General features: G+C 38.6%; 3 protein-coding genes across 4 annotated transcripts; 1 reads left to right on the top strand and 2 right to left on the bottom strand.

Annotated features, from left to right (window-relative positions):
• Positions 1-2212: 2212 nt before the first annotated feature.
• Positions 2213-28423, top strand: LOC127453882 (cytochrome b5 reductase 4-like). Of its 2 annotated transcripts, XM_051720629.1 has the most exons (16): positions 2213-2564; positions 2730-2883; positions 9567-9667; positions 9788-9872; positions 10243-10278; positions 10392-10467; positions 16398-16455; positions 16547-16640; positions 16751-16783; positions 18652-18774; positions 19413-19553; positions 19647-19796; positions 24236-24386; positions 25657-25743; positions 25886-26047; positions 26168-28423. In XM_051720629.1, exons 1-16 carry the CDS (start codon positions 2484-2486, stop codon positions 26220-26222), a joined length of 1587 nt encoding a protein of 528 aa, XP_051576589.1. In that variant the 5' UTR covers positions 2213-2483; the 3' UTR covers positions 26223-28423. The 2 variants fall into 2 exon arrangements, with proteins under 2 accessions (XP_051576589.1, XP_051576590.1); XM_051720630.1 differs by lacking the exon at positions 10243-10278.
• Positions 28424-28569: 146 nt separating this feature from the next.
• Positions 28570-36845, bottom strand: LOC127453893 (uncharacterized). Its single transcript, XM_051720650.1, has 5 exons — positions 36704-36845; positions 36361-36435; positions 35567-35858; positions 30457-30632; positions 28570-29612 (listed from the first exon to the last, which is right to left on the bottom strand). The coding sequence occupies exons 3-5, from the start codon at positions 35730-35732 to the stop codon at positions 29082-29084; spliced, it is 873 nt and encodes a 290-aa protein (XP_051576610.1). The 5' UTR covers positions 35733-35858; positions 36361-36435; positions 36704-36845; the 3' UTR covers positions 28570-29081.
• A 14677-nt stretch (positions 36846-51522) lies between these two features.
• LOC127453892 (uncharacterized) lies at positions 51523-60554 on the bottom strand. Its single transcript, XM_051720649.1, has 4 exons — positions 60420-60554; positions 59290-60158; positions 56126-56301; positions 51523-52521 (listed from the first exon to the last, which is right to left on the bottom strand). Exons 2-4 carry the CDS (start codon positions 59453-59455, stop codon positions 51991-51993), a joined length of 873 nt encoding a protein of 290 aa, XP_051576609.1. The 5' UTR covers positions 59456-60158; positions 60420-60554; the 3' UTR covers positions 51523-51990.
• Between the last annotated feature and the right edge of the window lie 394 nt (positions 60555-60948).

Here is a 60948-nt window from a genome sequence, read left to right as displayed (position 1 = left end):
CCCTGAATTCTCCATGGGCGGCGCCATTACGGCGAGCTACATCCTCTTGGATGCTCCGCACTTCCTCTTAGTTGTTGTTATTGTACGCTAGAGCTAGACAAACATTACTGGTGATAACGATCATTGGAGTCTTTTGGAATATGTGCTATTACAGGATGTTATAACAACTACTGTTGGCTTAAAAAATTACTGGAAAATGAATGTTACAACAATAAACCCATCCAAAAGCTGTCAATGCCTGAAAATTTTAGTTGCACCAGATGCAATCAGCAGAAGTTGCATTAACAATTCTCCATCAATTGTGTATTTTTTTTAAACACTTACGGATCATTTCAAATGATATGTCCCTCAAATCTGCTGATTTTAAAATGAAACCTAGGGAGAACATACGTCCTGTTTTCACATACATGTCCTATTTTCTTTTTACCTTAAAAAGCATCCGGTTGGATTCAGATTCCCAGATTTGTCCGTTTTCATATTGAAGTGCTTTCTATCATCATCATCATACATTATGTGTGTAACAAGAAACCTGGTGAAATCTAGCGCATCATAAATGTGAATTCTCTCTCTGCATGCTGAATGTCTGTGTGTGTCTCTCTTTTACACACACACACACACACACACACACACACACAAACACACACACAGGATGTGTGCAGAAAGTGTGAGATTCCAGTGTAGTAAGTTTACCATGTAAATGTGTGTGATTTTGTACTTATTTATTCAGCGATTGCCGTCGAAAGCATCCATACACAGATTTTAGTGAGAAAGGGATTTACGTTAAGTTAACAGGGAGTGTTCCATCGTTTTTGACTGTCGTTAGTGATTATTTCAACGCTTGGTAATGTGAATAAGTTGCGAACCGAAAGTCTGTAGCATCCACGTTGGGAGTACTTGCTAAGCATAATGGGTCATTTCGCTGCCTGTGAAAATCGTGGATACGACCCCAAAGTACCTACTCAGTATAGGAGCTAATAATCCCCCAAAAACAGTTCTGAGGAACTATAGTTCCTTAGGTGAGAATATGCGACGAAAAGTACTAGTCCCAGGGAGAGTACCTAAAATGGGCTTTAGTACCAGCAGTGGGAAGGGCCTATACAGAGATCTGCAATCTAGCATTCATCTCACACACACAGTCAATTTACAACAAAAACAAGATGGCATAATGTATGCTTTTGAAACTTTTACTATGCAGTTTAAACTTGAGACATTTATTTTGAAGATTCAACTTGAGACTTTTACTTTTTACTCTGCAGTCAAAATAATCAGATTAGTTCTACATAAAAGTCCCACCAGATCAGTGTACTAACCCATTCATTTATTTGATTTAAAAATTGGGTTTAATAGTTTCATATCTCTAATCGTAAAAGTTATATAATTGGAATGGTAAAGGAGGATGACGAGGACTTTGAGGAGGAAGATGAGGAAGATTATGGAGCTGAAAACAGAGGGACATGTTCAGCTGTCTTTTCTGTCATCTCTGATGTTGTGCCAGGTGAGTTTTCCTCTTAAGTGTTTCATGAATGCTAAATTAACATGCCTTTTAGATTTAATAAAAAGTATGCATGGTAAACCAGAATATGGTCACCCTATCTAAGTGAATCAAATTAACTTCAGTAGAATGAAAAACGTTTATATCACATTACAGATAATTCTGGACATTTCCCCACTCTAGTACCCAAAGTAACAAAGACATGCATCACTGTCTGAGACATCTAGAGTGGACGGTCATCACATATATTACTATTTATACATAGGCCTATTAAATAAACTATTCCAGTCATCAAATTCACTTATGCATGCGAACACACACACACACACACACACACACACACACACACACACACACACACACACACACACGCCTGAAAAAAAAAAAAATTATAATGCACAATTGGCGCTGTTTGTAAGCAGTTTATAAAATGTGTTAATTAAACTAATTAGACACAAGTCTAAACGCCAACAACAGGCAATTAATTTACCACGACTGCCAAACATTATACTTAAAATTTTGCATTCCAGGTCTGGAAAAATCTTGTAAATTAATAACATTTTTAAAATGTATCGGAATGTTTATAGTGAATTTACAATTTCATCCAGTTATGCTCATGTAAGTGTAAGTATTGTAATGTATTTATTCCTCCATGTATTCGTCTTTTATTATGAAATATGTGTGTATTTCGCTCTTGACGTCATATTTTTGCGACTCCTTGTTTTGGTGATGACAGAGCAGCTGCATCGCTAGTACTTACATAGTTTCTTTGTTTATGTATATTGTATATGTTTCAGAGCAGCTGAACTGGATTCTGTTGTCATGTTGGATAGCTCACAAAAACAAATCAACCTGCCAAAATGAGAAAGTCGCATATTATAAGGAAGAGTCACACTTAAGACACTTCCTCATGAATAAACTCTGACCAGTCATATTCGGTGTGTTTGGGGCAGTTTTACTTCGGAGCTGGAGTTGTTTGAAAGGATCAGAGATGTTGAATGTCCCGTCTCAGTCTTTTCCTGCAGTTGGATCCCAGCAGAGAATCGCACCAGCCGGACAGTCCAGAAACAAGGTCCTTGATTCTTTATCGTCTGGAGATATGTGTTAGCTAAATGTTTAAATGTAACTTATTGTGAGTACAGCACAGTCAATGTGCAACTTTGTGTGTAATGAATATAGACTGTGCATGTTTTTTTACGTTATGTAATGAATTGTGCATATTTTGTATTGAATATAGGTGGTACTGAAGCCAGGCCACAGTCTCCTGGACTGGATCCGACTGACCAAGAGTGGACGGGATCTAACCGGACTGAGAGGAAGACTGATTGAGGTGACAGAAGATGAGCTGAAGAAACACAACACCAGAAACGACTGCTGGACGTGCATTAGAGGTATTATATTGCTCTATGTGTCCACTGGAGCGGAAGAAATCTGCTCAATACCACCCAAAACACCAGAGAGGTCTGCCGCTCTGAGGGTGTGCAGCGGTGTGGTTGTACAATAAAACTGTAAACTAAAAACACAAATGCGGAGCGATTTCATCGCCTGATCACAGTCATTTGATTGAACCGATTATTGAGCACTTTAAATTCTAATTACATTTCACTATCCAAATAAGAGAATTTTAAGCAAATATCGAAAGGCCAGAAACGCTGCTTTTTGTGTCTCATTTTCAGGTGCAACAGGGCAGCTCATCTCCTCTGTGTCACTGCATGTTATTAACACTGCATGAATGAACCTGCTTCGACCAAGAACATTTGCCATTACACAAATGTTAAATTAAAGTGAAACGGGAGGGCTTTGCGTTCAATTTCAAAATTCTTGTCCAAACTTGCGTTGGACCGTACATAACAGCTAGAATTTAATATTCACTCATTCTCCAGGAGCTGCTCTGAGTACGGACCACGTACAGGATCCGTCACTGCTGTTACTGTGAAGAGAAGTTGATAGAATTCCATCTGTGTCTTAAAGGGATAGTTTACCCAAAAATGAAAATTCTCTCAACATTTATCTAAACCTGCCATCCCAGATGTGTATGACTTTCTTTCTTCTGCTGAACACAAACAAAGCTTTTATAAGAATATCTCTGCTCTGTAATTCCACACAATGCAAGTGAATGGTGATCAGAACTTTGAAGCTCCAAAAAGCACAAAGTCAGCATAAAATTAATCCATAAAACTCCAGTGGTTAAATATGTCTTCAGAAGCAATATGATAAGTGTGGGTGAGAAACAGGTACAGGTCCTTCTTACTATAAATTTACACTTTCACCAGCTCTCCTATGCGTGTTCACGAGTGGACCGAGTTCTTCAATTTGATGATAAGTTTAAATGCTGATTATTTCTTTGATTAATCAAATGAGAAATCCAAATTTTATTTATTATTGCACAACATAATCCTACTTTTTCTCCTAGGCCATGCGTGTGATTCACATGGAATTTGGCATGTATCATCGGGGGAACTCGCAACAAAAATGATTCAAAAGCTTTTTGTTTGACAAGACGGTTCACAAATAATTAATCAGCGAAGCAGTTGTCATGACCCTTAAAAAGGATCTGAAGCTGTATCTCGCAACGTAACTTTGCTACTCGAAACTTGGTATATCTTAACACAACAATGCCTTGAGAGTACCTGAGCAGTTTAGGTGCAGCGACACCTAGTGGTGCTGAATCTGGAAAATTGCTTAGAACTTTTGAATACATTGGCTAAAATCATGAAACCAATACCATCCTTGGTATTTGACCTCATGATCATGTCCTGAGTTTCCATGTGAAGTTTCAGGACAGTGCCACCTAGTGGTCAAAAGCTGTAAAAAAAAAGAAAAAAAAAAAGGGAATAGTTAGATGTCTGCGCTTTGGTATGGAGAACCTCTGTCAGTGACGTCACTTAGTACACATTTCTTTGGATAAAAACACATTTGAAAAATGGTACAGAGCTGCAGCTGAAAAGAGCACGAGTCAAGTTGTCCAAAGCATTCCAGCATTTATATAAAACGCTAGTTTCATGTGGGATGTCAAGTGCTTTGACAGATTTCTTCTGCTATTAATTACCTTTAGACATGTTTATCCCCAGCCCATGATGGATTTATTCTTATTTGTAAATATTATAAACTCAAAGTCACAAAAGTTTCTGTTTCGCAAAACAGCTTCTCCTAACAGCGAGTCATTGTACTTAAAATAGAGTGAATGCAACAAAAGCATGTCAACCAATGGGTTGCAGCATACAGGGAAGTTCCACAATTTTTTTTTTTACAAAAAAAAAAATGTTTTAATCAAATATTTGTTGTTGAACATCAGATTTACTTAAAATTTAACAGTATCTATCTGAAATCCTACATATGTAACAAGGAAAAAGTAGACAATCCCAGAATGCACCGTGATGGAAAAATCTGTGAAAAAAAAAAAAGAAAATCCAAGATTGTGGACGAAGCAAGATACATTTTGATTATAAATATACTTATAATCCATTCAGTACTGTAAAATATGAATAAAAATGTGTTTAATATGATAGAAAACTCATAATTTTAACCCAAAATGTGTGTGTGCTATGCGTATTTATGCTCAGTGTGTCGCGTTGTTTCTCTCGCGACGCCTGTATTGAACGCAGTTGCGAGTCTCCTGTGTGTTGCGAGTGAGGAAAGCTATTTGATTGACACTTGAAGCTGCTACCTATGAAGAGTGTTCCAAATCTGTAATGAGGCTCCATTTCAGTTAGTATGCTGCCATAGAGGACACTGCTTATGTAGGCAGGAGACAGCGAGACCTCATTTACACCTGGTATTACGATGCGTCTCGGGTGATCTGATCATATGTGGTCAGGTGAGACACATCGCTGTTTACACTTGGTCACTTAAATGCATCTTCTGTGACAACTTGTGTTCGGATTTGGAGGGGAGTGTCTCTGTTTCATGACGACATACATCAGTCACTATGCCAGTGTGTTACTGCATGATAACAAAGCACAACAAAGTCAGAAAAGACAAAGAAAGCGCAAAAAAAAAAAAAATGTGCACTGTTTCTCCCAGATGTGGTTGAAATTTAATCTAAGCACAAACGATGATCAGTTATTTTAGTGGATTACCTGTATTAAAGGAGCTTTAGGTGTTTGTGCTTGTCATCTGTGTTGATATCAGACACACTAAAGAAGATTCATGAAGCTCTCGTGATTGTGTATGTCTCCGCTTTTTAAAATTCTCTGATCTGACGGTTATTTCCTTTTAAAGCCGCTCTTAATGGCAAAGTTTAAACTCTTGTTTTAGAGCAGGGGTTGATTTACAGGTGAGGGGTGGTGCTTCACTGCTGATGGGACTCATTCAGGACGGATTAGTGTTTACACCTCAAATGTGTTGTGGTCACATGCATTTTTTTATTTTCCATACATAAATGTGTGTTTATCGCTAATTCGCATCCCAGATGTCCCTAATTTTTTGGTAAAATGGGGAGAGTATTGAAACAATTCATTGAAATTAGCCGCTAACTGTCATTTTAATTTCACAAATAAATGCAATCAGAAGATGAGGAATTGCAATCAAAAGGGAGCAGTTGCCCTTCTGATAGGACTGTAATATTGGTCCTGATGTTGCGCCTATCGCAGGTTGCCACCGGTTCTAACCCGAAAGCGAATCGTCATGGCCCTGTTCAAGCTGGCAACCTGCAAGGAGTAGTGGGGAAATTTTCGGTCTTAGTATAAGGAACGTCCATCGATGTGTATATATTGTGTGCACAGCTATTAAAGAAACATTGATGCAGTGTAATATCAGGGTTTACATATGATACATTCCTGATATTCAATAGGCTATTTTAAAGAATCATCTAATCTAAAGCATCGCCAACACAACTGCATTATGTCCCGCATATTTGTCCAGCAACTTTTAACGACCAACTGAACTTGATTTTCATTTAAAATTAATTTTAGCGTCATAATGCAATTTACATTTTCTGAAGAAGCTCAGCAAATGCGATCCGAGGTAAAGAGGGTTAGATTTCAAATATTTAAAAGATTTAAAATGTTCAAAAGCTCATTTTCTGAAAGTGAACTCAGCATTGGACAAATAGTTCAGATAGTTTATAGTCTTGAAGTGTAGAAATGTCATTCAGCCGACTTTTTTCGTCTACAGAACAGGGTATGGCTAATATAAGTTTGTGTAAAGAAAAGGCATATATAGGTCTAAAAATATAGTTTTTTCATTTGGTAATTTATTTATTTTTAATTTAATGCATTTTTAATTTGGTAATTTATTTAATTTAATACAGAGAATTTTGCCGGCATTTTTTCAAAAGTAAGCTAAACAATAATTTTATAGAATTGGGCTATATGTTAGTGTTCCAAAAAAGCACACTGAAGCTTTTCTCCTAGTATTGTGTATTTATTTTTAATTTTAAACATCTTTGTGCACAGAAATTATATGTTTTTGTATTATGGCCTAATTCCGTGACTGCTGTCTATTATTTTGAATGGTGTGAAAAAGCAACTTTAATAAATTAACGGATGCCTACCGCAAAGAGTGGCCATTCATTTGTCTTGATACGAGATATTTGTGTTGGCACTCCTGGAAGTGTCATGTTTGCAGTGATCGGATCTTTATGCCGTTAAGATCAATCCATAATCACGTACAATAAATTGGCTTTCAAGGATCCTATACCTTTGTCGTCATGATTAACACTATGATTGGGGTAAGTTTATGCGCTAGAGTTAAATGGAAAAATATTATGTCGACACTTGTGAAATTTGAGTGATAATTTGCGTTTCCATCAACTTTATTTTGATGCGCTAAAACTTTTTTCACAAAAAAATCATTGAATGGAAACATAGTTACTGAAAGTAGCTACGTGATTAACTAGTTAGCTATAAGCTCGTTGTCACGGAGAGTAAAAGACGGACGTTGTTTATTTTACTTTCCAGCATTGTGTCTCACCATCTACGTAACAACATAGCATGAAATCAACACACATCAAACACAATCCACCACCGCACTGTTGTCTGCTGAGCTGCAAAAAGATGCTCTGATGTTTACCTTTCAGTCTACTACATTACTGAATGCATTGACAACTAAAGCTGGCTAACAGCAAACAGATGCAATAAACATGAGTGACATGGTTGTCAGGGACAAGGTTAATGTTATATTAGTTATATTGATAAGGGAAAATGATGGGGTCATTGTTTATTAAGTTTCTAGTATGTATTTCACAAATTAGTTAACTTACCGAGACACCATTTAACTCCGCCCTGTCTGCAGAGCCACTGTCAGCTCAGAGTCAGCTCTGTAAACAGAGGCGCTCTGCTGGACAAACTACACTATGACACCAATTCTAAAGAATTGTTTTCTGCATTATATGTTCTGAAAAAAAGTTTTCATATCGGCGCAATCGGTAAAATATACGCCGATACCGATATATCGGTGAAAGGCTAATATCGGCACTAAATAATATAATATTAAATGTTTATATTAGATTATTATCTGTAAGCAATATCACATAAGCAAGTGTACTGAATATCAGCATGTTGTGATTCAGCCATGGCAGCCTTTTGCCTCAGGTAATCAGATTGTTTTCATTTAATGTTTTCATGAACACTGTAAAGCTCTGTTGTGCATTTTTTTAAATTTTTTTTATTATAAATATATATATATATATATATATATTAGTTGAAAAGTATTATATTTTCATTTGATTAAAGCTGTACAGTATGTATTTGATTAAACACAATTTGATCATAACATTTAATTAAAACATTTAACATGGAATTCAGAAAACAGAAAAGAAATCATTTGTATCTATAAGACTTTATGCCGTTCTTTTAGACAAGTAATTTTCTGTGTAATTTCATCACAGTTTTTTTTATTTGTAGTTAGTATTGATACTGAGGTACCAGGGCTGGTATCGGACCGAAGCCAAAGTTTTGGTATTGGAGCAACCCTTATTTGGCACTAGGATAATCAGCGGGCCAAAAGCGCTTGGCCGTTGGCCCCAAGGAAGCTCCAAGGAGGCATGATGAATCCCCGGAAGTGACAGTGTGAAGGCTACTGGCCCTGGGATGCACTAGCACACCCTTATTTGGCCAGATAGTGGAGATGTGGCTATTTAAGGAACAATGAGTTCAAAATTGTATTGAGAGATTTTACAGGAGAATGACAGGGTAGCGGTCTGTCATCTGATACATATAAGAGGTTGGGTGATGCAATAAGACAATGACCCAAAACACTCAGTCAATAACAGAATGGCTAAAGAAAAGGACAATTTGTGTTTATAAAAGGCCAAGTCATTGTCCAGACCTTTAACCAATTGAGATGTTATGGCTTGACCTGAAGAGGACTGTTCTTGCAAGAAATCCTTGAAATATTAATGAACTGAATTTGTTTGGAGGATTGGCTTTAAATCCCTCCTGAGCATTGTACAAGGCTGCTCAACAGCCACAGGGAACGTCTGGTGGTGGTTAATGCTGCTAAAGGAGGTTCTACCAGTTACTAAATATAAGAGTTCACAGTTTTCCAGCATGGACTGTGAATAATTAAACAACACATTCAATAAAGAAATGAAAACTACAATTATTTGTTTGTCATTACTTTGTCAACAGATTATGTTTGTCTATTATTAGGTCTTGGGTGAAGATCAGACCAAATGTTATGAAAAATTAATGCAGAAATGCAGGTAATTCCAAAGGGTACACATACTTTTACTTGTCACTGTATGTCTCAACTGTTAAGCTTTTCAAGCAGTTTGTGTTGGCGCTGTCAAACATGAAGAAAAGCGATCGGATTACCTCAGATTCACAGTTCATGCAGAAATTTGCCGTTATTATACAAAATTGCAATCTACTGAAAATAATGTTGCATGCTCTAAACCATAAATAATTCATTACATTTAATTAAAGAGCCACAGTGGCTTTAACTTTAATTTTGTTCCAGTTTCCCCAGAAGTGATGATTTTGTCCTCTTATTAAACACATGGCATGGAAACTTGGAAGCTTTATTCGCAGTATTTGTTTTTGTGATTATTCAGATTTTTCGCTTAAATTCGTAACTTTGTGAAAGTAAATTTTGGACCAGGGATGACTCCTTATGTGTATATTTTCTGCAGGTGTGGTGTATAACGTGAGTGCCTACATGGATTTCCATCCCGGTGGAGAGGCAGAGTTAATGAGGGCTGCTGGGATTGACAGCACTGACCTCTTTGACCAGGTAAACGCTTCATGAGTGAGGCATTTGAAATCACAAATGGTAAATTAGGATAAGAGAACGGAGTTTGATCATAAACAAATTTTGTCAATCCAAGCCTTGATGTTTCATGTGGTTCATCAGGTGCACCGGTGGGTGAATTATGAGTCCATGCTGAAGGAGTGCGTGGTGGGGAAGATGGCAACAAAGCCCAACCCTGCTCCTCAAGGTTCCAGTAAACTCTCTGACTACACACAGTAGTAAAATGTTCCATTTTGGAATGGGATGGAAATGCTGCTTTATTCGCCAAATTTTATTGCGATATTAACCTTTTTAACATAAATTAAATTTGTAACTTGAATGGAAACATAGCTATAATTGGTGGTGTGTTGTTCTAGTGTCATCAATTTTACATATCAGTCAGACGCTGTAAGTGGGAGGTTCTTGGCCGGAATCAGCTTCAAAGTGGACCAGACTTTATGCTGATTGTCAAAAGTCTACCTTGCATTCACAACCAAGCTCAAATATGTGATCCCTACATGGCTGACTCTGAAATTTGTAATTTGGTCTCTAAACTGTTGTTCTTTTGAGTCCTGCAGTTCAGATATCAAAGACGGAGAATGCTCATGTGAACGGTACGACATCAAAATGACATCAATGTCTAATTGTAATAGTGAGACTTGTCGAGTGAATATTATTGTTTATTTCAGTCATGAGGAGTAATTTTATGTGATACTCCTCTTATCAGGTCTGCCTCCTCCTCCACCCTCGAGACTGGAGCCTTCGACTGCTGCTGCCCCCATATCCAAAGATCATCGCCCTCGGTGCGTTTGACTTTCATTATATAATAATTATAATTATACTGAGTGATTCTACATATCTGAATTATCCAATGTTAAAAATGTATTTATTTTTTTCAATTTTTATTCAAACACAGAAAATCAAAACATAAACACACAGAATCAACTTTTAACACCCACTAACACCCATCCCCATCCCCAACCCCACCCCGACACTCAACAAACACCCCTGTGGTCATACATGAGCACATATACAAGAAAACGAAAACAAAACAACTAATAATAAAAAAAATAAAAAAAATAAAAAATAAAAAAAATAAAAAAAATAATATATTATATATATAAAAATCACACACAACTACCACTCTCTCTCCACTGATCCACCCCGAGAACCCTCAAAGAACACCAAGTATCTACCCCATTTCCCAACAAACAAATCCAAATTCCCCAGTCTTCTATATAACCCCTCTTCTAAAGCCGCCACCCGCCCCATGGGGGTGCTCCAGCTGACTTCCAACCCCTCAAAATCACCTGTCTGGCGACCATAACACTGGATAGGGCCCAATCCTCCACATGTTCATTCCCCACATTGATGACCGCCCCATCTCCCAAAATACAGAGTCTGGGGCAGAACGAAACCCTAGTGCCCAAGACGTCACATACAAAACTCTGAACCCTCAACCAAAACACTTGAATCTTAACACACCCCCAAAAAACATGGGTTGTGTCTCCATCCTCTGATTGGCATCGCCAGCAGGTGGGTGTGACTAAGCCTATACAAACTAGAGGGGGTCCAATAGAATCTATGTAAAATCTTGAATTGCATAAGGCAAAATCTTGCATCTCTAGATACAGACTTGACATTTTTTAGAATCCTAGCCCACACTCTCTCTTCCAATACCAAGTTTAAATCTTTCTCCCATAATCTCTTGATAGAAGTTAGAGCTCCATCCCCCAGACTCTGAATTAACAGGGAGTAATACACTGATGCCTCGTGACATTTTCCAAAAGCAGTAATCACCTCTCCCAGATTATCTGCCGCTTTAGTGGGGTGTATGCTACTACCAAAAACAATACAGAGCAGGAGGCGCAGTTGTAAATACCTATAGAACTGAGATCTATGAATCCTAAAATGTTGAACCAAATTTTCAAAAGATCTCAACACTCCACTCTCATACAGGTCACCAAGTGTAGTAACCCCCCTCCCAATCCACTCTGATCAGCAGAAAGGGGACTTATCAATACATAATTTTGGGTTCAGCCATATGATTGAGGCAACATTAAAATAAATGTCCAAATTAAACACTTTGGACATTTTAGCCCATACTGAGTGCAAATGCTAGATAACGGGGTGTGACTTAATTTTGCAATGGTGAAATAGGGGCAAGAATTTTCTGTTCCATAGAAAACCAGGGAGGGGCTCTCTCAGGTGGAAGCAACCAATGAGCCAAATGTCTGAGACTGAATGCATAATAATAAAACAAAATCTTGGATAGGCCTAGCCCACCTTTGTCAGTCGGCCTATGTAACTTATTAAAATGTAATCTAGGACGCTTACCATCCCAAATGAAGTTTTTCGCTAAGCTATCAAATTGCTTGAAATAAGAGAGAGGGACATCTACAGGGAGAGATTGTAGCAGGTAGTTAAATTTTGGAATACAATTCATTTTAATCACATTAACCTTCCCAGTCATAGGTAAATGTAATGAAGCCCACCTGCCCACATCGCTCGAAAACCTTTTTATTAAGGGATCAAAATGAACTCTAAATAAATCAGAGAAATTTGCTGGGAATAAAATGCCCAAATACTTAATGCCCTGTTTGAGCCACTGGAAGGCGCCCAGCTGAAAAGCCATTACTGGGCAGTATGCTGTCAGAGACAAAGCTTCGGATTTAGACCAATTAACTCTGTATCCTGAAAACTTAGGAATTAATAATTCTGTGGAGTCAAGGCATAGATCTAGTGGGGTCGGAGACGAATAATAAAATTATCATCTGCGTAAAGCAAAAGCTTATGTGCCATACCTCCCACCACCACCCCTGGAAAATCATCTTCCCTTTTTAAAGGGAAGATGATGGTTCCAGGGCAAGACAGAACAATAATGTGGAAAGAGGGCAACCCTGCCGGGTGCCCTTATCCAGAGTAAAATAATCTGAAATTAATCCATTTGTTTGTACTGCCACTACCGGGCGTCTATAAAGTAACTTAATCCATCCAATAATAGTATTCCCGAACCAGTATATTTCCAAAATCGTAAAATGATAATCCCATTCTACCATATCAAATGCCTTTTCAGTGTCAAGTGAGATGGCCACAACCGGAGTCTGATCATTTGCCACTGCCCACATGATATTGATTAGACACCTAATGTTGTCAGAAGAGCTGCAGCTTTGAATAAACACTGCCTGATCTATATGTATAAGAGATGTCATAGCTTTACTTAATCGGTTAGCCAAAATTTTTGACAATATTTTAATGTCTAGCTGTATCAGGGATATTGGATGATAACTCTTACACTCTCTTGGATCTTTGTCTTTTTTAAGAAACAGACTGATCTGGGCTTGTGTTATGGTTGGCGGAAGCTTTCCATTCTTTAATGATTCTGTATAAACTGCTAACAAAAGTGGAGCCAGTATTGTAGCATAAGATCTAAAAGACCCAGCGGCAAAGCCATCTGGCCCCAAAGCCTTGCCTGTAGGCAAGGCCTTAATTACCTCTCCAAGCTCCTCCAAGGTTATCTCAGAATCAAGATAATTTTTTTGCTCAGTCGTCAGTTTAGGGAGTTCTAAAGATTCCACAAAATTTATAATATCCTCATCAGTAGACAAAGATGTGGAACTATAGGGATCAAGATAGAATTCTTTAAAAGCATTATTAATATCAATGTCCGAGGTAAAAATAAAAGACTCTCTGCTTTATATATCTAGCCAAAAGCTTCCCTGCCTTGTCCCCCGACTCAAAGAATGACTGTCTTGCCCTGAATTACCAAAACTCCACCTTCCACGACAAAATAGTATTATATCTGTATTTCAATTGGGTAAATTCTCTGAGGCCATCGGACGACATTCGGCACTTCAGCTCTGCCTCGGCACTTTTAATATTCCCTTCCAACTCCACGAGTTCTCGTGCTTTGGATTTTTTGATGAATGAGGCATACTGTATGACCCAACCCCTAAGAACCACCTTAAGTGCCTCCCAAGCCATGCCCACAGAGGATACTGAGGACCAGTTGGTCTCCATATAAACACTGATTTCAGCCTTTAACATTTGTTGGAAATCAGGATTTTGCAAAAGGGATACATTAAAGCGCCAACCATATGATTTATTTTTCTCCGTATGTGGCAACACCTCTAAACTCACCAGGGCGTGATCTGAGACTAAGATGTTTCCAATTGAGCAATCGACAACAGATGAAATGAGGGACTTAAAAAAGGGATAAAAAAGCCCTGATCATCAGCGTTAGGTGAGTAAATATTAGCCAAAATCAACCTTTGCCCCTGAATTTCTGTTAAAACAATAATGACTCTTCCTAATTTATCTTTAGTCTGTTTGAGACATTTGAATCGTAGATGCTTACTTATCAGTCTAATGACTCCCCTGCTCTTACTTGAGCCAGCACTAAAGAAAACATGTCCACCCCATATCTTCCCAAATTTTTCAGCTTCCTGCGGGGAAAGATGTGTTTCTTGAAGAAACACTATGTCATATTTCTTATGTTTAAGAAAAGAAATAACCTTCCTTTTTATGGGGTGCCCCAACCCATTCACATTCCACGTGGAGAGAGACAATCCACTCATATTAACATTTGACATTTTGACATATTAGAAAAAATAGATTGTGTGTCAAAAATAAAATTATAAAGACCACATTCCAACATTAGTGCAACAGTCAAACCCCTAACTTCCCCCTGAACCAAAAAAAACGTGCGTATTAACCCCGCGCATGACAGCGCCAACTGTCGTCCATCCCTCTAAACTCAAAGTCCATGTACGCCTGAGAGAGTCCCCGTGACAACTTTGCCGTTGGATTGCTCAAGTCCGGTGTTTCTATACAAATTTTGTGAGACAGAATTACATAACAGAAAATAATCTATAGAACAAACTCCAGCCAATAGGCGGAATAAACACACAGACCCTGTAGATTCATTAACAGAACTGTCCCAAAGGTGTGTTCCTCCGCAAAACAAACTCCAGCCGCTAGCAGAACCAGCACAAAAAAAAAAAAAAATCCCTTCAGTTTCCTCTGACAGTCAAACGAGTGCTCAGTGAGACGGCTGTTCATGAGTGCAGCAGATGACCTAATCCATCCAATGTCCTGCAAAAAATACTCCACAAAACAAACTCCAGCCAATAGGAGGCATAAACACAAGGAACATGCAGATTCATGTGTTATTCCACAAAACAAACTCCAGCCGCTAAGCGGAGCCAGCACAAAAAGAAACAAAAAAGGCGCCTAGATTCCTCGGACGGTCAAGTGAATGTTCAGTAAGTTAATCTCACTTGGGGGCAATGTGAGAAACACACCATGACTTCCTCAGTACATTGATTTTATGAAAGACATCGCTTGTTGTGGGCATGCAAATATTTTGCGGCCATCCTTAGTATCTATTCTCAATTTGGCCGGGAACATCAGTGCAAAAGCAACCTTCCGTTGATGTAAGAGTTTCTTGCATTCTGTTGATGCAAAATTTCTTCAAGGAATGATATTCCACAAAACCAATATCAGCCACTAGGCGGAACCAACACAAAAAGAAACAAAAAGGTGCCCAGCTTCCTCAGACAGTCAAGTGTATGTTCAGTGAGTCAAGCTCACTTGGGGGCAAAATGAAAATCACCAAATGGCAATTTGGTGTGGGCATGTAAATAAAGACAATGCTTGCTGTGGGCATGTAAATATTTTGTGGCCATCTATTCTCAATTTGGCCGGAAATATCAGTGCAAAAGCGCCCTTCCATTGATGGAAGAGTTTCTTGCAATCCTTGAATCGATCACGTTTCTCTCTCGTCGAATTCGCAAAGTCAGGGAACAAGAACATTTTGTGGTTCTTCCAAGAAAGCTTTCCTTTACGCCTCGCGTAACACAAGATCTTTATTGGATGATCTCAGAAATTTGGCCAGAATTGATTGGGGCCTGTCTCCCTCAGCTGATCTCTGAGCCGGGACTCTGTGAGCTCACTTGATTTCGAGCTTATGGCCTGTTATGTTGAGCAGACTCGGGAAGAGCTCGTCTAGGAATTTTACCATATCTCAGCCTTCCTCATGCTCAACAATTCGGATGTTGTTTCACCGATTACAATTCTCAAGGTCTTCCAACTTTTCCCAAACGTGCTCCAAATCTACTTTGGTCGCTAGCAGATTAGCAGCTAACTCCTCCTCCGATGACTCCAGATAATCGCCGATTATCGTGACCAACTCAGAGAATTTCGCCTGCATGGAAGTGATCGATCGATGTATTGCAGCAAGATCCTCCAAGTCAGCAAAGACCTTCACCAGCATTACAGACATGCTGGACAGCTGACATTGAATTTCTCCCACCGCACCTCCAAACTCAGTCCCTGGTCTGCGGCCCTGTCTGGGGTATCAGCTTGAGCACACAAGTGTCTTTTAGTATCTCCAGAGCCCGAGGATTTTGAATTCTTTGACATTTTGACTACTTAGAACAGTTTTGTAGCAGGGTGTATCGAATCTCACTGGTTTAAGACACAAAAAGAATGAAAAATCTTGCAAAAAGTGCACAGCTCGCCGTTCACACGTCCGACCCCCACATGGCACCACACGACTCCAAAAATATATCTATATTTTTTTTTAAACTAACAAACTGTGATTGGTCACTTCTGGCTTTGCAAGACTATATGTCTGTCAGCCAACAATGCACACATGAATTGATGGCTGCCTGTTTACACAGCAAGTAGCATTGAATGAAGAACACAGTCTTTTTTTGTACCTCAACTTTAGGTATGATTGGTTCCAGACAGATGCCACTGTCAACATTGTTGTTTACACCAAACGAAAGGTCAGCGTCAGAGCTCATGTTCATGTCTTGTCATAAAACTGGAAAAAGAAAGAAGGTCAGTCCAAGCAATCTTTTGGTTTTCCTGCACCAGATTCCCAGCTCTGGCTGTGCGGTGGTGGATTTGCAGGGTGATACCCTTCGAGTTGAGATGCTTTTGGGGAAGATGTCATACCTGCTTCACTGGCGTGAGTCTTTCTGCATGGATTTCTTCAAGTACACACACACACATGAACTTTGTTTTGTATTGCTCTGTCTGTATCTTTTATTATTAGATTGATTTTTATTTTATTTTCAGGCCTGTCCAGTGAAGTTCAAGGACATGTTGATGGTCAGTGCTATGTTAAATTGCATATTTTATCTTTTGTTTTATCTAGAATTGTATTGCAAATGACCATTTACAAAAAAGTACTGCGGTGGTACTGTGGTATCACATGATAATACTGTGGTACTATAATATACTGAATATGATATAGAATTGAAAGATTGCTATTTACATTTACATTCAGTTACCATGGTGCATATAAAGCCATCATATTACAATGGTAAATGTCCATAAAATCATGGTAAATTTCTTGTACGTTTTTTTTATTTTTTTTTATTTTTTTTATATATATACAGGTGCATCTCAATAAATTAGAATGTCATGGTAAAGTTCATTTATTTCAGTAATTCAACTCAAATTGTGAAACTCGTGTATTAAATAAATTCAATGCACACAGACTGAAGTAGTTTAAGTCTTTGGTTCTTTTAATTGTGATGATTTTGGCTCACATTTAACAAAAACCCACCAATTCACTATCTCAAAAAATTAGAATACATCATAAGACCAATAAAAAAAACATTTTTAGTGAATTGTTGGCCTTCTGGAAAGTATGTTCATTTACTGTATATGTACTCAATACTTGGTAGGGGCTCCTTTTGCTTTAATTACTGCCTCAATTCAGCATGGCATGGAGGTGATCAGTTTGTGGCACTGCTGAGGTGGTATGGAAGCCCAGGTTTCTTTGACAGTGGCCTTCAGCTCATCTGCATTTTTTGGTCTCTTGTTTCTCATTTTCCTCTTGACAATACCCCATAGAGAATCTATGGGGTTCAGGTCTGGTGAGTTTGCTGGCCAGTCAAGCACACCAACACCATGGTTATTTAACCAACTTTTGGTGCTTTTGGCAGTGTGGGCAGGTGCCAAATCCTGCTAGAAAATGAAATCAGCATCTTTAAAAAGCTGGTCAGTGAACGGGTGCAGTGACTTTGGTTTTCAAAAAACACAATGGACCAACACCAGCAGATGACATTGCACCCCAAATCATCACAGACTGTGGAAACTTAACACTGGACTTCAAGCAACTTGGGCTATGAGCTTCTCCACCCTTCCTCCAGACTCTAGGACCTTGGTTTCCAAATGAAATACAAAACTTGCTCTCATCTGAAAAGAGGACTTTGGACCACTGGGCAACAGTCCAGTTCTTCTTCTCCTTAGCCCAGGTAAGACGGCTCTGACGTTGTCTGTGGTTCAGGAGTGGCTTAACAAGAGGAATACGACAACTGTAGCCAAATTCCTTGACATGTCTGTGTGTGGTGGCTCTTGATGCCTTGACCCCAGCCTCAGTCCATTCCTTGTGAAGTTCACCCAAATTCTTGAATCGATTTTGCTTGACAATCATAAGGTTGCGGTTCTTTCGGTTGGTTGTGCATCTTTTTCTTCAACACTTTTTCCTTCCACTCAACTTTCTGTTAACATGCTTGGATACAGCACTCTGTGAACAGCCAGCTTCTTTGGCAATGAATGTTTGTGGCTTACCCTCCTTGTGAAGGGTGTCAATGATTGTCTTCTGGACAACTGTCAGATCAGCAGTCTTCCCCATGATTGTGTAGCCTAGTGAACCAAACTGACAGACCATTTTGAAGGCTCAGGAAACCTTTGCAGGTGTTTTGAGTTGATTAGCTGATTGGCATGTCACCAACTTTTCCACGACATTCTAATTTATTGAGATGCACCTGTATATATATATATATATATATATATATATATATATATATATAGTGGAGGACATAAATACTACTTATATCTCGTTGATTAGATATATCTCACAGTACTTTACTATTTAAAGGAGAAAAGCAGAAATGACCACAATGAAACCAAATGCTTATTTTGCATATTTTTAGGTAATTGCTTCTGTGTTTTTTCTCTGCACATAGTCCAGAAAGCCAACTTGGATGGAAATGTTCAGGTATGTCTGCACAAATCGGTCAAAGACAAGTGGACACGAGTGGGACAACCACTTGAACTTCATGATTCATTTATTCAGAGTAAGGATCATGGTGAGTAACAAACCTGAACTCAATATATGGCAGATTGAAAGATCTACTTTTCAGATCACTCTCGTTTGTGTTTGTAAAAGTAAAGAAACACATTCAGAGATATTTAATATTTTTTTAAATATTAGAAACTCTACTTCAACATATACATTTTATAATTTTTTTTTAATATTAGAAACCCTACTTCAACATATACATTTTATGAAACAGTTTATGAATATTAGAATCCCAACTTCAACATATAATTTGTTTTTATATATTTATTAATATTAGAAACCCAACTTCAGCATATTCATTTTTACATATTTTTTGAATACTAGAAACCCAACTTCAACAAATAATTGTTTAAATATTTTGGAATATTAGAAACCCAACTTCAACGTACATTTTTAAAAAAATATTTTTTGAATATTAGAAACCCAACTTCAACATATATTTTAAAATATTTTTGGAATATTAGAAACCCAACTTCGACATATAACATTTTTTAATGTTTTTTGAATATTAGAAACCCAACTTCGACATATAACATTTTTTAATGTTTTTTGAATATTAGAAACCCTACTCCGGTAAATCTCAATGGATTTACCTGGTAAAAAATAAAGAGTTAATAATAACACCTGATGACATTTGTCTTGCAGGCCTCTTCTACAGGGAATGTGTGTTGGTTTCGAAAACAGAAGTCACACATGACACACAGATCTTTCGTTTGCAACTTCCTCCCTGTTCACGATTGCATGTTCCTGTGGGCAGACACGTCTACCTCAAAGCCTCTGTTCAGGGTAACTTATCACATCACGTCATGCGTCATGAATGGAGATTCAGGTGTTAATGGAGTTTTCAGCAGGCTGTGTGTTTGTGTGTTCGGTGAGCAGGTGCAGATGTTGTGAAGCCCTACACACCAGTGGATCACACTCTAATGCCTCCTGCACAATCCAGTGTGGAAATAGGCTCATATATACATCTCATGATAAAGATCTATCCTGATGGAGTGTTGACACCTCATCTTGCCAACCTTCCCATTGGTTAGTAACTGTTTATTCAGTGGTAAAAACAACCTGTAGAGATTTTGCTACTGCGCTAGATATACTGTATATACAGAATGGCATGTGAAGCAGAGTTTTTGTTGTATCGCCGCTTCATCGCAGCTTGCAGCATGTATAGAATTCAACTGACGTATGGTCACTGATGAGCGTATATTTCCTGTTGTACAACTGCTTTGAATATGGCTCTTCCAGTTAAGGCACGGTCACATTTACCTTTGCATGGCGATATTCCACTGGCGAAGAAGGCGGTGGTGGATGTTGAGCGCATGTGAAACCAGCAAAAAAACGAATTGCCAAGCAAACTCTTTTTATGCTGCACCTATACTCTGTGAGAGTGAAGTTAAAAAGAAACTAGTTGCTAAAATTTTGTCCTTGTCATTTGTGAATATTCAGTGCAGCTGTGTCACTGCCAAACATGGTTGGGCTGAATACTAATGAATAATATTAAAGTAATCACATAAAAAGTGACGTATGCAGAATAATTTTAGAATACATATTTATAAAGGCAGAATTGGACTTTTTTGAACTGCTACATCTCCACTTAATCTGAATAGCTAATTTCTTTAAATTATTTGTGGGGTTGGACACTAATGGTTTTCAAATACAAAGTTTGTGGTCAGCTACAATATTTTAAATTTGATTTAAACATTTTAATCATCTTAACTCATTATTTGAAATGACTGACATTTTTATTTTTGGGTGCTTTTGATTCTTTACCTTTTTTTTTTTTTGTTTGTTTTTATGAATCACTTTGTATGAGATGTTTTTTAAAAAGTGAGATATAGATATTAAAAATGTTGTTATCATTTGGACTGATCTCCTTCAAGTCCTTTTCCCTCATTCAGTCTTTATAGTACTTTCTCCCGTATTTGACCTATTCATATTATTTTTGAAGGTTGCTAGATATTCAATCCGGGAATCAATACAAGAATAAGATGTTGTTTCATTCTTTAGTGCAAGGGTGTGCAAACTACAACTGCTGTGATGCAGCCTGCGAGAGATTTTGGAAATAGAACATAATTTGAGAAATTATATAAAATTCGTATTCTGAACACTGGGTGTCGCTGTCACGTACAGCCACATTAAACAGTGCATTTGTCTCCAGTTGTGTGTTCTCTTTAGTTGCCACCAGCTTCATTCATTGAAAGAGTTCAGGAGTTTGGAATCCTCCAGATTTCCACGGATGAAGTGCCACGCAAAAAGAATGATGCATTAGTTATTGACAGTAGCGGTTTTTACCAACACGCAATCACGCAATTGCGTGGGGCCCCGGATGTCGGGTGGCCCGCCCCGGTAGGAAAGCTCCGCAAAAACAGCTTGAGGAGTGACATGTTGTTCTGGGCACACGCACGAATACGCTGTTCGTGCTCTCAGAGCTGTTCACGTTAAAAGCCATCGGGTTCGGGTCAGTTTTTCAAGTAGGTCTTTGGGTTCAGGTTTGTAATTTCTGAAAAAATATACAGGCCTTCTGAAATAGTTTTGCCCATGTGCTCTCACTCATATGTGCGAATGGATGAGGGGCTGTTCACACTGAATGTGTTTTTGCATGTGTCTGCTCTGTTTTTCCATTATTTTCAAATGTAAACGCGCTGGACAAACGTCCTTCACTGCTGCACTGTGTCTCGCCGTTTCTTCAATGCCTCACGCAGGACCGGCACATTATTAGACACTGTGTCAAGTTAAAAAGAACGTCAGGTTTCAAAAATGCACGTCGAGACCTGCGTTTTGTTTCATGCGTTGCGCTGCGTCTAGATTGTTTTTAGCGCAGGTGTCACAAAGATTTAACGTTCTGAACAAGTTCAGTTTACAAAGAGGGAACTGTTACAATGTTTAACATTATTCCAGATTGTTCTGCACCAAGTTTCAGCAATTGACAAACAGCAATGTTTTTTCTTCTGCTCTAGTGTGCTGAGGGGCTACCGTGCCTTGTATGTTTACTGTTACAATAGTGTAACGAATGTTGCCTACGATGCTTACATAAAATACAGCCTTTTGCAACATGGTGAACAATACACTGCAGCCTCCAGTTGAAAATAAGACAGAAACATATTACTATTGTATATAACAAATAATAGTAATACTGTATCATATTATAATGACAAACTAGACAGCAATAAATAATTTTCAGATTATCATATTAATAAATAACAACTGAATTACACCCTGTTCACAAAAAAAAAGAAAAAAATGTTTTGTAAAAATATATGTAGGTAAATATTGCTTTTTTTATCAATGTATTGTGGAAAAACTGGAAAACATGCATTAATTATCTTTAACTATATTTGTATTTCATTAAACATTTTGAATGTACTTGGTTACAATGCCTGATATAGGATGAATTTAAAATTATGATTTAAAATCAATTTTATGTAATTTTTAAAGCATACATTTTCGAAATGGGGCCCCGGGTTGGTCGGTTGCTTGGGCCCTCAGAAATTGTAAAACCGCCCCTGGTTATAGGACTGGTATCGGGTTAGAGACTTTGCTCATGTACTCATTCTCGACAAAATGTCCTGATACCATACATCGTACAACTGAGTAGAGCTGCCGTTGTGCAGCGCGAGAGGCTGCGCCGAGAATGAGCGTGCACAGAGAGCCGAGTCTTCTGCAACGCTGGGAAGTTTTTTTAAGAAATTAACTTTTCCATAAAGGGGCCAATTATTGCCCTATTGATATAATTTTCAGGGGATTTTTTTTTGTTTATGAGGGCATTTTTTCTAAACAGAGAAAAATGTACTGTCATTCTCTTATTCAAATTTTGTTTTTCTTTTTTTTTGTGATAATGTGTAATGCTACTGTTAAAGTAGAATTTTAAGAACTATATCAGATGGTATAAATAAATAAAAAAACAAGGGCATTGTTTGCCCCCACATTTTGAACTTTAGGGTATTTTCCCCCTGATCCCACCTTAATTTCTGACCCTGCATAACTGAACTATTACAAGCATTCTTGTTGAAGGAAATATCCTTTATTAGGCTAACAGAAAATGTGAATAAAACTTGCATAATATTAAGCATACAACATAAAGATGATGCAGTAGTGGCATCTAGCCTTTTTTTAAATATTATTTCAACGGTTCGGCCCGCGACACCTTATTTCTTTTAGAACTCATGCTTTAGTGTCTGCCATCAAACCTTTTGGTGACCATGGTGCATTTCTAAAGTATCTCGTGCCTTTAGAATTTGGAGTCCGAACGATCAATTTTATAAAACATTTTTACAGTTTTAAGTCTTATATGTGAAGCTGTTTTTGCTCTAATGCAAAATAAAAAAAATTTATGAACCTTTTTTGCCTTTTAATTGAAATCTTTCAAGTTACAAATAGGAAGTGAAAATAATTTAATGAGACTTCTAAAATGAGGAGCCAATATGCTATCTCAGGTTTTTATTCTATTTATTATTATTCATACTTCAGTTCCATAAATAAATTTCATATATCACTGTATACAGTATACACATACTTGCACATACAGTATATGCAACAACATATATGAAAAAAGCCATTTTTGTAGTGTTTTGAATATATGTAAAATATTTTCCCAAGTCATAGTGGAATTGGAGTATGCAGAATACATATATGCCCAAACATATGAACTGTAGTTTTATATATGTTTATGGCCATATATAAGATTTAACACTGTTAATAAGCATACAGTACATTATAGTATTTTTGTATGTTCATATTAACAGACTATTTATTAAATCAAGTCAAAGACTCAAGTTAAGGCATTTTTATTCTAATTATTATTTTTATTCTGCTTCAAAATCTACACAGCAAGAAGCATATTTCATGTATCTTATATGTTCGCCTATTTATTTATTTTTTTAAGTCAACTTAGTTTCGGATCAGTCATCTACGCCGTTAACACTGCAGGTGTCATGATGAAACAAAGCTTTACCTTTATGAATGAGTGCACACTAAAAGCCGGCTCATTCACAGAGCAATAATGTTTCAAGTCATTTTAAGTTCATTTGATTTTAACTTAAAGTGAGTCGATTCCTCCCTCTGAAACTTTATCTGCTGGTGTCACTGTTGGACAGTATCACTTTGGGAATATAACTGCTATACACATTTGAGCTCACATTTTGTTATATTTCTTTTGTATTATTTATGTACAGTGGATTATTTTCTCTCCCAAATTTTGGAGGAGGCACTGCCTCCCTTGCCTCCTCGGAGAAAACACCACTGAATGCAATGAAGTATGTTTAATTATTAAAGTATTTCATAAATGAATTCTTCAGAAATGTTGAATCTCCTGGAAAATGTTATTCTATATCACTTTTGGTGCCTTTTTAACTGAAAGTGGATTGCATGTATATAATAATATCTTAGAAGTTAGTGTAATTTGACTGAGCTTTAATGCATTTCCTGTGTGTTATTCAGTCTTTATCATCTGTGTTTTCTGTTGTCTCTGGCAGGAGCTCCTCTGTCAGTAGGTGGTCCTCAGGGGTCCTTTAGTCTGCGTGTGCTGCGTGATGTCACTCATCTGTACCTGTTAGCAGCCGGCACAGGATTCACGCCCATGACTCGTCTCGTACACCTGGCCCTACAGGACCTCACCTCGATCAGGTCTACATCACAGAAATCTCAATAACAGAATCAACAGATTCATTGTTCCTGTCCTGTTTAATGTAGTCATGATGCTGGAACATGCACAAGATTCTGCTTCATTTGAAATAAGTTCAACTCAATTGTTTAACTAACCTACAACTAAATGCAATTGTTGTGATTAGAATGCATTAGAAATGTGCCAAAATAACACATTTTCATAATTGACTACCGTAGTCACTGGGTTGTCTGAATGACTAGTTTGTGTTAAGGAACCAATATATAAATAAGCTTGGTTATGTTCACGTGACCCCGACCAGATGCGTTTCAAAGGGATTTGGCTATGCTAAGTGCAGCACTTCAACATTGTAACTAACAGATATTCAACAAATAAACAGGCTAAATAACTATAACATCTAATTGCACAAAACCATCAAAGAAATCAGAAAATTACACATCTAGTTCACGGCATCAAGCAGTTTAAAGCTTTTTTACCGCAAGTATTTATCTAAGCATAGTCAGACAGAATTAGCAAAAATCACCTCACTAATAAGGGAACATTACTCACAGCAGAGGATTTAATGCCTGACAGTGATCATCTTGTATTGTAAAGGGGGGTAAAATTACCATTTTCATCTATGATTTGGCGATCAACATTTTGGCAAAACTAAAGGTCAAAAGAATAACCTTAGAAAGGTGGCAACGTCATAATTTTATTTTATATAAGAGGATAGGCAGGTCTATTACTAAAATCAGAAGACTTAAGCACCCCTTGTTGAATTGTATGTCAATGGTAAGTGGAAGAAACACTTTTTTGTGTGTTTTATGATGTTAAAGGAGTGCCTACTCTGTAAATAATAATCCATTGCATTTAATATTGTTTGCTTTGATCATCATTTATGTTTTTTTCTGTCAGAAAAAGTATTAACACAATTCCAGCTTGGGAAGTTTCTTATATCGAGATGGTTTATAATTAGATATTAAGTGATTCTTTTTTTTGCAGAAATAAACTTCATTTAACTATAATCATACGAAACAAAGAGCAAACATGAGCATTGACATTGAGAATGGGAAAAAAACTGCTTCTTAAAAACTATTCTGAAATGTTTAGTGCTTATTCAAGTTTGCTTTGTTTTACTTTTGCCTCTACATCATAGTCCTCATCATAAACTGATTGTAGATATTACATTTTGTACTTATATTAAGGGTGAACTCTACATTTTTGACGTGCTGTTTTGTGATGGATGTATTTTCACAGTGTAAGTGTCTAACATGTTGTGTCTTTCTTTAGAAAAACCAAGCTGATTTTCTTCAATCGACAGGAGAGGGACATACTCTGGCGCTCTGAGCTGGATGAGTTGTGTATGAAAGAGGAAAGGTAAAAAAAAAATAAAAAATTAATTACATCACTCTTGGTTTTATCAGGAACATCGCATTTCTGAATTCTATATTTCAATTCTCAGCAGTTTTTTCTACTGTCATTGGCAGTTTGTTAGCTTGTTTTTCTGTGTGTTTGGCAGGTTTGAGGTAGAGTATGTTCTTTCAGAGCCTGCAGACTCATGGACGGGCACAACAGGACGGATAGACTCTCATATGCTGCAGAACTTCCTGGAGAAACCAGAAAACTCCAAGTGTTTAGTGTGTGTGTGCGGCCCCACTGCATTCACAGAGCTAGCAGTGCAGTGAGTGTTTCTTACCAAACACACACTTTCATGATAAATCAGAAGCTATTCGAGTTAATACATCCGGATTTAATTATTGCATTAAGCAATAAATGAGTTCTTTTCATGAATTAATTACAGGTATGTCAGGCAGTTGGACTTCAGTGAAGAGGAGATTCATGCATTTCAAGGATGATGGGATCATTGGAGTTTCTTTCTTGCAAACTATCTCTATGCATATCAAACGCAATTATGACATTGGCAAAAGCTGTCCGTTCTCTACAGAGAGAGACAACTACCCATACCAGCAACAGAAGCACTTTTTCCCAGCATTTCTATTCTAGGCTTTTCCCCCCATTGGCTTCATTGTCACTAAACCTGGCAAATACCAGCTGACTGTTTGAGACTTGCAACATTGAATATTTCTTCATACATATTTGACTGTCCAGAAAGACAAGGAAAGTTTAAGCAAAACAACAGAAAAGAAAGCCATTTTGTTGCTGCATCCTGATATAGCAGATATTCTGAATGACCAATTCATCAGGCTTGAATGCAATACATGGGCAAATTAACAACGAGCTGTTACTTATTACTGTTTGGAAATTTTGATCTGACTGCCAAATTATGAGTTTCTAGAGAAATCAAGATGTCTCAGTACATTTGTACAGAAAATGTTCCAATATGTTAAATTAGATGTAACTGGACCACAATTTTACACAAATGTTAACTTCTTAAATCTGATTCCTGCCTCTGAGAGCATTGTAGCTAAATTGAAATGTGGTGGCATCCCAATTATCTGGGCTGTAATGTCAAATGTCACAGGTCTGATGTCAGATTAGAGGGTAAATGGAGAGATCTATTTGTACCAGTAAATTTACTGTATGTTGCTTTGGATAAAATGTGTTTGATATGTTAGAGTTAACCAAATATTTATTTCTAGAAGAAAAAGTTCATTGACATCACACAATGATTTGAGAGTTAACTAGCGGTGGTGGCAGTATTAGACTCAATATTTAAGGTGTTGATATTGCGATTATGGACTTAAATGCTGAATGCAGTGTTCCTCAGATCTGTTTGGCATCAACATTGCCTGATTCATGTCTGCTATAGTCGAGGAACTGACACAAAGAAGCTGAAAACTTTTTTTTAGGGCAGGGGTTTGGCTGGTTCGCATCAGCAGTTTGCCCCTGCTGGAAGATGCTGTAACTATGCCATTATGATAACAAAAAGCATCTTTCTCAATTTACATTTAGGGTGCCGACATACACACTAGATTTTTACGCTGCTTCAGAGAAAGCTGTAAATGCATTAATGTCAATGGGGATAATGCATCGGAAAGTTGGAGAGGGAAAAAAAAACACAGGTTTAATCTTTTGCTGTAAAAAACTCATAGTCATCCGTTGACCAGTGAGACTAAAGCTGAGTCCAGATGAGCTGCCTGAATTCAGATTTAAGGCCTTTGCACACTGAATGTGAATTTTCACCATGATCAAAACTTTGAATAGAAACCATGTATTTCTATGAAGCCATTAATACCTGGAGCGAAAATCTGCACGTCGACAAAGTGAGGTTTATTTTCTTTCGGTGACCGTACTTGTCAACTGGCGCGTGGTGAGCGAAGCGAGTGCCACACTCACGAAGTTGATTCTCACTGGAATTAACTGAAATAACTGTTTTGGTCTCAACTCTGTTATGGTTAGGTTTAGGGTTTTAACTCGTAGGTACTATCATAAATTATTTTTTAATCAGCAATTTTGCGGATTTAACTTATTTGTGTTCCTGATCCTGCACAATGTTAAAGACAAATTAAACTTTTACTAACACCTACATTTAACAATCCTCAAAACATCATCTTAGGTTAGTGATGGTGTTCATTTGAGGTGAACTTCCATTCAGAGGTATTTTCTAAAAAGATTTCAGGGTTTTGTTGTGGTTAATTAAAAATGGGACTTTCAGTAATGGTCCAACTATCTGCAAGATCTTCCAACCGCAACCGGTCTGCTTAAAAAGCACTGTTAAAAATGCATTCAACCTGAAAACAGGTGTTTTTCATTAATGGTTCAACACTCTTTAACTGGTAAAGATATAGTGCTAGTGTAGTATTGCCTTTGTGTTAAAAAGCAGTCACAAATACACTGGTATTATTCACAGAATGGTTTAATAGCCTGCAAATTAAGCTACTGCTACTTGACTGCATTGTTCTGCTAAAGAGACTGTTACAGGTACATTCCCCCCGAACACACGGGTGTTGTTGTTTAATGGTCCAACAGTCTGCAGCTTCTGCTAATGTTCATTTTACCATCCTTTTGTAAAGGTTTCACATATTTACTTGCATTGTGCAAAGAGCTGGGCAACATACATTTTTGTCATATGGTAGAGAGGAAACACTGTTGCATCTTTTAAACAAAGTAAAAACTACTAAGAAATATATATAATATATATATATACACACACGTGTGTGTTTGTTAATGTAGTCTGATATACTTCTACAGTGTAAAGCTATGTACTGTACATGTATAAATAATGCAATAAAAGATCAAGTATTACATAAGAACTTTCACATTTATTGTCACATTGTGCAAAGTGTTGACCAAAAGAAATGTTACTTGGTAGAAAGTAATTTTAAACACTGTTTAAAATTATAAAAATAAATTAAAAGTACAAAATTGTAAAGCATTTATATAATCTATAACTATGGAAAATTAACACAAAACTATGCAACTGTAATATATGTAATATACTAGGAGGCCCATGGTGAGGTCAAATGTGGGAGATTCCTGCACCAACTGCATAACCCTAATGACGGCCCTGCCTACATATACATTTGTAAAAAGTTATTTACAATGTAATATAGCACTAGAAGTAATAAATATAAACTTTACAAAGCTGAAATAAAACCTACCAATGACACACCCAAGGTGTTAGACACTATTGAATAGTACAACAAAAGGTAAACATTATGCTACACAATGTTGCAGCAGCAGTGCAAGACCATAAACAAATGTTAAAACAAAATGTACAAATATATACACTAAAAATATGTTAACCGTCTTGTTCACTGTTTCTCTCTCTCAAGCTGGTCTTTGTCTTGATATTCATAGACCAACATCTGTATTTTCCTTTTGGCCATCCTGAGCAACACTGGATTTTGAATTTCACGCAGGTCGGATGCAATCTGCTGGCCAAAAATGGCCTCAGAATCATTTGCTTGGTTCAAGCCAGTCATTACAGTGGCTGACATCTTTCTAAGCAAATTGATCGCTTCCACTTCAGTATCGCTGTCAGAACCCTTTCTCTTTTTGCCCTGAGGTGGCTTGGGAGTCGACTGCTGTGGTACACTCTCAGAGTCCACAGTGTTTTCCGACATGTCTGAAAAACTTGCGTCTTCATCAGCAAACTCCTGGTCCAAAACAACATCAACTTGCCCTGGCTTGACATCTGGCTGCTCTGGAGCAATCTGTACACTCTCAGAGTCCAGAGTGTTTGCAGACATGTCTGAAAAACTTCCGTCTTCATCAGTGAATGCCTGGCCTACAACAACAACATCAACTGGCTCCTGTTTGACACCCGGCTGTTCTGCAGCAAGCTGGAAATACAAAACAAAAACTAAAGGAAACTCATTTTAACTAGAGTTGTTGAAATTAACACTAACGCATACGATCAATTAAAAGAAATGTTTGAGTTCTTTTTTTTTTTTTTTTTTTTTTAATCGTGATTAATGCATTTACCATTAATAAAGCATAAACACTAGTTGGAGTAAGGCGGAACCTTTGCGATGTGTCCGTCCTGAGCCATTACAATGACGCACGCACATGCGCACAACAAGCTATTCCATGCCAATGATCAAATGATGGTTAAAAAGGACCTATTAAATGCTAATTGTTGTACAAAACAAGCCCAGATGGGACTTGTGATAGAAATCAAGTACTTCGCAGTCTCTGTAAGGCACAATTTGATGACCACAGAAGCACGTCTGCTACTGCTACTACTGCCGTAGTAAAGTGAAATGCCAGTCTACCGTCAGATTAATATTGAGAAGGATTTAAGTTTGAGAGATTAAATGTCTATTGCAAAGAATATGCAACCTATGGGTGAAAAGTTCTTTAAATGTTTCCCAAAGTCAAAGTGGGAGTTTGACTAATTGAATATTTCTTGAATTGGTGCTATTTTTGTGAATTTCTATCTTTATACTGTGGAAGGATTTGTTAGGAAAATGTTAAAGCATTATTGTTACAAATTGTTTTCTTTCCTAAGAAGGAAATAAATGCATTTTGACAGGACATTTTAGCATTTTCAAAATTTGAGATTAATCGAGATCAACTATGAAAAGTCATGCGATAAATCACGACTGTAAAATGTAATCGACTGACAGCTTTAATTTTAACAAAACTTTTACATACAATTACTGGCGGCCTACTGTATGTACTTACATTCAAACTACTTTCATTGAGCCGGGGGACGTAATGTCTCCTCAAGAACTCCAATTTGTCCAGGAACCAGAGTTGTTTTGCTGTTAAAGGTTTGCCACAGTTGCTATTTGCATGCGGCTTCAGAATCCTGGAGTATTGTGCCCTTATTGATCCAGCCCTATGTTTAACATCTTTAACTGAAATTTAAAAAAGGTAACAATTTTACAAAAATAGCAAAAAGAGCAAGGCAAAACTTTTCAACCTTTTCAAATATATGGGTCATTAACAAAAATGGTTGTCCAAGGTGATACAAATTTGAAATTTTAAAAACCTAGTTTAACACAAGTGTCAAATTTGTTGAAATGTTATCTTTGGGTTCATGTTGGTTTTACAAATCTTTTTAAAAAATGTATAGCATTTTCTACAAAAAATAAATACATTTAATGATTTAAAAAATGTCGTGGTTTAACCATCAAGTAAAAGGTATTAAAATACTTTCCTTTCACCTTACATAAAAGAGAGTGTTAAGGACTTAGGTTGTGAGGAGTAAATGTCTGGCTTAATTCCAGCAGGGGTGTTGACAAGTCCAGTACAATTCTTTGCCTACTTTATCACATTGATGCAGGTGGAAGCAATAGCTTGAAGAGGTATTTCATAGCAGAGTGCGGTTCGGCTTATTACTCATGAACATGCAAAAGGACAACAGGTTAATCAAAGTTGTTTCACAGTTTACTGTGTGTCCAGGCAGGTGTTTATAATCAATGCTTATTAGCATAATGGTGCAATGATTGGTAGATGCACAGGAGCGTCAAGTAACAATTACTAATTAGAGAAACTAGGGCTTAGAAAACCACACTGACTAGAGATGTGGCAAAGGGTAAATAAGAAAAAGGAAAATAAATTGACAAAGGTAACCAACAAACAACAAACTTGTGATGGAGGATGGCGTGGCCGGGCCATGAGGATGCAAGCCCTGCGCTGAATTGTCCTAATCAGTGGGAGGGGGATGAAGACGAGCAGGAAGCGCCAACTCGAGAGAGAGACAGACACACGCGGCCGCTGTGTGTGTCTGTGTTTAAGTTGATTTATGTTGACTGTTCTGCCAGTTCCCGCCTCCTTCTTGCCCATCCTGAACCCTGTTACACGGGTGCCGAAACCCGGGAGGGAGGAAGGATGCGCTGTCTTGGAGTCCTCGCTGCTGCCGTCCGCCAGGGGAGGAGTCGCGGCCGTATGCCAGGGGATGGAGTCACCGCTGCCGGGAGTCGTAGGAACCGCTGCCGTCCGCAAGGGATTGGAGGACTCGCTGCCGTCCGCCAGGTGAGGAGCTGCTGTCGTCCGCCAGAAGGTGAAGGAGTTGCTGAGGACCAGGCGACAGCGTGTCCGGGAACCGGCGAGCAAGTTTTTCTCCCTCCCCCTTGCTCTTTCCCTCTTCCTACTCCCTCCCATCGTCTCTCCCAGGGCTCGAGAGGCAGGGAAGCCCTGCCGGCGGGAAGGGCAACACCTCCTCTCCAAGAACAGGAGTACATCATGCCAGAGGTTTCCCTGGCCTGAATCGGGTGTGACTAGGAGGAGGGCATGGCCAGGTCATGAGGACACACGCCCAGCGCTGAATTGTCGTAATCAGCCAGGAGGGGGATGAAGACGAGCCGGAAGTGCCAGTTCAAGGGAGAGAGACACGCGGCCACTGTGTGGGTCTGTGTGTTTAAGTTGATTTGTCATTAATGTTGACTGTTCTGCCGGTTCCCACTGCGCCCATCCTGAACCCTGTTACAAAACTTTAATACAGCCGCCCCCAAATTTGTATCACAAATTTGTAACATGTCCAAAGAAATGGCTTAAAGGGAATCAGCATAGACAGGGACAAGACAGGCAACAGGTCTAAGGTACTTCTTGTCCTTAAATCTCAGCAATCCTGACTCAACCATCCTTACCAGGATGAACTGTAGTGCCCTAACCCACAGGCAAGGTGCAACAACTGGGCTGGCTGCTCAGTGTGAGCAGGGGCCGAAACAGGATGTAAAGGCTGCGCTGGCTTCTCTCTGCAAGCGGGGACTGAGGAAGGGCACAAGGCAAAATAAAGGGTCTTTAGTGTCAGTTGGTCATTACTAGGGGGCAAGACAAATACCAAAGGCTGCACTAGCAGCTCAACTACACTGGAGGGCAAGGAAGGGACTAAAGGCTGCACTAGTGACTGGCTACCACTAAAGGGCAGGGAAGGGACTGGCAGCTTTCTCCCACTAAAGGACAAGGAAGGAAATGAAGGATGCTCTGGCAGCTTGCTACTACTAGAGAACAAGGAAGGTACTGACGGCTGGCTACCACTAAAGGGTGAGGAAGGAACTGGCAGCTTGCTACCACAAGAGAACAAGGAAGGGACTGGCAGCTGGCTACCACTAAAGGCCAAGGAAGGAACTGGCAGCTTATTAAGCCATTTTGCCACAACTTTGGAGGTATGCTTGGGGTCATTGTCCATTTGGAAGACCCATTTGCGACCGAGCTTTAACTTCCGGGCTGATGTCTTGAGATGTTGCTTTAATATATCCACATAATTTTGCTTCCTCATAATGCTATCTATTTTGTAAAGTGCACCAGTCCCTCCTGCAGCAAAGCACTCCCACAACATGATACTGCCATGCCCATGCTTCACGGTTGGGATGGTGTTCTTCGGCTTACAAGCCTCACCCTTTTTCCTCTAAACATAACGGTGGTCATTATGGCCAAACAGTTCAATTTTTGTTTCATCAGACCAGAGGACATTTCTCCAAAAATTAAGATCTTTGTCCCCATGTTCACTTGCAGACTGTAGTCTAGCTTTTTTATGGCGGTTTTGGAGCAGTGGCTTCATCCTTGCTGAGCAGCCTTTCAGGTTATGTCGATATAGGACTTGTTTTACTGTGGATATAGATACTTGTCTACCGGTTTCCTCCAGCATCTTCACAAGGTCCTTTGCTACGTTCATCTGTAGGAGACAGAATGCGTCTTGTTCCTGAGTGGTATGATGACTGCGTGGTCCCATTGGCGTTTATACTTGCATGCTATTGTTTGTACAGATGAATGTGGTACCTTAAGGCATTTGGAAATTGCTCCCAAGGATCAACCAGACTTGTGGAGGTCCACAAAAAAAAAAAATTCCTGAGGTCTTGGCATATTTCTTTTGATTTTCCCATGATGTCAAGCAAAGAGGCACTGAGTTTGAAGGTAGGACTTAAAATACATCCACTGGTACACCTCCAATTCAGTACACCACATATCAGAAACTACTTGGCTAATTGTCTAAAGGCTTGACATCATTTTCTGGAATTTTCCAAGCTGCTTAAAGGTAGAGTTAACTTGGTGTATGTAAACTTCTGACCAACTGGAATTGTGATAGTCAATTAAAATTGAAACAATCTGTCTGTAAACAATTGCTGGGAAAATTACTTGTGTCATGCACAAAGCAGATGTCCTAAACGACTTGCCAAAACTATAGTTTGCTAATATTAAAACTGTGGAGTGGTTAAAAAATGAGTTTTAATGACTCCAACCTATGTGTATGTAAACTTCTGACTTCAACTGTAGTATTTGGTATTGAACATTGCTAGGCAAGTGATGGAATTGCACAGCAGGCTGGTAAGGGAGCTGGTATACGCAGAGGCTGATGTGAATTGGACTGAAGGACAGGGGCTGAAGATGAAGAAGCATAGGAAGCTTGGAATGTGGCTTGTAACAAATTAGGACCAACAGATGAGGCTGAAGGTAGGATCAGGGCAGAGGAGTTACAATTTATGGGGGGTGGAAACAGAAGCTGAAGGGAATCTTGGACCTGAGGTGAAAGTTGTAGAACAATCTGGTTAGGGACTGAAACAGAACCGATCAGTTGAACAGAAACTTGCTCTGACAGTCGGGGAGTGGAATGCTCATATGTGGAGGACCTTGAAGTACATGACGATCCACCCACAGCCATGCACTGTTGAATTAGTCTTCCGCTTTCTGTAATCAACTGCTAAAGAAGCTCAGATTGACGGTAAGGTTCTGTAAATACTAAAAGGTTTGAGGTAGGCTAACTGTTTTCCTCAAGCAATAGTTCCTCCTCCACATCTTCCTCCTTTCGTGGACAATACGGTGAAGCACAATCCTCAGGAGTGAACTCCCCACCGGTCAAAGTGTGATGCGATGGGGCAGGGTGTTGTACCACAAAGCCATCATACCAAACAGGGAGCTGAGCCTGATGGCGTGGTTGATCAATGTGTGAAAGGGATGGCAAAGAATGACTGGACATATCCTGCTGATAATCAATCAATCCAGCTTGAAGGACCATGTTAAGGAGTTTAGTTGTGAGGAGTAAATGTCTGGTTTTATTCCAGCAGGGCTGTCGACAAGAACATAGAGTCCAGTACGATTCTTTGCCTACTTTATTGTCCCATTGATGCATGTGGAAGCAATAGGATGAAGTATTTCATAGCAGAGAGGGATGCGGTTTATTACTCAAGGAACAAGGACAAGTTACTCCAAGTTGCTTCACAGTTTACTGTGTGTCCAGGCAGGTGTTTATAAACAATACTCAGCATAATGGTGCAGTGATTTGTAGATGCACAGGGGCATAAGCAAGTCAATTAACAATTACTAATTAGATAGATGGATAGACAGATGGATAGACAGATGATTTTATTTTTCAGGTTATTATTGGTATTTTGGTTGCACAGTAAACTGCATATGGGGTTTTATTTATTTCAGACTCTTGTAGCCTTTATGTCTGTGCAGACCGGCTGTAACAATAATGAAAGACTAAGATTTTTTTTTTTAAATGATTGAATAAAACATTTTTTAAAACCATCATATGATTAATCAGTTATCAGCTTTTTTCACCACTTTAGTTATCGTTATCTGTAACATCCACTATTGGTCGAGCTCCGATTTGAACTCAATACATGTTCATCAAAGTGCATTAATAGAGGTGTGTTAATAGATCTGGACAAAAAAATCAGCATCAAGTCAATGATCCACATATGAGAAAGGCTTTCTCAAAGACAGGCGGATAAGAAATGTAACGGTCGATAAACAATTACAGTAATAATGGAGTAATCACTGGAAATGGGGAACAATGAACTAGCTCCTTATTCTATAATCGTTAATGTATTTAATAGTTCCTTACCGGGTATATTTAGTTCGTCAGCAATCTCCATCCATTTCTTATCTCTTATGAGTTTGTCGTGAAATGACATGCTGGTTCTGTCATACAAACAGTCATGTTGGCTCCAAAGAGCAATGAGCTTTTCCTCCTTTTGTATCGTCCAGTGGTACTTTCGATTGGACTCCATACTTCTTGTAGAAAAATGTGTAGCATGCAGAAGTCCAGAAAGTCCAGCGATTATGTAAACAAAAGCTTCAGACCGAAAATCTGAGGGAAAGTCATCTGGTGTGACAGGGTCTTAAGCAGGCCTAGGCTATAGGTGTGGAAAAGTGGGTGGGGTTACACAAAGGTGTGAATTATGGTGGCCAATAACGCACCGTGTTCAAGTACCCAACATGTCACCCCAACCATTTTCAAACATCTTGACAAAAAGGTCATGCGTACACCAATAATAAAATACTTATAAATTAAAAAATAAGTTTTGAATAGTTTACCCAATATTAGCGTGATATAAAAACGTCTAGTTTTACTTAATGTAATGTCCCGTGTGAATAAAAAATAATAGATAATTGTCAGGATGAATGGGCTCAGTGCATAAATGTGGCTCTGCACAAAAGCAAAACACACAACATGTATGGGATAGAAAAACCAATGTAACCGCTTATTCTGCATATACTTCAAAACTCAATACAGAGTATGCAATACAATTTACAATCAGTCCTGTATATGAAAATTAAAATAAAACGGAAAAGGTGAAAAAAACTGTTAAATCGATTATCAGTCCTTTAAAATCCAATGAAAAGAAAGGGGTGAACCTCTTGTCTGTATCCATGAACTCTTTATGCAATCCAGATGTAATCCGATGGCAGATGCTGTGAAATCGCGTGAATCTGATGGAAGAAAAGACACTCAAACAAAAACAAAAAAACACCGACCAGCATAAATGCAGAGAATTCGTTATCACTCACTCTCATTCAAAATATCTGATCACTGAGCAAAACAGGTTCTTTCATAGCAATTTGACTGTCCTATCTGATGTATAATGTACATAATTCAATACTTGTTCCTCAATTCACACTTATTGCTCTTATTTTAGTCACAATTGTTCTTTAGGTACATCACAAGCTTTAATGAATTCAGAAAAAAAGAGACACGCACCGGCTTTGTATGAAGCAAAATATCCGTCGAAATGTCTTGTTCTCACAACTCCTCTGAAAGTTTTACTTAAAATTAATTAATCTTCAGCCCACAGCGTTCACTGTTTTCTCTTTGCAAGATGGCGAGAACCTAAACAGCTTCTTCTTCTTCTTGGTTAACAGCCGTTCACACTTTACGAGCATTACCGCCACCTGCTGAACATCATCAGTTTATGATCACAATAGACCTTCTTTTGTGGGTTTACTGGCGGGTTGCAAACAAACTAAATAGGAACATCTGCCGCCACCTATTGTGCTGAAGTGTGACGAGAATGAAGTCTGGCAATAAGGATGGCAACTTTGGCAAGGAGCTCCTTTGTCAGTAGGTGGTGCTGAGGGGTCCTTTACTCTGCCTGTGCTGCGTGATGTCACGTATCTCTACTTTTCTTTGTTTTTTGATAATTTTATAGACTCAAAATAAATAATAAGGGCTGTTTGGAAATGAGAAAAGTTGGGTTTTAATTCACTCCACTTAAATTGATGAACATAATATTTTCCTAGTAACAAAAACAAAACAAAAATATACATTTTTCTTTTTGAAATGTCATATGTATTTGAGTGAAGTAAAACTGTTGGGATTTTGAGGACTAAATTCATTTTCATTTTTAAACTGAGAAATTGTAACATCTCATGCCAAAAGGAAGTTGAACAGGGAGATTCAGATAATAAATGGACAATAGTTTATTTTTCACCATTACAAAAAGAACAGTTGTAGTCTATATCCAGATGAAAACGCTCTAGTGTTTCTTTCACAGGATATATTTTGTGAGCAATCTTAAAGGTTACACAATAAAGATTAAAAACTCACCACATATTTTTCCATACAAACAAGGGAAACATATTTATCCACACATATTTTGATGGAGGGGTAGAAATATTAACAAAGAGAGATCTAATCATCTGATTTCTTCACTTGTCATTAATCACATGAATATTATCCAAAAACAAATGTTTAGAAATCTTACTACCTACCATGTTACACCATGTGCTTTGACCTCTGAACAGTTCTCGACAGTACAGTATTCTTTAACTGAAATATGACACTTAAATTTACGACACAGTTCATTAATACTTAAAAACAGACCATTAGATTTAAATAATTGACCAACTAATAATATATCAGAGTCAAACTACTATCTAAAAAAACAGTGATCTATTTCGGTGTGTGATATACTTATTGTTCCAGATGTAAAAAGAGTGTGGAGAAAAATTATGTTTAAAAATCAAGCACCAAGTCAGAAGGAGATAATTTAAGAGGTATTTTGTTAACATCAAAACTAAGAAAAATGTTAATGTCACCAAGTTGTTCAAATATGTGGTGTAACAGTTCAAGGATGGGCAAGGAGGAGGCGGGAACCGGCTGACCAGTAAACAAAGTGTTAATGTCAAACTTAACTTAAAACAAACATAAACAAACACAGATACACATGCAAAACAGCTGCATGTGTCTCTCTCTCTCTCTCGAACTGGCACCTCCAGCTCGTCTTTATCCCTCACCTGGCTGATTAGCCTGTTTCAGGGCCGGCCGTGTGGCCGTGGGGCATGACGCACTCCCCTCCCCTCCCTTCCTGGAGGGGGGGCGTTGCCCTTCCGGCCGAGCCTGCCAGCAGGTCTTCCCCGACTTTCTGGAGCCCTGGGAGAGACGAGGGGAGGGAAAGGGGAGAGGGAAAGAGCGAGGCAGTGTGACAGAGAGAGAGAGAGAGAGAGGAGAGAGAGAGAGGAAAAACTTGCTCGCCAGTTCCCAGACACACTATCGCCCGGTCCTCAACCGCTCCTCTGCCCTCTGGCGGACGAAAGCTTGCTCATCCCCCGGCAGACGGCAGCGAGTTCTCCGGCCCCAGGCAGATGGTCGTGGCTGCTACTTTGGCGGACGGCCTCCCGGGTTTCAGCACCAATGTAAAGGATGGGCAAGGAGGAGGTGGGAACCAGCTGAACAATCAACATAAACTTTTAATGCATAAATGAACTTAAACAATGAACTTAAACAAACATAAACACACACAATGCAGCTGCGTGTGTCTCTCTCTCTCCCCAAATGGCATCTCTGGCTCCCCTTTATCTCTCTCTCCCGCTGTATTATTGACTCAGCGTTGGCCATGCCCTCCTCATCATAAGTGGTTAGGGAAAACATTCCACACAGAGCAACGGTTTTTAACAAAGTTCTTTAGCCAATTTATCTAAAAAGTGCTATTCAACGTTGTGAAATCCAAAACATTCAAACCACCCTGATCATGGGGATTGCAAATAATATTTTTCTTTAAGTAATGAGGCTTATTTTTCCACACAAAATCAAATTACAATTTCTCAAAATCTTTGGTAAAAGCCTTTGGTACAAATAGAGCCTGGGAAATATATGCAGACCACGACAAACCTTCAGATTTAGACAGTAAAACCCGACCAAATGGACAGAACTCTTTGGATCCAACAACTAAACTTCTTATCTTGATGGTACCAAAAGAGAGACATGAGATGTTTCATCTTTACAAAGTTTTACACCAAGGTACATTATGCAACAACCTCTTTAACGGGGATCCCTTCAATTTAATTAAAGATAACATTCTTAAGAGGAAACAACTGACATTTGCTAGTATTTAGGTTGAGACCAGATCCCTCTGAAAAATTATTTATGGTACAAATTGCTTTTCTAACCTTTTTAAGAAACAATGTGATGTCATCTGCCAACTGACAATTGTTTTATGAATTCCCAAAAATTTTAATGCCCTGGAAGAAATTCATATGTTCATAACAAGAAAGAACCTGTGTGACAAGCAGAAAAATAAACAGTGAAATTGGGCAGCCTTGTCTAATGCCCCTAGAAAAAAGAAATCTACCAGAAGTCCCATGAACCATTTTAACAGAGCTGCTACAATCTGTGTACAGGGTTGTTATTGCATTTCTAATAAACTCTCCAAATTTAAAGTACTCCAATATTTTGAACATAAACATGTGATCTACTGTGTCAAAAGTCTTATTAAAATCAATAAACAAGATTAGAAGGTGGTTATAATCGATAAGATCAAGAATGAGATGAATGTTGTTGCATATATGCCTCTCTTTCTTGAAACCTGACTGAGATCGATCAATGAGAGAACTCAAACCTAATTTCAATATGCTGGAAAAAATAAGAAAAAATAACTTGTTTAATAAAGTTATGGGTCTCCACCTGTCTAGTGACAGAGTATCCTTATTTGGCTAGGGTATTAAGGTAATGACCCCCTGTCTATCCTTAGGACATGTCCCAAGAAACTTTAAAATGGCAGTTATCAAACCGCTTATTAAGAAGCCACAACTTGATCCTGGAGAACTGGCTAATTATAGACTGATTTCAAATCTCCCGTTTATGTCGAAAATACTAGAAAAGGTAGTATCCTCCCAAATATGTTCATTTCTGCAGAGAAATAGTATATATGAACAATTTCAATCAGGATTTAGGCCTCATCACAGTACAGAGACTGCACTTATCAGAGTTACAAATGACTTGCTCTTATCATCTGATCGCGGCTGCATTTCACTTCTAGTGCTTTTAGATCGTAGTGCTGCATTCGACACAATAGATCACAACATTCTCTTGAATAGGCTGGGGAATTATGTTGGCATTTGTGGAGTTGCATTAGCACGGTTTAGGTCCTATTTAGCAGACTGCTACCACTTTGTTTATATAAATGAGGAATTGTCAAACCAAACAAAAGTGAAGTATGGAGCACCACAGGGATCAGTTTTGGGGCCTCTGCTTTTCTCCTTGTATATGCTTCCCCTGGGAGATATTATCAGGAATTGTGGAATAAGTTTCCACTGTTATGCCAACGATACCCAACTTTATATTTCTTCAAAACCTGATGAGATTTCACAATTCTCCAAATTAGCAGAGTGTTTCAATGAAATAAAAGATTGGATGGCCAGAAATTTCCTTCTACTCAATTCCGACAAAACAGAGGTCCTCTAAACCTCTAAAAATAAGCCGCTAAAATATAATTTGACTCTTAATGGATGTACTGTTACATCATCTTCAACAGCGAACAATTTAGGTGTTATATTTGATACCAATCTGTCCTTTGAAAATCAAATTACCAATGTTTGTAGAACAGCATACTTCCACCTAAGGAATATTGCTAAATTACATCACATGCTCTCTGTTGCAGATGCCGAAAAACTAATTAATGCGTTCATGACCTCAAGATTAGATTATTGGGAGGATGTCCAGCAAGATCAATAAATAAACTTCAATTGGTTCAAAATGCAGCAGCCAGAGTGCTGATGAGAACCAAGAAATATGATCATATTAGCCCCATTTTATAATCATTACATTGGCTACCTGTTTAATTTAGTATTAATTTTAAAATTAATTAACTGCGTACAAAGCTTTAAATGGGCTCCGCAGTACTTAAGTGACCTTCTACCACGCTATAGTCCATCACATTCATTACGATCGCAAAATTCTGCATTCTGCGTGTTAATAGTTCCTAAAATATCAAAATCCACAAAGGGAGGAAGATCCTTTTCATATTTGGTTCCTAAACTATGGAATAGTCTCCCAAAAAACTGTTCGAGATGCAGACACACTCACTCAGTTTAAGTCTAGACTAAAGACTCATCTATTTTGCCAGGCATACACCTAATTTATCCTTCAACTCACAATTAGCTGCTTTAGTTAGGTCTGCTGGAGCCAGAAACAGTGATCATGATCTATAACTCTGCAATAAATTGAATGGCATCTATGCTAATATTATTTTATTTGTTTCCCTGTCTCAAACTCGGGACTCCTATCCTGAGGTCACCAGAACCGGCCAAATCCAGCTCCGTTTCTGCTTGGTGTTGGACTCCACTGCTACGTGTCGCTGTGTGATGATGACTAATATCAGCCGGTGCCAGCCAAACATCACTTCAGTCTATTACGATGGACTTCAGAGGATGAACTGATTCCAACTCCAACCATAAGACATGGGATACTTCATATGCCATAGCCTGAACCTTGGATTTAGGATAGACCTCACCGAAATTACCATCCAGGTTGAACTGCGATGCACCTAACTGATCTCTACCTGCATCACCTCGGTCTAATGATGGACTGCACTCTTGAAATGGAATACATAGACTATCAATTAATTGCCAACAAAACCCTTCATCAGCCAACTAATAAGGACAATTGCATCTATGTGAACTTCTGCAGTTAATCCAGGATGGACTTCAAAGACATTAGTCATTAATCTTACAGTTCATACAAAATCTTTGTTTTAAAACTGACCCATAACACTTACTTAGTTTAATCATTTTAAACCATGACTTGCACTATACATAAGTAATATTGGCATTATATTCATGATGTTAGCCACAGGGGAACTGGCCCCCATAGTGAGTCTGGTTTCTCCCAATGTTATTTTTCTCCATTAACCAACATCTTATGGAGTTTTGTGTTCCTTGCCACAGTCGCCTTTGGCTTACTCACTGGGGTTATAAATACAATTATTATTTAATTACTTATTTTTAAGCAATTCACAATCGTATTTTATCAAACTACACAATGATGACTCTAAGACATTATAGATATTACAGTTTTATCTTGTTAATGCCTGATCTTCTGTAAAGCTGTTTTGAAACGATGTGTGTTGTGAAAGGCATTATACAAATAAAATTGACTTGACTTGACATCTCCAATAACCCCGCCCCTAAACACCTTGTAATGACAAAACAGACTATGATCGGCCATTTAACATGTCAGATATGGCTTTTCCTATTTAAATGGGTGGTTCTTGGCCAAATGAAGCCGTAGTCATAGGTCTGGCTATGTGAGACCACTATTGGGTCATTCCGTGTCAACTCAACTGGAGGTTACTGGCTCGAAATTTTGTTTTTGATCATTTTGTTTCTGATGAAAGAAATACATACACTGGCGGCAAGAAGTTTGGAATAATGTACAGATTTTACTGTTTTGGAAGGAAATTGGTACATTAATTCACCAAAGTGGCATTCAACTGATCACAAAGTATAGTCAGGACACTACTGATGTAAAAAACAGCACCATCACTATTTGAAAAAAGTCATTTTTGATCAAATCTAGACAGGCCCCATTTCCAGCAGCCATCACTCCAACACCTTATCCTTGAGTAATCACGCTAAATTACTAATTTGGTAATAGAAAATCACTTGCCATTATCAAACACAGCTGAAAGCTATTTGGTTCATTAAATGAAGCTTAACATTGTCTTTGTTTTTGTTTTTGAGTTGCCACAGTATGCAATACTGTGGCAACTCCCATGTCTTTAAGTCAATATTAGGTCAAAAATGGCAAAAAAAGAAACAGCTTTCTCTAGAAACTTGTCTGTCAATAATTATTTTGAGGAATGAAGGCTATACGATGCTTGAAATTGCTAAAAAAAGATTTCAGGACTACAAACAGGATGCCATGCGCGAAGCAGACGTGTGAGTGACTGGCTCTGCGCACTTTGCTATTTTTTTAATTATTTTCATGTTTAATCCGGTGAGATTCGATACACCCAGTTACATATTTGCTCTTTGAGGTAAACATGGCAAAGAAGTCAAAATCCTCAGACTTTGGAGACATTAAAAGACACTTACGTGCTCTAGCTGAAACCTCTGGCGGCCCTGCAAGCCGGGGACTCGATTTGGAAGGCTCGTCGGGAGAAGAAATCCAGCATCAACTGTCCAACATCTCGGTGATGCTGACGAAGGTTGTTGCTGACTTGGAGGATCTCGCTGTAATACGTCGATCGATTACGGCAATGGAAATAAAATTCTCTGAGTTAGTTACAAGAGTGACTCATGCTGAGAGACGAATCGATTGTCTGGAATCTTCGGAGAGGGAATTAACCGCTAATCCGCCCGTGACCAAAGTTGATTTGGAACATCTCCTTGAAAAGCTTGAAGATCTTGAGAATAGAAGCCGCAGGAATAACGTTCGAATTGTTCGAATTCCTGAGCATGAGGAGGGCAGAGATATGGTGAAATTCCTAGAAGGGCTTTTCCCGAGTCTTCTCGCCATAACAGGCCACAAGCTGGAAATCGAGTGAGCTCACAGAGTCCCAGCTCACAGATTTGCTGAGGGAGATAGGCCCCGATCGACTCTGGCCAGATTCCTGAGATCATCTGATAAAGATCTTGTGTTGCGCCAGGTGAAGAGCAAAGGGAAGCTTTCTTGGAAGAACCATAATATTTTCTTGTTCCCGGACTTTGCAAGTTCAACAACAGAGAAACGTGATCGGTTCAAGGAATATAAGAAACTCTTACATCAGCAAAAGATCACTTTTGCTCTGATGTTTCCGGCCAAACTGAGAATATAAACGAAGGACGGTCGCAAAGTATTTACATGTCCCAATCAGGCAATGTCTTTTATTGAATCAATGGGTGAGTAAACCATTGGGTGTTTCTCATGTGAGTGGGTCAACTCGCTGTACTTACTCTGGCTTTTGAGGAAGCTGGGCGTCATTTTGGTTTCTTTTTTCTTTTTGTGTTGGCTCCGCCGAGCGGCTGGAGTTTGTTTTGTGAATAACACTTTTCCTTAAAGAAACTTTTGCATTGACGAAACATTACATTTGCATGGAATTTCCCGGCCAGTTTGAGAGTGGACACTACGAATGACCGCAAAATATCTACATGCTCAGACAAAGGATGTCTTTTATAAAGTTGACGGATTGTGTAAGTCATGGTATATACTTTTATGTGGCCTCCGAGTTAATTGACTCAACCATCCGGGAACCAGGATGCCGGTTTTGTTTCTTTTTGTATTGGTTCCGCCTAGCGGCTGGAGCTTGTTCTATTGAATAACACTCCTTTGGACAGCTGTGGATTAATCTGTTCGTTCTTCGTGCTTATTCCTCCTGCTGGCTGGAGTTTGTTTCGAGTATTTTTACGGGACATTGGAATGATTACGTCATCCACTGAACTCATAACAGCCGGCTCACTGAACATTCGTCTGCCTGTCCGAGGAATCTGAACGGTTTTATATCAGCTGGAATTTGTTTTGTGGAAGATCACACCTTTGAGACAGTTCTGTGAATGAATCTACACGTTCTTTGTGTTCATTCTTCCTATTGGCTGGGGTTTATTTTCTGTTATGTAATTTTGCCTCACAATTTGTGAGGCAAAATTGAGCAATCCGATGGCAAACTGTCGTGGGGGCTCGTGGGCGTTCATGGACCTTTTGAGTTTAGAGGGATTGTCGCCAGCTGCCTTTTCGTGCATGGGTTAATGCACACATTTTTATTTTTTCTGTTTGTTTTGTTCGGGGTTTGATTGTTTCACTAATGGGGAATGTGGTCTGTATAATTTTGTTTTTGACACACAATTTATTTTTTCTACTATATCAAAATGTCAAATGTTAATATGAGTGTACTATCTCTCTCCACATGGAATGTAAATGGGTTGGGGCACCCCATAAAAAGAAGGAAGGTTATTACTTTTCTTAAATGTAAGAAATATGATATTGTGTTTCTTCAAGAAACACATCTTTCCCCGCTGGAAGCTGAAAAATTTGGGAAGATATGGGGTGGACATGTTTTTTTAGTGCTGGCTCAAATAAAAGCAAGGGAGTCATTATATTGATTAATAAACATCTACAATTCAAATGTCTCAAACAGACTAAAGATAAATTAGGGAGAGTCATTGTTGTTTTAGCTGAAATTCAAGGGCAAAGGTTGATTTTGGCTAATATTTATGCACCTAACGCTGATGATCAGGGCTTTTTTATAGATCTTGAAGGGATGCTGTAAACCGGTGGCACCCCTCATGATATAATATTAAGAGGAGACTTTAATCTTTTGATGGACTCAGTCCTTGATCACAGTGAAGCAAAAGTGTGTAAACCCCCTAGAGCAACACTGACGTGTCACAGGATGTGTAAAAATCTTGGACTTACGGATATTTGGAGACTTTTGAACCCATCTGGTAGGGACTATAAATTTTTTTCATCAGTCCGTAAGATTTATTCTAGAATAGATTTTTTTTTAATATCCAAATCCCTCATTTCATCTGTTGTTGATTGCTCAATTGGAAACATTTTAGTCTCGGATCACGCCCTGGTGAGTTTAGAGGTGTTGCCATATATAGGGAAAAAGAAATCATATAGTTGGTGCCTTAATGTGTCCCTTTTGAAAATCCTGATTTCCAACAAATGTTAAAGACTGAAATCAATGTTTAGATGGAGACCAACTGGTCCTCAGTATCCTCTGTGGGTGTGGCTTGGGAGGCACTTAAGGCGGTTCTTAGGGGTCGGATCATACAGTATGCCTCATTCATCAAAAAATCCAAAGCACGATAACTCGTGGAGTTGGAAGAGAATATTAAAAGTGCAGAGGAAGAGCTGAAGCGCTGTATGTCAGCTGATGGCCTCAGAGAATTGACCTGACTGAAATATAGATATAATACTATTTTGTCGCAGAAAGTGGAGTTTTGGTTATTCAGGGCAAGACAGTCATACTTTGAGTCGGGGGACAAAGCAGGGAAGCTTTTGGCTAGATGTATAAAGCAGAGAGAGTCTCTTTCTATCATTCCCTCAGTGAAATCTGCTGGTGGTGAAATTTTTACCTCAGCCATTGATATTAATAATGCCTTTGAAGAGTTCTATCTTGATCTTTATAGTTCCACATCTTCATCTACTGATGAAGATATTAGAAACTTTGTGAAACCTCTAGAACTCCCTAAATTAATGACTGAGCAAAAAAACTCTCTTGATTCTGAGATAACCTTGGAGGAGCTTGAAGAGGTAATTAAGTCCCTACCTACTGGCAAGGCTCCGGGGACAGATGGTTTTGCCGCAGAATTTTTTAGATCCTATGCTACAGAAATGGCTCCACTTGTTAGAAGTTTATACTGAATCATTAAAGAATGGAAAGCTTCCTCCAACCATGACACAAGCCCGGATCAGTCTGATTCTTAAAAAAGACAAAGATCCCAGCGAGTGTAAAAGTTACCGTCCAATCTCCCTGATCCAACTAGATGTAAAAATATTGTCAAAAATTCTGGCTAACTGATTAAGTAAGGTTATTACATCTCTTATACATATAGATCAGGTGGGGTTTATTCGGGGCCGTAGCTCTTCTGATAACATCAGGCGTCTCATCAATATCATGTGGTCAGTAGCGAATGATCAGTCTCCGGTCACTGCCATCTCACTTGACGCCGAAAAGGCATTTGATATGGTAGAATGGGATTATCTTTTAAGGTTTTGGAAATGTATGGGTTCGGGAGTACATTTATTGGTTGGATTAAGTTACTTTATAGACACCCTGTAGCAGCGGCACAAACAAATTGATTAATTTCAGATTATTTTACTCTGGATAGGGGCACTCGGCAGGGTTGCCCTCTTTCCCCTTTATTGTTCTGTCTTGCCCTGGAACCATTAGCAGCCGCGATAAGAAAGGAGGATGATTTTCCAGGGGTGGTTGCAGGAGGTGTGGCGCATAAGCTTCTGCTTTACGCAGATGTTATTTTATTATTTGTCTCTGAACCTACTAGATCTTTGCCTTGCCTCCACAGAATTATTAATTCCTTTTCCAAGTTCTCATGATACAAAGTCAGTTGGTCTAAATCTGAAGCTTTGGCTCTGACAGCCTACTGTCCAGTAACGGCTTTCCAGCCGGGTGCCTTCCAGTGGCCCAAACAGGGCATTAAGTATTTGGGGATTTTATTCCCAGCAAATTTGTCTGATTTAGTTAGTGTTAATTTTGATTTAATAAAAAGTTTTTCGAGTGATGTGGACAGATGGGCTTCATTACATTTATCGATGATTGGGAAGGTTAATGTTAATAAAATGAACTGTATTCCAAAATTCAACTACCTGCTACACTCACTCGCTATAGATGTCTCCCTCTCTTATTTTAAGCAATTTGATAACATAGTGAAGTCCTTCATTTGGAATGGTAAACGTCCCAGACTACATTTCAACAAATTACATAGGCCGATTGACAAAGGTGGGCTAGGCCTACCCAAGATTTTGTTTTATTATTATGCGTTCGGTCTCAGGCATTTGGCTCATTGGTCGCTTCCACCTGAAAGAGCCCCTTCCTTGTTTTCTATTGAACAGGATATTCTTGCCCCTATTTGGCCATTGCAAAGCATTTCTATCAAACTAAACAGAGAAGTTAAGTCACACCCCGTTATCTCACATTTGCACATGATTTTGACAAGAGTGGCCAGAGTATTCAATTCGGGCATTTATTTAAATGTTGCCTCAAGCATATGGCTTAACCCAAAATTATGTATCAACAAGTCCCCTATCTGTTGGTCAGAGTGGATTGTGAGGGGGGTTGCTACATTCGGTGACCTCTATGAGTGTAGTGTTGAGATCTTTTGAGAATTTGGGTCATCATTTTGGGATTCCCAGATCTCAGTTTTATAGGTATTTACAGCTGCGACACATGCTCTGTACTGTTTTTGGGAGTAGCACGCACCCCTCAAAAATGGCAGATACTTTGGGAGAGGTGATTACTGCTTTTGGGAAAGGTCATGAGACATCAGTGTATTACTCCCTGCTGATTCAGAGTCTGGGAGATGGAGCTTTAACTTCTATTAAGAGATTATGGTAGAAACATTTGAACTTGGTATTGGAGGATGGAGTGTGGACTAAGATTCTGAAAAATGTCAAGTTTGCATCTGGAGATGCAAGGGTTTGCTTTATGCAATTTAAGATTTTACAAAGATTTTATTGGACCCCCTGTAGATTATATAGGCTTGGTCTTAAAGACACACTCACCTGCTGGCAATGCCAATCAGAAGTTGGAGACACAACCCATGTTTTTATGGGGATGCGTTAAGATCCAAGATGTTTGGTTAAAGGTTCAGAATTATTTGTGTGACATTCTGGGCACTAAAATTTTACTTTGCCCCAGACTTTGCATTTTGGGCGATGGGGAAGTTATAAATTCGGGGGACAAATTTATAAAAAAATTGGGTTCTGACTGGTGTGATGATTGGCAGACAAATTATTTTAAGGGGTTGGAAGTCAGACGGAGCGCCACCATTTCCGGAGTGGTGTGCAGAGATGGGGAGGGTGGCGGATTTTGAGAAGATGATTGATGGAAGGCTGGGGCTGGAGGACTTAATTTTCAGGAAGTGGGGTAGGTATTTGGCAGTTTTGGAGGACTCTAGGGGAAGGGATGAGGAGAGAGATGTTTAGTTTAATTATGCATGTTTATTATTTTTTTATTTTTGTGTGTGTGTGTGTGTGTGTGTATTATTTTATGTGACCACAGGGGTGTTCTTTGGGGTAGGGTGGGGTAGGTGTTTGGGGAGGGATAATAATGAGGGTTAAAAGTTAAATGTTGATTCAGTGTGTGTATGTTTGTGTTGTTTTTTTTTTCTTTGAATCAATAAAAAAAAATTCATACAAAAGGTGTACACTACAGTCTTCAAAAACAAAGGACAACTGGCTCTAACAAGGACAGAAAGAGATGTGGAAGGCCAGATGAACAACTAAACAAGAGGATAAGTACATCAGAGTCTCTAGTTTGAGAAGTAGACGCCTCACATGTCCAGCTGACAGCTTCATTGAATTCTACTCGCTCAACACCAGTTTCATGTACAACAATAAAGAGAAGACTCAGGGGTGCAGGCCTTAGAATTGCAAAGAAAAAGCCACTTTTGAAACAGAAAAACAAAAAGAAAAGTTTAGAGTGGGCAAAGAAACAGACATTGGACAACAGATAATTGGAAAAGAGTGTTATGGATCTTAACCCCATTGAGCTTTTGTGGGATCAACTAGACTGTAAGGTGCGTGAGATGTGCCCGGCAAGACAGCCACATCTATGGCAAGTGCTACAGGAAGCGTGGGGTGAAATGTCACCCGAGTATCTGGACAAACTGACAGCTAGAATGTCAAGGATCTGCAAAGCTGTCATTGCTGCATGTGGAGGTTTTTTTGATGAGAACACTTTGAAGTAGTTTAAGAAGTTCTGAACATTTTTTTCAAATTGTAATAGTAATTTTTCACATTATTAATGTCCTGACTATACATTGTGATCAGTTGAATGCAACTTTGGTGAATAAAAGTATCAATTTCTTTCCATAAAAGCAAAATCTGTACATTATCCCAAACTTTTGGCAGCCAGTGTGTGTGTGTATATATATATATGTGTAATATATATATATACAGGTGCATCTCAATAAATTAGAATGTCATAGAAAAGTTCATTTATTTCAGTAATTCAACTCAAATTGTGAAACTCGTGTATTAAATAAATTCAATGCACACAGACTGAAGTAGTTTAAGTCTTTGGTTCTTTTAATTGTGATGATTTTGGCTCACATTTAACAAAAACCCACCAATTCACTATCTCAAAAAATTAGAATATGGTGACATGCCAATCAGCTAATCAACTCAAAACACCTGCAAAGGTTTCCTGAGCCTTCAAAATGGTCTCTCAGTTTGGTTCACTAGGCTACACAATCATGGGGAAGACTGCTGATCTGACAGTTGTCCAGAAGACAATCATTGACACCCTTCACAAGGAGGGTAAGCCACAAACATTCATTGCCAAAGAAGCTGGCTGTTCACAGAGTGCTGTATCCAAGCATGTTAACAGAAAGTTGAGTGGAAGGAAAAAGTGTGGAAGAAAAAGATGCACAACCAACCGAGAGAACCGCAGCCTTATGAGGATTGTCAAGCAAAATCGATTCAAGAATTTGGGTGAACTTCACAAGGAATGGACTGAGGCTGGGGTCAAGGCATCAAGAGCCACCACACACAGACGTGTCAAGGAATTTGGCTACAGTTGTCGTATTCCTCTTGTTAAGCCACTCCTGAACCACAGACAACGTCAGAGGCATCTTACCTGGGCTAAGGTGAAGAAGAACTGGACCAGTGGTCCAAAGTCCTCTTTTCAGATGAGAGCAAGTTTTGTATTTCATTTGGAAACCAAGATCCTAGAGTCTGGAGGAAGGGTGGAGAAGTTCATAGCCCAAGTTGCTTGAAGTCCAGTGTTAAGTTTCCACAGTCTGTGACGATTTGGGGTGCAATGTCATCTGCTGGTGTTGGTCCATTGTGTTTTTTGAAAACCAAAGTCACTGCACCCGTTTACCAAGACATTTTGGAGCACTTCATGCTTCCTTCTGCTGACCAGCTTTTTAAAGATGCTGATTTCATTTTCCAGCAGGATTTGGCACCTGCCCACACTGCCAAAAGCACCAAAAGTTGGTTAAATGACCATGGTGTTGGTGTGCTTGACTGGCCAGCAAACTCACCAGACCTGAACCCCATAGAGAATCTATGGGGTATTGTCAAGAGGAAAATGAGAAACAAGAGACCAAAAAATGCAGATGAGCTGAAGGCCACTGTCAAAGAAACCTGGGCTTCCAAACCACCTCGGCAGTGCCACAAACTGATCACCTCCATGCCACGCCAAATTGAGGCAGTAATTAAAGCAAAAGGAGCCCCTACCAAGTATTGAGTACATATACAGTAAATGAACATACTTTCCAGAAGGCCAACAATTCACTAAAAATGTTTTTTTTTATTGATCTTATGATGTATTCTACTTTTTTGAGACAGTGAATTGGTGGGTTTTTGTTAAATGTGAGCCAAAATCATCACAATTAAAAGAACCAAAGACTTAAACTACTTCAGTCTGTGTGCATTGAATTTATTTAATACACGAGTTTCACAATTTGAGATGAATTACTGAAATAAATGAACTTTTCCATGACATTCTAATTTATTGAGATGCACCTGTATATATATATATATATATATATATGTTAATGTAGTCTATGATATACTTCTACAATGTAAAGCTATGTACTGTACAATAAATAATGCAATAAAAGACCAAATACTCCATAAGAACTTTCACATTTATTGTCACATTGTGCAAAGAGCTGACCAACAGAAATGTTACTTGGTAGAAAGTAAACACTGTTTAAAAGTATAAAAATAAATTAAAGTAAAAAATATATAATTACAAAATTGTAAAGCATTTAATCTATATGGAAAATTAATAATGCATAATATAACTACACAATTGCAATATACGTACCGGGCAGGCCCATGGCCAGGTCGAATGTGGGAGATTCCTGCACCGGTTGCACCACCCTAATGACGGCCCTGCCTACATGTACATTTATAAAAAGTTATATACAATGCTATACAGCACTATAAGTAATAAATATAAACTTTACAAAGCTGAAATAAAACCTACCAATGACACACCCAAGGTGTTAGACACAACTGAATAGTACAACAAAAGGTAAACATTATGCTACACAATGTTGTTAAAGTAAAAAAAAAAAAGCTAACTGTCCTGTTCACGGTTTCCCTCTCTCAAGCTGGTCTTTGTCTTGATATTCATAGACCAACATCTGTATTTTCCTTTTGGCCATTCTCCGCAACACTGGATTTTGAATTTCACGCAGGTCGGATGCAATCTGCTGGCCAAAAATGGCCTCAGAATCATTTGCTTGGTTCAAGCCAGTCATTACAGTGGCTGACATCTTTCTAAGCAAATTGATCGCTTCCACTTCAGTATCGCTGTCAGAACCCTTTCTCTTTTTGCCCTGAGGTGGCTTGGGTGTCGACTGCTGTGGTACACTCACAGAGTCCACAGTGTTTTCCGACATGTCTGAAAAACTTGCGTCTTCATCAGCAAACTCCTGGTCCAAAACAACATCAACTTGCCCTGGCTTGACATCCGGCTGCTCTGGAGCAATCTGTACACTCTCAGAGTCCAGAGTGTTTGCAGACATGTCTGAAAAACTTCCGTCTTCATCAGTGAATGCCTGGCCTACAACAACAACATCAACTGGCTCCTGTTTGACACCCGGCTGTTCTGCAGCAAGCTGTAAAGACAAAAAGTCCTAAATAAGAAAACTCATTTTAACTAGAGCTGTCGAAATTAATGCATCAGCACATGCGATCAATAAAAAAAAAGTTTAACTAGATTTTTTTTCTTAATTGTGATTAATGCATTTACCATTAATAAAGCATAAACACTGGTTTGAGTAGGGCAGAGCGTTTGCGATAACACACACACACACCTATTCCCTGTCAATGATAAATTGATGGCTACAAAAGTACCTCTGTTGTAAACTGTTGTACAAAACAAGCCCAGACTGGACTTGTGATAGAAATCAAGTACTTTGCAGCCTCTGTAAGTCGCAATATAATAACCACAGAAGCACGTCTGCTACTACTGCCAGAGTCTACCGGCAGATTAATATTGAGAAGGATTAGTTTAAGAGAATAAATGTCCATTGCAATGAACATGCAACCAATGGGGCAAATAGTTCTTTCAATTAGTCAACCATCCTCTTAGACTTTGGGAAACATTTAATGTTTCTTGAATTGGTGCTCTTTTAGTGAATTTCTATCTTTATACTGTGTCTGGATAATCTTTGTCTGGAAAATGTTAAAGCATTATTGTTACAAATTATTTTGTTTTCTTTCCTAAGAATGAAATAAATGCATTTTGGCATGACATTTCAGCATTTTCAAAATCTGCGATTGATCGAGATCAAAGTTATGGGATAAATCACGAGTAAAAAAAAAAAAAAAAAAAAAAAGTGTCATTGACCGACAGCACTAATTTTAACATGAAACCTTTACATAAACACTGATGAGCCAAAACATTATGACCACCTGCCTAATACGCTGTTGGTCCTCCGCATGCCACCAAAACAGTGCTGTCCCGCCAAGGCATGGACTCTAAAAGACCCCTGAAGGTGTCCTGTGGTATCTGGCACCAAGACATTAGCAGCAAATCTTTCAAGACCTGTAAGTTGCGAGGTGGAGTCTCTGTGGATCGGACTTGTTGGTCCAGCACATCCCACAGATGCTTCATCGGATTGAGATCTGGGGAATTTGGAGGCCAGGGCAACACCTTGAACTCTTCATCATGCTCCTCAAACCATTCCCGAACAACGTGTGCAGTGTGGCAGTGCGCATTATTCTGCTGAAAGAGGCCACTATCAGGGAATACCACTGCCATGAAGGGGTGTACCTGGTCTGCAACAATGTTTAGGGTAAATGGTACGTGTGAAATTGATATCCATTTGAATGTCTGGACCCAGGGTTTCTCAGCAGACCATTGCCCAGAGCATCACACTCCCTCCAACAGCTTGTAGACTTCCCACAGTGCATCCTGGCGCCATCACTTCCCCAGGTTACATACATACAGTGGTGTGAAAAAGTGTTTGCCCCCTTCCTGATTTCTTATTTTTTTGCATGTTTGTCACACTTAGATGTTTCAAATCATCAAACAAGTTTAAATACTAGTCAAAGATAACAAGTAAACACAAAATACAGTTTTTAAATGAAGGTTGTTATTATTAAGGGGAAAACAAAATCCAAACCTACATGGCCCTGTGTGAAAAAGTGTTTGCCCCACCTGTTAAAACATAACTTAACTGTGGTTTATCACATCTGAGTTCAATTTCTCTAGCCACGCCCAGGCCTGATTACTGCCACACCTGTTCTCAATCAAGAAGTCACTTAAATAGGACCTGCCTGACAAAGTGAAGTAGACCAAAAGATCTTCAAAAGCTAGACATCATACCGAGATCCAAAGAAATTCAGGAACAAATGAGAAAGAAAGTAATTGAGATCTATCAGTCTGGAAAAGGTTATAAAGCCATTTCTAAAGCTTTGGGACTCCAGAGAACCACAGTGAGAGCCATTATCCACAAATGGCAAAAACATGGAACTGTGGTGAACCTTCCTAGGAGTGGCCAGCTTACCAAAATTACCCCAAGAGTGCAGCGACGACTCATCCAAGAGGTCACAAAAGACCCCACAACAACATCCAAAGAACTGCAGGCCTCACTTGCCTCAGTTAAGGTCAGTGTTCATGACTCCACCATAAGAAAGAGACTGGGCAAAAATGGCCTGCATGGCAGAGTTCCGAGACGAAAACCACTGCTGAGCAAAAAGAACATTAAGGTTAGTCTCATTTTTGCCAGAAAACATCTTGATGATCCCCAAGACTTTTGGGAAAATACTCTGTGGACTGACGAGACAAAAGTTGAACTTTTTGGAAGGTATGTGTCCCATTACATCTGGCGTAAAAGTAACACCGCATTTCAGAAAAAGAACATCATACCAACAGTAAAATATGGTGGTGGTAGTGTGATGGTCTGGGGCTGTTTTGCTGCTTCAGGACCTGGAAGACTTGCTGTGATAAATGGAACCATGAATTCTGCTGTCTACCAAAAAATCCTGAAGGAGAATGTCCGGCCATCTGTTCGTGACCTCAAGCTGAAGCGAACTTGGGTTCTGCAGCAAGACAATGATCCAAAACACACCAGCAAGTCCACCTCTGAATGGCTGAAGAAAAACAAAATGAAGACTTTGGAGTGGCCTAGTCAAAGTCCTGACCTGAATCCTATTGAGATGCTGTGGCATGACCTTAAAAAGGCAGTTCATGCTCGAAAACCCTCCAATGTGGCTGAATTACAACAATTCTGCAAAGATAAGTGGGCCAAAATTCCTCCACAGCGCTGTAAAAGACTCATTGCAAGTTATCGCAAACGCTTGATTGCAGTTGTTGCTGCTAAGGGTAGCCCAACCAGTTATTAGGTTTAGGGGGCAATCACTTTTTCACACAGGGCCATGTAGGTTTGGATTTTGTTTTCCCTTAATAATAACAACCTTCATTTAAAAACTGCATTTTGTGTTTATTTGTGTTATCTTTGACTAATATTTAAACTTGTTTGATGATCTGAAACATTTAAGTGTGACAAACATGCAAAAAAATAAGAAATCAGGAAGGGGGCAAACACTTTTTCACATCACTGTACATGGCCGTCCACATGATGTAAAAAGAGAACGGGACTAATCAGACCAGGAAACCTTCTTCCACTGCTTTAAAGTCCAGTTCCGACACTCACGTGCCCATTGTAGGCACTCTCGACGGTGGACAGGGGTCATCATGGGCACTCTGACCGGTCTGTGACTACGCAGACCATACACAGCAGGGTGCGATGCACTGGGTGTTGCGACACATCCCTCCCATAACCATTACAATTTTCGATGACTTGTGCTACAGTAGACCTTCTGTCAGTTCGGACCAGACGGGACTGCCTTCGTTACCCTCGCACATCGATAAGCCTCGGGCCCAACACCCTGTCGCCGGTTTGTGGTTTGTCCCTCCTCAGACCACTGTCAGTAGGTACACACCACTGCTGACTGGGAGCACCCCACAAGCCTTGCCGTTTCAGAGATGCTCTGACCCAGTCGTCTGGCCATAAGAAGTCTTTACTTCTGCCCATTTCTCCTGCATTCAACACGTTGATTACAAGAAATGTTTGTTCGCTTACCATCTAATCCTCCTAGACCTTGACATGTGGCCGTTTTAGGAGATGATCAACATTATTCACTTCACCTGTGAGTGGTCATAATGTTTTGGCTCATTGGTGTCAGTACTGGCAGCCTACTGTATGTACTTACATTCAAACTACTTTCATTGATCCGCGGGACGTAATGTCTCCTCAAGAACTCCAATTTGTCCAGGAGCCAGAGTTGTTTTGATGTTAAAGGTTTGCCACAGCTGCTATTTGCATGTGGCTTCAGAATCCTGGAGTATTGTGTCCTTATTGATCCAGCCCTTTGTTTAACATCTTTAACTGAAATTAAAAAGTATTATAATATTATATATTATTATAATATAAACAATTTTAAAAAGTCAAACTAAAAAGCAGCAAAAACAAACCACTAGTCCATAAACAGTGTTTCTCCTAAATGCATTATGAGTGCCGCTGTTGGGATTTCATGTCGTTCATTTAATATTCTTGCCGCAACATAATGATTGCCAGCCCCAGTCAGCTGTGCACTTTGTACACTGAGAAAGAGACCCTGTCACACAAACACACTCACAGTGACGTCACCGCATAACACACGCGTCAAACTCGCTTCATTTCAAGTGGCCTGTGAGCTCATTTCTGAAACGAAGGATGGCAGGGGATCGCAACGTTTTCCTCCTGAATATTAATGAGCCTTCCCCTGTCATCTGTATGTTTTGGAGTGTATTTTGCTCGCTTCAGAAGTGGATGAAACAGCACTACACAGAGCAATTGTCAACACAGCTCTATCATGAATCAAGCAGCACGAGCGCAGAGCAGGTGCTGTAATTCACGGACTGGTCTCAAGCGAACAGACTATTTTAAATGCACTTGTGAACCAGTGAGAAATAAACAGCCCCCACATTCTAAACGACACTGACAAAGGAAACAAGAGAAAACTTAAATCAGAAGACTTTTCAATTCACAGATCACAACACTTACAAAAATGTACCATGGATTTACTGTAGTAACACTAACTGTACTGTATTAACTATGGTATGTATTTAGACTGCTGCTCTTTTTTCGTTACATAAATGCCATAGATTTTTATATAGAAAACATAGTTGCTAATCATGGAAGTGAGGAGCCATGCATGGTTTTACCAATGTTACCATGAAATAATACAAATATCATTGTTAAAACTATGGATTTTATGGAAGGACTTTGGTCAATTTTCATAATTATTATGGACCAAGCTATCAGTTTTCCATCTGTGTAAAATCTGCACTCTTGCAATGCTCTCTGAAAATGGAAGTTGTTTTGTTTGCCATCAGAAATTCCAAGAGATAACTGTAGTTTAATCAGTAGGAGCCTGATGAAAGGAATCTGTAAAAGAGACCCAATTTAGTCACACTGTCAGAATATCTCAATTTAGCAATATCAGATTAGGTGTTCACTTTCCCCCACAAACATTACTGTTGTCAATATCATAATTTTCATCTGCATCCCAACCTCAAAATCAATGCTTTATTGTCAAATGTGCATTTCAATTCACATAACGTCATATTATTTGCATAGGTGCTACAAAAGCAGGTGCTGGTGCCACATTTTCAACAGGCCCATTGAGGGCACAAATAAACCCTGATGTGGCTCAGGCTGAAATGGAGTTTGACATCCCTGTTTTAAGCTATTCTTCGACCAACGCATGTTGCTACAGGTCCGGCGTTGTGGGCTTGTGGACGCGCGCACAACAGCACCGCTGCTGAAATAAATCCTAGGGGAAACACTGATAAACATACAGAGCAAGAACAGCAAGGCAAAACTTTTAAACCTTTTCAAATATATGGGTCATTGACAAAAAAGGTTGTACGAAGTGATATTACAAATCTTTTAAAAATGTAGATTAACACACGCCATATTTATTGAAATCTAATCTTGAAAAAGCTATTAAAATACTTTCCTTGCGCCTTTCATACAAGAGTGTAAACAAAGCTGTCAAACCTTTTACAAATATCATGAATTTTTTAGTCAAGAAAATCAAGTTTTTCAGATTTACACCAAATGACGAACAAATTGTGCTTTTTCATAAAAAATGTCAAATTATTGATATTCAATTAAATGACAAACTATATATTTTAAACTTCTAAAGGGGTCCTATCTGTTTTTTGTTTATCATACTTGACAACAACATGGCTACCAGTTACATCACCTGAATTTGATTTAGAATAAATATGAAAACATTTTAAAACAGAATTGTTCCATTGCATTTTAAGAAATAATAATAAATTATTTTTCTGTGCTTCTCATGACAACTTTTGTAAGAATTTCAGCTTTTAATGAGACTTTTAATTATTTTTATGCATTTTCCTCAATAGCAGGCCTACAAAAGTAACACCATGTTTGCATTAGTCTACCAGTGATTGCCAACCAGAGGTTAGCGTACGCAGGTTCCAGGGGGTACACAAAAAGAATTGGACTTTGCTTTAACCAATAAAGCAAAATGTTTGACTTAAAAATGGATGGATGGTTTTCTGTGCAATTGCCTGCAGAGACTCGTGCGCCATTATATTAATTATTTTCCCAAGCCTATCTTTTATTATGGCATGATATATCTCCAATAACCCCACTGAGATTGGTCGCTTTACATGTCAGTTAGATGGCTTTTCTTGCCTAAATGGGCGGTTCTTTTCCTGTGTAAGCTGCGAAAAGACCCAGATGACTAATTCTACTTTACTCAAGTGAATTATTTCTTCAGTGGCAATAGTTTTACTTAAGTAAATAGTTCCAGTACTCTTTCCACCACTGCGGCCTCATTTATAGTTTAAAGTCCCACATTTTGCACCAAATTAAAACATCATTTTTTTTTTTTTTATTGGTATTTTAGTTGCACAGTAAACTGCATATGGGGTTTTATTTATTTCAGACTCTTGTAGCCTTTATGTCTGTGGCTATAACAATAATGAAAGACTAAGATTTTTTTTTTTAAATGATTGAATAAAACATTTTTTAAAACCATCATATGATTAATCAGTTATCAGCTTTTTTCACCACTTTAGTTATCGTTATCTGTAACATCCACTATTGGTCGAGCTCCGATTTGAACTCAATACATGTTCATCAAAGTGCATTAATAGAGGTGTGTTAATAGATCTGGACAAAAAATCAGCATCAAGTCAATGATCCACATATGAGAAAGGCTTTCTCAAAGACAGGCGGATAAGAAATGTAACGGTCGATAAACAATTACAGTAATAATGGAGTAATCACTGGAAATGGGGAACAATGAACTAGCTCCTTATTCTATAATCGTTAATGTATTTAATAGTTCCTTACCGGGTATATTTAGTTCGTCAGCAATCTCCATCCATTTCTTATCTCTTATGAGTTTGTCGTGAAATGACATGCTGGTTCTGTCATACAAACAGTCATGTTGGCTCCAAAGAGCAATGAGCTTTTCCTCCTTTTGTATCGTCCAGTGGTACTTTCGATTGGACTCCATACTTCTTGTAGAAAAATGTGTAGCATGCAGAAGTCCAGAAAGTCCAGCGATTATGTAAACAAAAGCTTCAGACCGAAAATCTGAGGGAAAGTCATCTGGTGTGACAGGGTCTTAAGCAGGCCTAGGCTATAGGTGTGGAAAAGTGGGTGGGGTTACACAAAGGTGTGAATTATGGTGGCCAATAACGCACCGTGTTCAAGTACCCAACATGTCACCCCAACCATTTTCAAACATCTTGACAAAAAGGTCATGCGTACACCAATAATAAAATACTTATAAATTAAAAAATAAGTTTTGAATAGTTTACCCAATATTAGCGTGATATAAAAACGTCTAGTTTTACTTAATGTAATGTCCCGTGTGAATAAAAAATAATAGATAATTGTCAGGATGAATGGGCTCAGTGCATAAATGTGGCTCTGCACAAAAGCAAAACACACAACATGTATGGGATAGAAAAACCAATGTAACCGCTTATTCTGCATATACTTCAAAACTCAATACAGAGTATGCAATACAATTTACAATCAGTCCTGTATATGAAAATTAAAATAAAACGGAAAAGGTGAAAAAAACTGTTAAATCGATTATCAGTCCTTTAAAATCCAATGAAAAGAAAGGGGTGAACCTCTTGTCTGTATCCATGAACTCTTTATGCAATCCAGATGTAATCCGATGGCAGATGCTGTGAAATCGCGTGAATCTGATGGAAGAAAAGACACTCAAACAAAAACAAAAAAACACCGACCAGCATAAATGCAGAGAATTCGTTATCACTCACTCTCATTCAAAATATCTGATCACTGAGCAAAACAGGTTCTTTCATAGCAATTTGACTGTGTTGTATAATGTACATAATTCAATACTTGTTCCTCAATTCACACTTATTGCTCTTATTTTAGTCACAATTGTTCTTTAGGTACATCACAAGCTTTAATGAATTCAGAAAAAAAGAGACACGCACCGGCTTTGTATTAAGCAAAATATCCGTCGAAATGTCTTGTTCTCACAACTCCTCTGAAAGTTTTACTTAAAATTAATTAATCTTCAGCCCACAGCGTTCACTGTTTTCTCTTTGCAAGATGGCGAGAAACTAAACAGCTTCTTCTTCTTCTTCTTCTTGGTTAACAGCCGTTCACACTTTACGAGCATTACCGCCACCTGCTGAACATCATCAGTTTATGATCACAATAGACCTTCTTTTGTGGGTTTACTGGCGGGTTGCAAACAAACTAACAGAATACTGAAAAATGAAATTGTCTTAAAGGTGCACTCAGTAATGTTTTCCTCATTAAAAGAGTTTCACAAAAAAAAAAAAAAAAAAAAAAAAAAAAAAGGATAGTAATTTCGAAACATGAGCAATCACACAAGATAGACTCCTAGTGAAATATACTAACACATTTTATACACTGTGATTGTTTTCGAAAATGTGTAATGCTTGCATATATGTGCAATTCTAACACATCAGCTAGAAAAAGTCTAACCCTGATGCG

Source organism: Myxocyprinus asiaticus, chromosome 16, assembly GCF_019703515.2.
Source record: "Myxocyprinus asiaticus isolate MX2 ecotype Aquarium Trade chromosome 16, UBuf_Myxa_2, whole genome shotgun sequence".
NCBI classification, from domain to species: Eukaryota; Metazoa; Chordata; class Actinopteri; order Cypriniformes; family Catostomidae; genus Myxocyprinus; species Myxocyprinus asiaticus.
This window is presented reverse-complemented; position numbering and strand designations above follow the sequence as displayed.

Excerpts from the sequence above, each read along its gene's own strand:
- LOC127453882 (XM_051720629.1), top strand. The coding sequence starts at position 2,484 with ATGTTGAATGTCCCGTCTCAGTCTTTTCCTGCAGTTGGATCCCAGCAG. Across the intron at positions 2,565-2,729 it reads CCGGACAGTCCAGAAACAAG|GTGGTACTGAAGCCAGGCCA; the intron begins GTCCTTGATTCT and ends TATTGAATATAG. Across the intron at positions 9,668-9,787 it reads GCACTGACCTCTTTGACCAG|GTGCACCGGTGGGTGAATTA; the intron begins GTAAACGCTTCA and ends GTGGTTCATCAG.
- LOC127453893 (XM_051720650.1), bottom strand. The coding sequence starts at position 35,732 with ATGGAGTCCAATCGAAAGTACCACTGGACGATACAAAAGGAGGAAAAG. Across the intron at positions 30,633-35,566 it reads TGACGAACTAAATATACCCG|TTAAAGATGTTAAACATAGG; the intron begins GTAAGGAACTAT and ends TTTAAATTTCAG. Across the intron at positions 29,613-30,456 it reads TCAATGAAAGTAGTTTGAAT|CTTGCTGCAGAACAGCCGGG; the intron begins GTAAGTACATAC and ends TTGTATTTCCAG.
- LOC127453892 (XM_051720649.1), bottom strand. The coding sequence starts at position 59,455 with ATGGAGTCCAATCGAAAGTACCACTGGACGATACAAAAGGAGGAAAAG. Across the intron at positions 56,302-59,289 it reads TGACGAACTAAATATACCCG|TTAAAGATGTTAAACAAAGG; the intron begins GTAAGGAACTAT and ends TTTTAATTTCAG. Across the intron at positions 52,522-56,125 it reads TCAATGAAAGTAGTTTGAAT|CTTGCTGCAGAACAGCCGGG; the intron begins GTAAGTACATAC and ends TTGTCTTTACAG.